At 35.0% G+C, this 72,000-nt stretch overlaps 1 protein-coding gene and 1 non-coding gene across 2 annotated transcripts; both read left to right on the forward strand.

Annotated features, from left to right (window-relative positions):
• The first annotated feature begins 23,965 nt into the window (after positions 1-23,965).
• On the forward strand, positions 23,966-24,072 carry LOC120082263. The gene has a single exon (XR_005483101.1). It is a non-coding gene; the product is annotated as a small nucleolar RNA R71 (small nucleolar RNA).
• An 8,982-nt stretch (positions 24,073-33,054) lies between these two features.
• Positions 33,055-35,953, forward strand: LOC120081972. Its single transcript, XM_039037158.1, has 3 exons — positions 33,055-33,665; positions 34,425-34,488; positions 35,381-35,953. The coding sequence occupies exons 1-3, from the start codon at positions 33,142-33,144 to the stop codon at positions 35,828-35,830; spliced, it is 1,038 nt and encodes a 345-aa protein (XP_038893086.1). The 5' UTR covers positions 33,055-33,141; the 3' UTR covers positions 35,831-35,953.
• Positions 35,954-72,000: the final 36,047 nt, after the last annotated feature.

Consider the following 72,000-nt stretch of genomic DNA (forward strand, 5'->3'; position numbering starts at 1 on the left):
CCTTCGAATGGTAAACATTATATTTTATTAGCCGTCGATTATGTGTCCAAGTGGGTAGAGGCAATAGCATGCACCGCAAGTGATGCGACAGTAGTCTCCCAGTTCCCGAAGAAACATATTTTCACTCGTTTTGGCACTTCCCATGCCATCATAAGTGATGAAGGATCCCACTTTGTCAACCACAATATCAAGGAGTTGCTGCGCAAATACAACATTCTCCAGAAAGTGGCCAACGCATACCATCCGCAAATGAATGGTCAGGCTGAATTGTCCAATAGAGAAATTAAGCTGATACTTGAGAAGGTAGTAAGGCCTTCACGAACAGATTGGGCAACAAAGCTTGATGATGTGTTATGGGCATACCGAACCGCATTTAAAACACCCATAGGTATGTTCCCATATGCATTTGTGTTTGGTAAGGCGTGTCATTTGCCTTTGGAGCTAAAACATAAGGCACTGTGGGCGGTAAAAAAGCTTAACTTTAATTTGAAGAAGGCAGGAGAAACGCGAAAAACGCAATTGGTCGAGCTAGAAGAATGGAGGATCAACGCATATGAAAATGTGAAGATTTATAAAGAGCGCACCAAGCACTGGCATGACAAACGCATATGCGGTAAAAAAACTCCAAGTCGGGCAAAAGGTCTTACTCTTCAACTCACGTCTACGGCTCTTCCCGGGAAAACTAAAATCACGCTAGTCTGGACCCTTCATCATCAAAGAAATATTTTCACATGGTGCGGTGGAGTTGAGCACTGAGGATGGAAGCCGAATATTTAAGTTTAATGGACAGCGAGTTAAGGCATATTGCAGAGGTGATTTCTAGCCAGAAAAGGCCTTCGTGAAGCTGAGAAACTCAGAATATCCTTTGATTGATTCTTGAACTCTCATTCCTTCGTTACTTCTATCATCATTTATCTATCTGCATTTTACTGCTATTCCTATAAATAAATAAACAAATAAAACCTTGTTGTTTTTTTTAAAATCATTTGACCCTCTCTTTGTTTGTTTACATCGATTAAAGAACATGATTGCGGAGATGTTACTTGAAGCAGCAAATTATCTCACTCTATACCGCAATTTAAATAAGAGAGATCGCCGCAAAGATGGATGTGTCAATACACAATGCGGGCGACAGCGCAAATTTGGGGGTGTACTCTTCCTTATCTTTACTTCAAATTTTGCGCTATCACATCGTATGTTAGTTTTAAAAGCTTTATCACTGCATCCTCTTTGATTACCGCAATCATTTGACGTAGATAAATTTAGTAGTTTACCGCATGTTGTCTCTTTGCCAAGTATGATTTCAATGATGAAAAATATGCTTCTATTTCTTTCGTATATACTAAAGTCAACTTAATCTTAAGATAGTCACCTCATGAAATATTTCTAGAAGTTAGGGGTTTGCTAGCTTTCTTTCAAACTCTCTTTACACCACATTCTAAGAACATCGCATGACTCATTTCAATCTTTTGGAAATAATGACATTGTCGCATTTTAAATTTGGGGGGTGAGGTATTTATTTTCGACCTTGCTAATTTTTTTAAAAAAAAATAAAATTTTTTTAGAATAGCAACTCCACTGTTAACGCAATGGGAAACCCATGTTGATAAGAGTTAAGTTGTGAAAGGCACTTACCCGTAGTTGGATGTCCACATGACACACGTGGAGGCAAGCCAAAACGAAAGTAAGTCACCAGGATCAACGCATAAATAAATGACCGCAACTCCACTACCAAATAGGTATGAGTTTAGTTTGAGAAAGAGTGCATTGCTCGTATTTGAATGTCTGCATGACACCCGTGGGGGCAAGCCAAAACGAAGGCAAGGCACTTGGATCAGCGCAAGGTCAGAAAAAAACTATCAATGAAGAAAATTTTTATGCAAGGATAAAATCTTTTGACACCCCAGTAGAAAATTTTCTTTTTGAAATAAATCATGCGATGTTCCGAAATTTAGTAAATTCCTTTTGAAAGGTAAGATTGCAGTTCCTAGGTCTTAGAAATATTTTAAGTAGAGACTTAAATAAGACTTAAGGAATCTTTGGCATATAGGATTTGAACGAAGTATCCTTGAGAAATCTAGAAAAAGAACATTGCGGTTGACTTGCTAAAGGAATCTTTAGCTTATGCTTGAGAACAAGCATTGTTTAATTTTTGGGGTGTGATAACGGGCAGAAATGCACGTTATCATAGTACTAAGTTCTTAAACAATATTGGATTGCGTTGATGAAATATGTTAATTTGCGTCCATTAAGCATCGATTTCATAATATTGCGGTTGCATGCGTTCAACACATTAGAACAGTTGATTTTTATATTTTTGTGCAGAATATGCATTAACGCAATGCAAGAATTTCGATCATAGGAAATCTTTGGTCGAGTGCAACTTCACCACAAGGCTTTGCGATGATTGTGTTCGCAAACATTAACCCGAGAAGGATCGCCGCAACATGGTCAGGGCAACATGGTGGTCGCATCTGGGTGAAAGGCTAATAAATCACGATGGGATAGAAAGCTGATGACAGTCGAATCCGAATTAAGTTGACAGTCGATAACGTCAAAAAGTACATTCAGCTTTTTGTTGGAAATTATTCGGCACATCAGTCAGGAATTAAAGTTATCCCATCTGTACAACCATGAGAGAGAAGCCGCCTTTCACCATGGATGCTCTATAAATACCAAGGGCATTCTTCAGAAAAAGGGTCGACGAGTTGATCAGTTCACCATTCTTTAGTTCATACATACCTTTGTTCTTAGTTTTATATCATTTTAAGGCGGATGAGAGGAAAGAGGTTGTGCCAGCAGATCATTCAGGTAAGCTTGGGAGAGCACCAGAAGCTTCAAGGGCAGAGAGAGGGACAACGCTTGCGAGAGCAGAAACATCTTTAGAATCGAATAGAAATTTCAGTGTAAAAGCCTCGGTCAGCAAGGAATTGCTACCAGGCTCTCTACCTTTAACTTCCATTGTTATTTTGTACTCATACTCCTTTACAAAAATGGAATTTCCTTCTCTATATTTATTCGCTCTCTGTTATTTACGCATGAGTAGCTAAATCAGTTGAATGGGTTGAGAAGCATTTTACAAGCACAACTAGGTAATCTTCATTCTTTGCGATTATTTTGTATTATGTATGCTTCATTCGTCCATTAGAGATACTCGAGAGGGTAGTCTAAGGACGGGATCTAGACTTGGGAAGGTCAGGTTAGAATCTAGGCTCAAAAGAGCCAGATTAGAACGCATAATCAAGAGATAGGAGCTTAGGAATGAGCACTATTTATTATTAACGCATCACATGCATCCTAGAGATAGGATATGATTGTATGTGGTCACCTTGCTTTCAATCATTTTGCATCATCGCATAGGACAAGAGTAGAGACTTAGGAATAAGCTCTATGGACACTTTTGCATTCAACACATGCGTCCTAGACTTAGGAGCATCGCATTTGCATTGGAAAATGACTTCCTGTGTATGGTTGTAACATGATCGCATAGTCTGATGCATTCCCACGTAACGCTAGCTAAAGATCTTCTTAACCCATTCATCGCATACTCATTGCATCTATTACACAACTGCCTTTTCTCAAATCCACCGCATTTGTTTATTTTCTCATTAACACAATCAACGACATACCAACAATTTATTTACTTGGTTGTTTTCATAAAAATTACCCACGCAATCTGTTTTCACAAGTCCCTGTATTCGACCCTGGACTTACCAGGAATCGTAGAGGAATTTACACTTTGATCCCGCTGGGGAAACTTGAGTGCACAATGCAATTTCATCAATGCATATCATCCACATTTCTATTTCATAAAATCAAGCATCAATGCACGAGTAAGTCCAAAGCCCTATTAATTAAGCCTACACAACCCGAAGTGGTTTTATAAGGCTATCAATTTTTTTTCTCCTACTCTGTCTCGAAGATACAAGAGTTAAGCTTCCTTGACTTAGCGATGCAATGACACACTTTTCAAAAATTTACTTTTTCTCATTTTCTTACTTTTACAAAAAAGAGGAAACCTTATCTAGACATGTCACCTTTGTTTTTGCTTGCCCACACGGGTAACGTGAAAGACATCCAACTACGAGCATCGTCTCCTAACAAGGTGTCAAAGCTTACTCATTCCTTAGGGATACTTTAGCTCAAAGGAAAATTACGGATGTCTAACCGCCCTAGGTTAATCGTAACCCCAAGAAAGAGGAGTAATCCCCTTCAAAAATAACATAAAAACTTGCTTTTATGTTACAACATGCTTTTCTTTTTACAAACTTTCTTTTACTTTACAACATGCTTGGCTCTTACTATACAAAACAAGAGTTTGACAAAAACTTAGGAATACATTACTAGGTTAAGCTTTTAGTCACTTAACACCTATCATCTAGGGCTTCCGGGGTGATAACAAAAATATAAGTCCAATAATACTACTCTAAGCATGCAAGAACTAATTTTGTTAGACAAAGGACTTAGGCGTGCATGAGAGATAATAATTTTTTTTTAAATGGGCTAAAAATCATGATCATGCTCTTCAAACATAAGTTCATGCAAACCTAATCACAAAGAGGGTTCGTCATCAACTACTCATCATAACAAATCATGCAAGAGAGAACGTAAGCAATTCAAGCACACAAACATTGTCCGAGCACAACGCTCAAGGAACCCAAGCTATAACAACATACCCCATCCCCAAATTAAAATGATACATTGTCCCCAATGTATCTTTAATCTAAGCCTAAAAATAAAAAGAGTCAAGGGACTAGAAAACCTCTCCCAATGACATTTACCCACACGGGATGGTGTAATGAGGGCTTCACATGAATTGATCTCCTTCTTCTTTTAGGGCAAGTGAAGAAAGAACTACGAAAAAAAAAAAAAAAAAAAAAAAAAAAAAAAGAAAAAAGAAACTAAGCTAGGAAAGTAGTAAAGGAAAACAGTAAATTTTTTTCACTTGGCTCCCCCAAAGAAAGGAAAAATTTTAACGTCAGTTGCTTGATGTGACCTGTCCCCTGTCAAGGCACAAAGAAATTCTTGATTTCTTTGGTCCCTTTTTAGATGAGTCAATATAGCCCAATAACACTATAAGGCTCTTTATCTTTTGAAGAGAACTAGGCAGGTCGAATTTGTATGTTTTTTTAATAAGGGAAAAAGGGTAAAAAGAAAGAACCGAAAGACTAAAATGACACAAAAGAGTCAAAAAAAAAAAAAGAAAAGAATCAATAGACTCGTGAGGACTAGGGGAGAAAATTTTGAAAATATACGCAATACCAAGAGTTGGAACAGGGCAAGGTCTTTCGACCTCTAATTCTATCACCTGAATATCGTCGGGTTTAGGCTCTGGGTTCTCCTTAGCCTCACAAACTAGCAAGCATGGAGTAATGTCCTCATCATTACTGGAGGACTAGCACTATGCCAGAAACTCTACCTTCGAGGTACAAACGATGGACTAATCTAGCAGACTCTCTAATCTCTACAAGGCATTGGTCAGCTGGGAAACATGGTCGGCCATGCTTTGCAGCCGAGCTTGAATTTTTTGCTAAAAGTGAAGAGAACTATTAGCAAGTTCATACACTAAAAACTCCAAAGTCGTACCTGGGGACGAATCTCTAGACAATGGTTCCTTCTCCTCCACAGTGTCGACATGGAGTACCTCATGCTTCTAGGCAGCTGACAAGTTAAAGGAATGGTCTAACAACGACTCGTCCAACCTCCTAAACGACGTTCCAAGCTGAGCAACAAGGTCACTTAGACTTTGCAAGTAAGTTTTAGTCTCTGCCTCGGGGCAAAGACTCTTCTGCTGGAAGTGCTTGAACTCCTGCTGTCTATGGAGATTGTCCTTCTGAAGTTCAAAAGTACTGTTACAAAGCTCCAAAACCAAAGTCTTTAAAGAATTTTCTGACCCTGAAGACTGAACATGAGTCGACTATGGGTGATGTGGAATCTCAACTATCCAAGCTTTGCTGGCATCCTGAGTATCCATGGTCAAAGGTCTCCTCCCACCACGAATGGTGAGGCTTGTAGTCCAAATGAGCATAATACCCCTCCCCAGAATGACCATGTGGTACTAGACTCCACTGCAAGCTTGGGCTTGTTGGCTCTGCTTGCTACGAAGTCCACTATGTCATGTGGACAACCAAGGTAGTCAACTCGACAATGTCGCAGCCAAGGCCACTTACCATGTCATCAAAACCTATAACTCCGCTTTTGGGCATCCAAGATTGATTTGGAAATCTTGTCATGCTCAACTGACACAAGAAAGAAAACAAATCAAGACAAAAGAAACTTTAACTAAAAACTAACAAAGAAAAACTAATTGGTTTCCCTAACAATGGTGCCAATTGAACGGACGAATCTTTTAGGTTTCGCTCCCAAAAGGATGTTAATCAAATAATATTTATAAATCACCAAAGAAACTACTTATACTACCTAATAGTACGGGTGGCAAGTCCGGGGTCGAACTACAGGGAAGCAAGGAAGATTAGTTCCTCGAAGCTCATTTTTAGTTAAAGTGGTAAAATGGGGGGAGAGGTGGGGTGGGCTTGGTATGGATTGGATAAGTCAAAATGCATGAAAAGTAAAATGTAGAAAATAAAACATACAAATGCAATTAATCAAGGCTTCCTAGTTTAGAGGAATGGAGTAACCCAATGTAATTCAGGTCATTGAATTTTCATAATATGACTTAACTTTTCTTGTTTATGCCTAGCCAAATTAATTAGAATTCTCATTAATCGTCCTTAAAATCTAATTAGCTAACATGAAAAGATGAATTTTCTCTAAACACATTAACTAATCACATTAAGCTTTAGGGAGATGCTTGGATGAACTAATTAACTTCCACTATCTAGTTAACTCGTTCAATATGATTTTCACATCGAGATTGATTAAACCATTCCCTAAAGCGGTCGACTTCACAATTAAGCATGTTAATCTAACCTCTTGCGTCTTATGATTCGTTGGCTTAATCAAGGTTAAACCTAAGCATGGAACTACATAAACAAGTATTGATTGTCAATCAAATACATGAAAATGCAATTTGAAATTAGTAAATTCAGAGTGAGAATCCATAAACAACATATATACATCATAATATAAAAGTTCTCCCAAAAATTACATTGAGTTCTTCCATATCCTTCAACTAGAGAAAACTCTATACCTTCCCACGCGATGAGAAGAAAAAATTTGAGCTCCATCTTAACTAATTACATGAGAAGAAGGAAGAAATAAGAGAAAAATGCAAGTGAAAGAGGTGAGAAGGTGGAGAAATCGACTAGAGGCCAATTAGAAGGTTGATCCCCTTTCTATAAAATGAAGAATTCTATATATAGCAGTCGCGGTGGCGTCGTGATGCTAGGGACAGCGTTGCAGTGCTCTGGTGTGCGCGCGCGTCCGTCAAAGTATGTAGTGCCTTGTGGCTGCACCAAAATCTAGTGCTTCTTGAAAAAGCGCCACGCGCTATCGCCATGGCTCTGAACGTTATGTCTCTAGGGACGTTTTTGTCATTTTGCCTCATCTGAAGCCTAAATGCTCTTTTTAGATCCTAATTTCTCTAAATTAACCCCGAACAGCCTGTAACGACCAATTCTCCTCCAAGATGCTCGATACCTACAAAAAAACTAAATAAACACATTAAACATAGTAAATACATTGAATTATAGCACATTTTTGATGCTATCACTAGAGCTTTAGTGGCGGCGCCGGCATTCATGCGAGAAAGAAAAAAAGGGCGGCCACTTCGCACCTTCGTATGTGGGGAGAGAGAAAAGGGTTCTAAATTTTCTTTTTTCTTTCTTTCTTTTTAACTTTTAGCTCCAATATATATATATATATATATACACACTCTAAAACTTTTCTAGGTCTTTACGTTTAACATTGGCATAACTTTTCTATCTGCTCTGAGCTATGTGCATACGTGCTCTGATGTTCTGTATTGCCGCATTTGTGGTCTACACTAACTCTGGTCCTAGAAAATTCCATTCACAACCTCATCCTAGCATATGGGAGACCTGCAACACTTCTCATACATAGCCTCAAACGATGACATGTCAATGGTAGCTTGATAACTGTTATTATACGCAAACTCTGAAAAATGCAGGTGAGAGTCTATGGTTGAATGTTTGGTTCAGACACTCTATTTAACCATTAGTCTATGGTTGAAAATCTATACAGAAATCTAACCGAGTACCGAACGATAATTGGAGACTCTTTCAAAAACTAGATGTAAAACGAGGGTCTCTGACATACACAAAAGATACTAGCGCTCCATGCAATCTCACCACCTTTTTCATGAATAACTGCGACCACATAATCACCGAAAAAGTAGACCTCCTTGGAATGAAATATGGTAGATTAGTGAGCCTGTCTACTACAACCCAAATCACCATAAAGCCCTTTGTTGTTCGGAGCAACCTCACAATGAAATCCATAGACACATTCTCCCACTTCCAGTTTGGTACGCACAAGGATGCAACAAGCCTGCCGACTTCTATCTCAGAGCTTTCACTTGCTGACACACTAAGAACTTATTGATAAACTTCACTATCTCTCTTGTCATGTCATTCCACCAGTAACAATGTTGCAAGTCTTCATACATCTTGGTACTACCAGGATGTATCAAAAATGGGGACTATGACTTTTTATCAACAATTAATTCTTAAGGTCACTATCTGTGGGTACGCATAAGCGCTCTTGGTAAAACAGACCGTTGTCTGAAAATACTGGTTACTCACCATCCTGTCCTGACTCTATCTTGCGAAGGATCGCCCTACTGTGCACCAATAATCTTCTATCTTATGGTCGGTTACACCGTCAACTGTGCCAACTGTGTAGTGACTTCTTCACTGCTAGTTTGCTATTGAAATCTCAACCTATTCAAAATCCTTGCATAGATGAGTTTGTTTGGTAATCAGGGCTGCTGAGTGGGCTATCTTTTTACTTAGAGCATCTGCCACTGCATTTTCCTTGCTTGGGATGATACAGAATTTCAAAATCATTATCCTTCTGTGTGAAGAAGTATTTGAAGCTCTTATGGTCTGTGAAAATCTGTATCTTCTCTCCGTATAAATAATGTCTCAAAACTTTTAATGCAAACACCACTACTACCAACTTTAAGTCATGTGTATGTTAGTTTCTTTCATGATTCTTAAACTAATGAGAGGCATAAGCAACCATCTTACCATGTTGCATCAATATACACTCCAATCCTTTCTTGAAGGCATAAATGTAGATAATGAAACTTCCTAATCCATCTAGTACCGTAAGAACTGATGCAGAAACCAACTTCTATTTAAGATTCTAAAAACTGTCCTCACATGCCTTGCTCAAAACAAAAGAAGCTCATTTTCTAGTCAATTATGTCAAGGGAGTGGTTATGAGAAAAAAATCCTTCACAAATCGACGATAATAGCTTGTTAACCCCAGGAAACTGCGCATCTCACTAACTGTGGTTGGGCGAGGCCAACTCGTAACTGCCTCAATCTTTGCTAGGTCAATGGATACTCCCTCTTTTGATACCACATGTCCTACAAAGGATACCTACCTCAACCAAGACTCACATTTAGAAAACTTTGCATATAACTTATTTAACCTTAGAGTCTCCAAATATTTTCGTAAATGCTTCTCGTGTTCTGCCTCTGTGTTGGAGTAAACCAAGATATCATCTATGAAAACTATCACAAAAGTGTCAAGAAACTCCTTGAACACCCTATTCATCAGGTCCATAAATACTATGGGAGTATTAGTGAAACCAAACGACGTTTCGAGGAACTTTTAATGTTCATACGTACAACAAAAAGTTGTCTTGGGTATACTGCTATATTTTATCCTCAACTGATGGTAACCTGATCGAAGGTCAATCTTGGAGAACACTGTAGCTCCTTGCAACTGGTCAGACAAGTCAATAATCCTAGGAAGTTGATACTTATTTTTTATAGCCAGTTTATTCAATTCCCTATAATCAATGCAGAGACGCAACAATCCATCTTTCTTTTTCACAAATAGCACTAGTGCACCCCAAGGTGACACACTAGGGCGTATGAAACCCTTATTCAATAACTCATGCAACTGAATCTTAAGCTTCTTCAACTCTGCTAGGGCCATTCTACATGGAGATTTTGAGATAGAAGTTGTGTCTTGCTCTTCAATCGTAAATTCTATATCTTGATGTGGCGGTGACCCCAGGAGATCCTCTGGAAAAACATTTCGATAATCTTTTACCATTGGCTCCGAAGTCAAAGAGTCCTCAACTTCTCTAGTATCAACCATACTGGCCAAGAAACTTTAGGTATCTTGGTTAAACAACTTGTTGACTTTCATAGCTGAAATTACTTTGGGCAGGACCACGGTCCCAGTCCCTTTAAACTTAAAGCTAGCTTCCATAAGAGGTTTGAAAATCACCTCATTTTGAGAGTAGTCCATATAGGCATGATTAGTAGCCAACCAATCCATGTCTAGTATCAAATCAAAATCACGCATGTCCAAAACTGTTAAGGTCACATTTAATGTATGATTTGCTATCTCAATCTGACATGCCTTTATCTTTTCATTAACTAACATAATTCATCTAGACGGAGTAGAAACTGATAGGACATAATGTAAGGGTTCTAACTCTAACATGGCATGCTTTACAAAATTTCAATGATATAAATGAGTGAGATGAGTCGGAGTCAAACAAAACCAATGCATAGTGTCCCAAGATTGGGAGCGTATGTATCACCACGGTGCCAGACTTCTCGGCCTCCTGCCGAGTGGTTGAATAGACACGACCCTATTGCTGTTGACAGTTGGAACCCCCTTGGTTCGAGCTCATATGCTTGCTCTTATTATCAAATGCATTCTTTTTGGGCACTTCACAGACATGTGCCCTTCTTGGCCACATCGAAAACAAACTCTAGTATCAGCTAGACAAAGCCCAGAGTGACGTCTTCCATAAGACGAACATATTGACTTATCCTCTCTAACTATTACACACTAGGAGCCATGCTACCCTCAATGTCCTGAAGTTTTGTCTGTGCTTTGACTCTTTTGCCAAGGCTCAAAGTCTTATGCTTCGTTTTTCTTTTCTGCCCTGCAGAGGTCCCTACTCTCAATGACCTCTTGTACTCATCCCCCTCATGGGAATCACCATCGATCCTCATGGTTGCCTGTAGCGTTGGGGCATAGGTTCTATGGTCAAGAGTGTGCATCGTACCACATAATCCGCTCCTCAAGCTCTGAACGAACCTTTTCATCCTCGCCACCTTAATGGCCACCAACTCAGGGGAAAAAATAGGATAACTTGTCAAACTCTTTCTCATAGGCTTCCACTCGTAGAGTAGTATTTTTCATAAAAATGCTCTTTAAATTGATCCCATGATGCTAGCCCTCCATTACTGTTAATCATCTTGTTTGCTAAACGCCACCATATCTCTACATTATTTCTCAACATAAAAACTATGCACTATAGTTTCTGGTCTTCTGGACACTTCATATAATGGGAGATTGTTTCGATGGCGGACAACCATATCTCTACCCTTATAGGGTTCTCCCGTGACCCGTCGAAGGTACGAGGGTTGAATTTTCTAAAATCCTTCAAATGCTTAGCTTCATAGGACAAATCTTGCACGTTCTTGTTCCGGGGTTGGGTCATTGCACCTGAATTGGTGGTATTGGTACCTGTTGAGTCCTATTCATTTGAGTTACCTGCTCTGCCACTCCGATGTGGACCAGTTCTTATATCCTCTCTATCAAAGATGATGTAAAATTTTCCCCAATTCGTGTTGCCATTAAAATTTTCCCCAATTCGTGTTGCCATTGCCTCCTCGTCAACTTGGGCACTAGGTGGGGTTGAACCTATTGGAACATTCTAACTCCTGTTGGCTTCATTCTTTTGTGCTCTCGACATGGAAGGGTCCTTGACTTGGGGATCCCCAACTTAGATGTCCTAAACCCCTCCTCTAACCTTCTTTTTTACCATGAGTTTAGGTGTCATATCGTAAAATGTACTCAAAATCAATTCTTGATAGATTCCTTATCATAAAAACATGTCTACAAAAACATTAGATCAAACTAAATCTCATGCGTAACATATTGAAAACTTTTACTTGTAAGACATTCTTGGCAATGACAAAGAATTCGTAACTGAGCCATAGGAACAATTTTGACTTACATAATAAGTCAGTCTACAGAACCCAAAACATGAGCTCTTACACCAACTGTAACAATTGGACTCCCTAGGACTTATACAAGCCATTACTTTACACATGCATTCACCTCAAAACGACACTTTTCATGAATTGGCAAAAACAAAAGCAATGCTATGAAATAATTTTATTAAAAGTAAATAACTAAAATTCATTTAACAGGGCACCTTTAATAAAATAAAATAAAATAAAACATCACCAGTAAATATTATCTAAAAAAACTTAAAAGTGTAAAAATTCAAAACTCTCTAAATTCAACAACTGACTAAGTTTTAAAACATGAAAACATAGAAAGAAAGACATGAGCAAAAGCATTTGACTAGTCCTAGTGGCACGATCATAAATTCCACCTATCTTTCGTTAATGTGTTCTTATCTTTATCTAAAAAAGAAACATGATAAAGAATGAGTATAAAATACCAAGCTAAGCATTTATGTCCAATAAATGCAACATGACAGTGGGACATGCAAAAATCTCTGCTTGTCATGGATGGCCATCTAGTGTGTAATTGAACCCACCCTACCATAGGTGAGATGTACCTACAAACTTCTAGTGAAATCTCGAAGGAGATCACTTAACCTCTGGTGATGTCTCGAAAGAAATCACAACCTCTAATGAATCCCAAAGGTGATACTAACATCTGATGAATCCCATAGGAGATACTATCTGGTGAATCCCAAATGAGTCACAACCTCTAGTGAATCCCGAAGGAGACACTAACCTCTAGTAAATCCCGAAGGAGATACTAACCTCTGGTGAATCCCGAAGGAGGCACAACCTCTGGTTGGTACAAGAGTACGGGTAATGAGCAACTATCAATAAAAAAAATATCATGTATTAGATAAGAGTCCATAATCATGGAAATATAACATCATACTCATACATCCCCATAAAATATTAAATAAAATTAATTCATGCTCATTCATCCTCTTAAAACATCTCATTAAATTATAGATCATGCTCATATACACAACATACTTCAAACACATTTATCACATCCTCGCATATCCTCTCTAATCAGATATCATGATGCATACAATCTTAGAACCATCATAATTAATCCTAATTTTATTGTCCGACATAAAGGCAACTCTAAAAGTAGGATTACTTGTCTCATAATTTAGGTCCAAAGGCAAACTTAAATAAGCTTATCTTCCTTTATCCAAACACAACCTTAAATCAAGACCTAGAATATTGAGCCAAAAATTAAATTAAGCCTTTGGGGTCTAATTCCAATTAACCAAATCTATCCAAATGTCTCCAATTTAACTTATCGAAATTGTGGCTTGAACCAAAATTAGTTCCAAAACTTAATTTAGTTACCCAACCAGAACATAAATCAAATCCAAAATTTAATAACTCAATTTTCAACAAGTACCTGCCGAACGTGCTAAAACTCACCAAAACATACCAAAATTCTCCAAAGATCGATCCTTGTAACGTTGGACAACACGTTCAAGACTTTACAACTTTATTCCAATCTTCAAAACATAACGGCATCAAAGCAACATTCACTGGGTAATGGAAACAATTCAAGTATCCCACCAAAAACTTACTAGAATCGTTCCTGACCCACTGGACAGCAACCTAAAACCTCCAGTTTAACCTTCCAATGCCTAGAGAAAAATAAAATTAAACCCAATTCATAGTGTGTCTTCAAGATTCAAGCCAAAATACTTCAAAGAGAATGTACGAAACCAACAAGAACTCACAAAAAATAGCCTTGATTGCACTGGACGGCATAGCTTGGATCTGGCATGGCTGTCGATGGCGTCTGAAATAGGAGTGGCGATAGAACATTGGAGTTGGAAAACATACGAGATTAAATTCCTTCAGGAGTGTGTTAGTAATATATCTAACATGAATCAACATTCCAAATTGACAATCAACACTCATTCAATAACTTGTGTTGAATTTAAGCATATATGCTTCATTTTATTAAGAACGTTCTTTTTGATAAACACTAGTAGCCTTTGTAAAAACATTTTTTTGATAAAACTGCATCATTAACATAAATCATCGCAGGATTTCAATAAAATTCACTAAGTGTCGCAAGCTCAACTAACAAAAAGGCATATGTTTGAAGGATTCCAATGCATAGAAGATACATTGGTTCGTGTTGTTCTTGTCAATTCACCACTTGCAAGTATGGGTATCTGAATGTCGGCATCTGAAATGCAACTGAAGTGGCAGGCGGCTGACCAGGGCATGGAAATTAATGTTTTCATATCACAAGTTGCTAAGAGAAAATGCTTATAAATAGGATGACTTGCAATCGGAGATGAATAATAACATAGATAGAGCACTTTAGAGCTTAGACTATAGTTGTTTTGCTGCTGCAAGAAGAACACAGGAGAAAAAGAACCATTGCCATTGTTGATCAAGGAGAACTTTTGAAGACCAAGCTCGAGAGAGAATTCTTCTTCATTCCCTTAACAAGTTGGTTGTACATACATTAAGATCAATCCAAAGAGGACATGAACTTTGCGGCTTGACTCTTTTCTTTTCACTTTATTTCCATTTATCATCCCATGCAATTAAGTGTTGCTATTGTAAAGAAAATTTCATTCTTTATAAAATCGTGCACTTGATCCATCACTTTTGCCTCTACTTACAATCTAGTGTGTTAAATCCATTAGTGACTTTGTGCATGCTTAATTTCTAAAGCTTTAATCATTTTGATCATATGGTTGAAGTTATCTCATTTAAAACCATTCGAGAGAATAGGATAGCTAGAAACACATTAAGTCAAAACGCACAGTAGCTTTAGAGATAAAAATACTTGTGCTTCACTGCTTTTTGTAACCAACGCATGTACTCTAGAAATAGGAACTTAAGGCATTCTCATTTAGAAATGTTGAATAATTAGATAAACAGAAACCCAATGCATCTACATACATTTGGATTGTAAACAAGCATCTCTCATCTTCATCCCTACCTACACTCTAACGTGTTCATCTTAATTGGATTAATGCATTCCCCTATTACTTAACACAATTCTTTCATTAAACCCTATATTCCCATTGAACTCTTGTGCCTTCTTGTATGCATGTATAAAAATAGTGTAGATAAAACGTTTCAAACATTGATTTAGAACCCTTCTACATCTGCTGCAATGCATGGTCTACGTTAGTCTAGTCTAAATCTCTATATTCGACCCTAAACTTACCAGGAATCTGAATTAGATTTATACTTGGATCTAACTCAGGAAAAGCTTGTACGCATTAGCGAGAAAGTGTAACGCATTACCCAGTCTTCTCACCTAGACAAGTCATTCACCACTCATCTTCATTCACATCGATTTTGTCTTCCATCTTCGTTTATAATACACTCCTAGCGCACATCACGAATTCATGAACAATAAGTAATATATCATGTTTAAGACATGAGTGTATCAGACATCAATCAGTAAATACTTGAAGTAATACATGAATGTATCAACAGTATATCTAACATCAATTAACATTACGAGCAATATATCTAACAACAATCAACATTTAATTACTAACTTATTTTGAATTTAAGCATGTGTGCTTCTTTTTATGAGCATGATATTCCAAGTATATCAGATATACGTTATGAGTGTCTCAGACATGAATCAGTAAATATTTGATGTGACGACCTGACTGTTGGGTTTACGTCCTAAAACTCACAATTTGTAAAGTTAAACATTTTCCATTATTAATAAAGGTGTTATTTAACATTTATTCAATAAAGTTGTTATTGAATTTGTACAATGCAATTGTAAAGACTAAATCCAATAAACTAAGATCTATGGCTATTACATGAGTACTTGAACTTTATGTGGAGACATAAAGATGGATCAGGTTTGAGTAAATAGACAAAACGGTCTATAGTATAGAATGGGGTTCGGTGCCTTACCTAGTAACAATATCAGATGTGGTCCACTATGTAGTTGTTACAATTTGTTGCAAGGTACTACAATCAAAGTGATCTTGATTTGTTCATTTATTGACATTAGGAGTGGGGGTGTCCTATTGATGCGTTATTTTATGATGTGGAATTATGGATGAAATGTGATGATGAAAATGCGTTGAGCACTCAAGTTTTCTCAGTGGAATCTAAATGTAAACCCCACTGAGTTTCCTGGTACATCCAGGGTCGAACTTAGGGACTTGAGAAAACAATATGCAGTGGTAATTTTTCAGGAAAACTTTGCGGAAAGCTTTGCGGTAATCGGTAATTGATAACTTGTAGAAATACAAGTTATTTATATTGTTTTATTTAGATATTGCGGCAAAAGAGAGGAATGTTGCGTTGATAGTATAAGAATTGGCTAAGAAATACAAAAATTATGAAATTTCGTAAACGCATCCACTAACACCATTGCGATGACGAAATAGAATATTTCAGTCTCTGTTTTGCAGGAAATAGGTCACCGCATGCATTAATGGCTCGAAGACAAAATGTACAACGCATCTATATCGCATGCGCCCATCAATCAAGAAGGAAGAGATGATCAACGCAATGACGGCGCATGCGAAAATCGATCAAAGCTTTAGCGATCAACGCATTTCAACCGCATGCGGTAATAAAAAACAACACCGCATGCGGTGATAGATCGAAGATGTGAAGAGCAACGCATTCGCAGACGATTCTGAAAAGTGTACAGCTTTTTGTTGTGCAATTCTGACAGATTGATCGTGGAACAAAAAGGAATTTTTTATTACACCATTATAAGAATTACTATAATTATACAGTGGGGATCACAAATTCAAAGAGCCAAGGTCTTGTCTATAAATAGCTTCCTCAAATTCGCTGAAAAATATACTGAAACGGGGAGAGAGAAGCTGGTCTGAAGAGACTTTACAGAGTAAATCCAGGAGAACTACGAGACAAGGCTGAAAGGTGAGTCTTCGAGCAAGAAATTCTTTCGATTCTCGAAGCTGAAACTTTGTGCAAAAGGTCAATTCTACCGGGAAAGCAAGCCTAAGAGGGAAGCTTTCCTCTCCACCACATCCATATGCCAACAAGCACAAGTCTCCGATCGGGATCTATGTTAAGACGTTGACACTCTTTCCATATTTGTTTCTATTCTCTAATTCATCGTCTATGTTCATCTTCTTTAATCCTTGATTCACAAACATGTATCAAATGCTTAAATTTAGAATTAAATGTTATCATCGTCATCGTTATCATTGCTCTGTCTCTTTCCATACATTTATCATCCATTTTCTCCATGATGTGTTCTTAATCCCCAGGATAAAAAGCGAGAATTAAGCGAGTGAGTTAATCTATGTCAAGGAATCAATTAAGTTTAGCTAAAGCATGCTCGACGACATCTTCACATGTGAGAGCAGAAGTGAAGATGTTATTCCGCCTATCGAGAGAAGGTTGGAAGAATGCGTTAACTAAAGCGAGAAGTATTTCTAGAGATGGAAACAACCTTGCATTCATCACGTTTCATCTCTGTTTCACCATAGACATATGGGAATGCGACCGATCACTAGAAGGTGTACGCCAAGGGAAAGTGGAACCTTAGTTGCGTCTTTAACGCGATTGACGAACTTGCGATGTTTTTACTCCACTCTTTCTCTTTCTGTTTCATTCATAAGACTTGCCATCACATTCGTCGATTATTTTGTACAACTTCACAGCCAGTCCTCGACCCCTGTACCATGCATCACAGTAGTTTAGGAATTTACTTTATCAACGCATTTTTACTTTCAACGCAATTTATATTTCTGTATAAACCAAAATTCTTTATTCATTATTATAAATGGTTGCATGTATCACATATGTATCGCATTTAATGACAACAATCCCCATGTTTGACTTCGGATCATTCTGAGAAACTTGCGTTGGAATTATACTTGGTTTCAGTGCAAGAAAACTTGTGACACGCACTACTTCATCGCATACTACGAGGATATCACTATCAACACATACACTTAGAACGTAGTATTGCATAAAATATCATCAGTAGTGTGCATGAACAATACACAGCATAACATCTTTATGTTTATTGTCAACAAGTTTATGGCGCCGTTGCCAGGGACATGAGCTTGTATGATTCATATTCACATTGTCCATATGCTTTATAGAACATATTAAATTTTAGTCAACAGTAACTCAATTAGTTGTTGGTTTTGTTTGTTACGGTAATGAAAATAAACAAATGCGGCGGAGTTCAAAAAGAGTTGATAAAACGGAAGATGCAATGAGTATGCAGTGAACGAGTTTAGAAGGGTTTCGGCTAACATTTCCTAGGATGCTTTCATGCTTTGCGATCATGCAACACACATACAATAGTAAACCATCTCTCGATGCGCATGCTACGGTTTTTAATGTTAGAACGCATGCAATATATGCGATAAGTCTATAGGACCTACACATAAGCCTCTATTCTTATTTATGCGATGACAAAATGACACACACACAAATATGCGGCCACATAATATCATTCCTATCTCTCTGTCTCTTATACACATCTAGATGTGTATAAGAGACAGCACATACAATAGTAAACCATCTCTCGATGCGCATGCTACGGTTTTTAATGTTAGAACGCATGCAATATATGCGATAAGTCTATAGGACCTACACATAAGCCTCTATTCTTATTTATGCGATGACAAAATGACACACACACAAATAAGGCAGCCACATAATATCATTCCTATCTCTAGGATGCATGCAATGCAGGTTGGCAAACAGAGCTTATCTCTAAGTCCTTATCCCTTGTTTATGCAGTTCAAATCTTGCTCTCTCGAGTCTAGATTATGACCTAGCTCTTTCAAGTCTTAGGTTCTTTCTTTAGACTCTCTCTCGAGTAGCTACCCTCTGAGCCTGAGAAAAGGCATGACTACAGCAGTTGTCAACCCTTTCGTTGACACTTATTGCCTAATAACTCTTGTGGAAATAACTCTGATACCAATGAATAAATTTAGCAAATCAACTGATTAAGTAGGCCCATTTTATTACAACAATGTATCATTTATACAACTTCAAGACTTAACTATAAAGTTTACAACAACAACTGTAAAACTCTCAGGAAATGTAACTGTGGCATGTGACAAACCTTGACCTTAATAGCACCCTGGAACTCCTCATCATTCCGCTACCTTGGTTGGTTAGGAACTTTCCTTTTCGAAGTTCCTTAAGTTTCCCTTTTGAACCCATAAAATCTTAGCTCATAACTCCTTGTGGTTTGGCCAGAAACATCAAAACATCAAGACTGGCCCACCTTACCCGACAGCTTAACCTCTCTAACTTGTCCTCACTTTCCAGGCAGATTCCTTGGAGCTTCTTCTCCGGAAACCCTACCTTGAAAACTAGACTCTTTTAACTTTCAGATGGCTTTGGAATCACATCAAACACATGATTATTCTAGGAGAACTCCTCGTTCCAAGTTGATGCTACTTCCTTTCTTTTCTGCCCGACAGCATCTCCCCTCTTGGAACTTCTTGACCAACGCATGGTCTTGCTACCAACGCATACGTTCTTCCATCAACACATAATCTTCTCCCAATTCGTCCTCACACACTCTTGTTTATGTCATTTGAAGAGAATTTGAGTTCTCATCTGAAGTCCTTGACCCTATTTATAGGCGTCCAAGATTTCTCAACGGCCGACACCTCCTACTTGGCTGCATTTCCAAGTGTCTTTTCTTCACACCATCAACGCATTCTTACATGCGCAAGCCAAGGTTTCTTCTTCTCCTTTCACCAATGCATAGCCCTCAATTTTACATGTCTTCTTATGCATCCACCTCTTTTACTTAAGGCTTAAGAATTCCTCTTAACAAGCCACATGTCTGATGACGTCCTCCATATGAGCTCATCCTTCTTATGCGTCCATTCCACTCAATATGCGTTCATTAGGTTGATGGCCAACACCCCTTCTCATTGCATACTGCTAGCCTCGGGTATCTATGCATAGTGTAATCAACAACGCATAGTAGGTCATCAACGCATAGTATGAAATCAACGCATAGCAACCTTTGGTTTCCTTTGGTTTTCAACACAGCACCATCGCAACCCAACTCACTCAGTCATCACAAGCCTTAACCATCGCAAGAGCCAACCACCATGCGTCCAACCTAGCTCATCGCATAGCCTATGTCCAATGTATCCATCGTGCAAGCCATCGTCAACCTCCAATGCATTGCAAGGTCGCATGGCACAAACGTATAGCCTCGCTCGACCGCATCGACACATAGGCGTTTGGCCGCATCGACACATAGGCGCTTGGTCGCATCGACACATAGGCGCTTGGCCACGTCAACGCATAGGCTCTTGGCTGCATCGACATAACATGGCTCGCTGGGCTGCATCGACGAATAGGCGCTTGGCACGGCTGCTGGCGTCGACACATGGGCACTTGGCATCGATGCATGGGACGGCCGCATGGCACCCTCCATCGCATGTCTGGCCCTGTCTCTTATACACATCTAGATGTGTATAAGAGACAGGGGCACGGCTGCTGGCGTCGACACATGGGCACTTGGCATCGATGCATGGGACGGCCGCATGGCACCCTCCAGCGCATGCCTGGCCCCGCATCCTCGCACACCCTTGCGTCCGCATGCCCTTTACACTGCCGACCGTCGTGCCATCCCAACCTTTCAACACATCACTTTCAACTTTCTTTCTTCAGCCGTATGGATGCATACTACCCTTCCAATGCATCCAATGCATCTAACGCATCCATCATCCAATGCATCCAACGCATCCATCATATAGGTTTATACTTAGCCAATTTTCCAAGTTTTTCCCCAAAAGTGAAGCTTAACTCAAAACTACTCAAGGAAAATCTATTCAACACTTAGAAATTTCCTTAGCCACCTGCTTAAGTAGGAATAATGGAAATCTGGGTTTCACATTTACTTCCCCATTAAGAAAATTTTGTCCTTGAAATTTATTCGAACTAACTTCAAATTAAGGTTTCACAACAACCACTGTTGTAACCTCTTATAACCTTGTCTATTACCACGCTTCCACTGTGCTACTTTGAGATCAACTTTCTTAGTTTGTTCAACGATACCTTACCTAGCAATCTCTAAGCTAGATGTTGAACCAACTATCTTCAACATAAACAATTCTATCTTAAATACTAAATGAGAATAACTTAAATTCACACTTACCTTCCTCGGTAGATCTTCAGGTAGTGTTGTGAGTTCCAGCTCCTGTTGTTTGCTAGGTCATGCCACTTCTGCCATTCCTCTTAGTCTACCTTGACTAATTCTTAGATTTCTCTTTAAACCTTTACTCTACCACACTTCCCTCTGGTTTTACTAAACTCAACCCTCAGGTTTTCTAGACTTAATCCTTCGGATTTGACTGTCATCAGCTTTCTGTCCCATCGTGATTAATTATGCCTTTCACCCAGATGCGCCCACCAAGTTGCACCAGCTCTATGCGGCAATCCTTCTTGAGCATATGTTTGTGAACATAAATTACCGCAAAGCCTTACGGTAATGCTACACTCGTCTGTTGATCTCTTGTGATCGCCCACGTGTGTCATGTGGACATCCAACTTCGAGCAATGCGCTCTTTCTCATACTAAACTCATACCTTCTTGGCAGCGGAGTTGCGGTCATTGTATTTATGCGTTGATCCCAGCGACTTACTTTCGTTTTGGCTTGCCCCCACATGTGTCATGCAAACATCCAACTACGGGTAAGTCCCCTTCACAACTTAACTCTTATCAACATGGGTTTTCCCATTGCATTGACAATAGAGTTATTATTCTCAATTTTTTTTTAATAGCAAGGTCAAAAATAAAGACCCCATCCCCAAATTTAAAATGTGGCAATGTCCTCATTGCTAAAAGATTGAAAGAATTAATGTGATGTTCTTAGGAGGTTTGGTAACGGGTCAGTTTGAAAGAAAGCTAGCAAACCCCTAACTTCTAGAAATATTTCATGAGGTGACTTTTCTAAGATTAAGTTGACTCTAGTATATACAAAAAAAATAGAAGCATATGTTTCATCATTGAAATCATAATTTGCGGCGATCTATCTTCTTTGGATTGCGGTGACGGAATAAGATAAGTTTCTTTTTCGTGTAATGCCTCTGCAATCGTTTGCCTCGATCGTTGCAAGAAAAACATCGAAAGGGTCAAATTATTTTAAACAAAACAACATCTTTTACCAAAATTGTTCAACATGATCACTTTTTTTTTTAGAATATAAAGTAAAAAAATAGATATGCGATAATAGAAAAAATTAAGATGCTGAAAGTTCATGAAGTATTGATGTAAAGAAAGGATATTCAAAAGGTTTGCGTCCCTGGTGAGGTTGAGTTATATAGTAACTCAGGGATTGCTTATTCTCGAGTTGGTCTTTTCATATCCGCTGTGGCTTCTCCCTCTTTTATTTTCCCACTTGGATCTTGACTGCCTTAATCCGGAGCTTTTCCCCATGAATGTTCATTACGATCTCCCCCTTACGCACATCAATTTGAGCGCGACCGGTCGAAAGGAATGGTTGTCCCAATATGATGGCCGCATCTTCGTACGCTTTATAATCCAAAATGAGGAAGTTTGCCGGCAAGATGAATTTATCAATCGATTTTGCGACATTTTTCAGCTCTCCTTCAGGATGTATTCGGGATATGTCCATAAGTATGAGAGTTTCTGTTGTGGGTGTGAGTGTATCAATACTCAATCATTTGAAGATTGATAATGGCATTATGTTTATACTCACCCCAAGATCACATAGTGCTTGGCCACTGTAGATCTCTCCAATGAAGCATGGTATCATGAAGATTCCTGGGTCGCCCATTTTTGGTGGGATCATAACATTTTGCGTTGCGGCCACTATTGCTATCTTTTCTTCATCATCTAGTTTTTCTTTCAATACTTGCGGAGCTGGTAGTAGCTGAACTTCTTCTGTCTCGTGTTCTGAAGGCTTGAGGGTGGATGCAACTTCGGGGTTTCATTTTCTTGGGCTTTTCTGAATTATAAGTCAACGGGTCCTCGGATGTCACCGCATTCAAGTTGACCGCAATAGGCTCCTTCTCTACTTCTGCAGTCATGTTGTCGTTTAGCAAGGATAATGCTAAGCATTGTTCCTTCCCGGTCCTCAAGTATTGCGAGGGAGCTCAGTTGAGCTCAACAATGCTCCTTGCGGTCTATTTTTCAGCTCGCCTGCAATTTGTCCTAGTTGAATTCCTAGATTTCGAATGGATGTTGCTTGATTCTGAAGCATTGATTCGTTTTTCTCAATGTACTGCTTCAACAAGCTCTCAAAGGACGAAGATTGCAGTGTTTACAAGCTGCTAGCTTGACTATGCGTTGGACCGTTGTTTTGTGGAAAAAATTCGGGTGGCCCTCCTTTCTGCGCCACTGGTTGGAAGCTTTTTTGTTTATTTTTCCACGCAAAATTTGGGTGGTTTCTCCACCCGAGGTTATATGTATCGAAATAGGGATTATTCTTTATGAAGCATACTGACTGCGGGTTTGTTGGGCGATCCATCGAATGAGCAACTCCGCAAATGACACAACTTGTGGTCGTTTGAGCAATTGCGTTGACCTACCCTTTCTTCACTCTTGTGTTATTAATTACAATTTCGTGTATCAAACTCATCATCGCAATCATTTGATTTTGCAGGGATGCGATGGCCCCATTGTTTGCGTCATTATCTTTTATTCTTAATCTCTGATCGCTTTCCAGCCAATCCTCATAATTTTTGGAAATGCGATCAAGTATACTATTTGCCTCCTCATATATTTTGTCTAGCAGACCATCAGCGACTGCCGCATTGGCAGCGGTTTGCGAAGAGGGATTCAATCCTTGGTAAAAAATCTCCATTTGTTGGCAGTCTGGTAAGCCATTATGTGGACAGTCTCTTACCAGCCGCTTGAACCTCGCCCAAGCATCGCTGAGCGATTCGTCATCTTCTTGTTCAAAATTTGTTATTAATTTCCTTCTCTTAGCATTCTCGGTTGGTAGGAAATACTTATTCATAAACTTTTCGACGACTTGTTCCCACGAGGTTATCTCCCCCGATTCATGAGAATATGCCCATTTTCTTGCTTGATCGCATAAGGAAAATGGGAACAATGTGAATCGAACTTCCTCGATGGAGATATTTGGGAACACAAAAGTGTTGCAAATTTCTATGAAGCTCCGGAGGTGGGCGTGCGGGTCTTCGCCATGCCTCTCTCCAAACTGCCCAACAGCATGGATCATCAGCAACATTATCGGCTTCATTTCAAACCTCGGTCCATCTAACGCTGGCCTCATGATTCCTGGAGAGAAATCGTAGAGGTTGGGCGATGCATAGTCCCGAATGGTTCTAATGCGGTCATTCGCAGAAGGATGGGTTGGTCTTTATATTGTTCGCGTTTGCGGCCTTTTCTTTCAGTTATTCCGCCATTCTTAGTGTTTTGTCTTATTGTTAGCGGTTGTCTCTTAGTCTGCGTTGAAATGTTCTCTCAATCTCCAGGTCATAATTTGCAAGAGATTGAGAGCTACAAAGAAATCAGAAAAAAATCACCGTTAGCACACTAATTTGCCGAAGTCCCTGGCAACGACGCCAAAAACTTGATGCATTATTTCATGATATTGAATTATGGATGAAATGCGATGATAAAAATGCGTTGAGCACTCAATTTTTCTCAGTGGAATCCAAGTGTAAACCCCACTGAGTTTCCTGGTAAGTCCAGGGTCAAACTCAGAGACTTGGGAAAACAATATATGGTGGTAATTTTTCAGGAAAACTTTGCGGTAACCAGTAACTCAAATAGTTGTTGGTTTTGTTTGTTGCGGTAATGAAAATAAACAAATGCAGCGGAGTTCAAAAAGAGTTGATAAAATGGAAGATGCAATGAGTATGCGGTGAACGAGTTTAGAAGGGTTTCGGCTAACATTTCCTAGGATGCTTTCATGCTATGCGATCATGCAACACACATACAATAGTAAACCATCTCTCGATGCGAATGCTACGGCTTTTAATGTTAGAACGCATGCAATATATGCGATAAGTCTATAGGACCTACACATAAGCCTCTATTCTTATTTATGCGATGACAAAATGACACACACAAAAATAAGGCGACCACATAATATCATTCCTATCTCTAGGATGCATGCGATGCAGGTCGGAAAACAGAGCTTATCTCTAAGTCCCTATCTCTTGTTTATGCAGTTCAGATGTTGCTCTCTCGAGTCTAGATTCTAACCTAGCTCTCTCATGTCTTAGGTTCTTTCTTTAGACTCTCTCACGAGTAGCTCTAAAGGGATGTTTGGCACAGCATAACACAAGATAATCGCAAGCAATGAACTTCTTAGGTCATGTTAGCTTAGTTCTTCTCAACCCATTCGACGAGTTTAGCTACTCATGCGTGCGAAGAGAGTGAACAGATGTAGAATAAAAACTTCCATTGTATAAATATAAAGTTGAAGTACAAAATAACAATGCAAGAAGAGAATAAAGAGCCTGGCAGCAATCTCTTGCTTCCCAGACTTTTACACTGTCATTCTACTCTTGTTCAAAAGATAATCTCGCTCTCGCGAGAGTCGGCCCGCTCTCTGTTTTCTATGCCTTCGGGTTCTCTCTCGATTTGCCCTGAGCAATCTTTCGGCATCTCTATTCTTCCTTTGCTCCACCTTAAAAATAAAAGAAAACTATGAACACGACTAAAAATCCTAAATCGGTGAACAGGTGAACTTGTTAACCCCTTTTCTGAAGGATGTCTTTGGTATTTATAAAGCTCCGGAGTGAAGGGTGGCTTCTCTCTTATGATTGCACAGATGGGATGGCTTTAATTCCCCGACTGATGCGTCGAATATTTGTCACCGAAAAGCTGAATGTACTTATTATCGTTAGCGGCTGTCAATTTAATTCAGATTTGACCGTCATCAGCTTTCTGTTCCATCGTGATTAATTATGCCTTTCACCCGATGCGCCCACCAAGTTGCGCCAGCTCTATGCGACAATCCTTCTTGAGCAGATGTTTGCGAACATAAATCACCGCAAAGCCTTGCGGTAATGCTATGCTCGTCCGTTGATCTCTTGTGATCGCTCTTTTTGCCTTGCATCAATGCATATTCTGCATAAAAAATACAAAAATTAACTGTTCCTATGCGATGAATGCATGCGACTGCAATGTTATAAACTTAATGCTTTTTGGATGCAATCTAACATATTTCATTAATGCAGACCCTCACTGTTTAATACTTTAGCGATGTAATAACATGCATTTCTTCTCGTTATCACCTATGCAATGAGTTTGTGTAAGATCAGATCGAGAAATAAGTCACTCTTACTTTATAATGCTATTTACTATTTAAGAGTGACTATTTCACATAGATGATCTAGGTAACTCAATCTTAATCTGGAGCAAACCATTAACTCCTATTTCTTCAGGATTATCCTTAGATTTGCATAGGTGAGGGTTGGCTAAATAGTGCGAGCTCAATAAGCCTCCCATTTCAAGGGCAAGACTAGTTAAATAGCTTGGGACATAGGGTGCAAGATGGAGTTCATGCTATTGATGGAAAATTAGATGTCAATTACTCAACAACTAAAATTTTGTGGACGTAATATGCCTCAATTGAAGAACAAATTATACATATATATTTTATACCTCAATTGTACTATATATTTTATCTTTCAACTCAGTAGGCATACATTTCTAAGATGTATATATAATAGGTACATGATAATGCATAGAGGACCCAATGAAAAAATTATTCCACAAACTTCTTTTCTCCTGCACTCCTAATACGTGTTACATCAAACATAATTGTAGCTCCCCGTTCTCTCTAATTAGTGGTTTTATTTGACCTAACAACTACTATTTCTTTGTAACCAAACTCTAAATCTTCGTCAGCCACTGTATTATGCTCCATCTGGTGTATAAATAAAAAATGCAATCAAATTTAAGAAACAATTAGCATTGTATACATATTAAGCAAACAAAAAATCAAATATAATTGATAAAAATTATAAATTAAAAAAATAATTATCATATTACACAATAAATAACATACCCATAAAATGTTATGTAGGTATCCCCGTGCCTTCACAATTCGATCGTAAATATGTTAGGAAGTTTTTTCCCATGCCAAAATCAAATTTTATAACTTTCATCAATCTCATTGACATATTGATCTCTAATATCCTTGCTACTATGCTTTTTACAATTCCCACATTTCAAACAAGGACAACGAATATAGGAGCTATTTGTATTAGAAAATCCAAATTTTATGAAGTTTTCCACACCCAATTCATAATCTTTGGATAATATACTCTTGTGCATCCATGATTTATCCATAATTGTAAATCTAGTAAGAAAAGATAATAAACAATGATCAACTTCATAAAAAAAACAAGTTGTGGAAAACAAACAAGTTCCCAATACATACAACTTGTCATTTTAGCTCTATAACATTCCAACCTCAAGAAAGTAAGACAAATGAGAGAACTTCAAGGCAAATCGGAGAACAAAGACAAACACATCTAAAAAAATTGAACCAAGGTATAATCGAAGCTCAAAAAATTGAACCCATGGTGTGCACGTGCTCTAATGTGCTAAACATATATTAATTCCAATAACTCAAAATTGAATCCAAGTTTGGCAAAGCATTACTTAGTTCATAAAGCCCTAACAAATTAGACACATTGATATATCTAACTTTGGCAAGCATTTAATCAAAGAAAAGTGGCAAGTTCTTGCAAATTCTCTAAAATTAAAGCCCTAACTTTGGCAAAGAGCAATCCTAACTTTGGCAAGTTCTATAAAATTCAATCTCATTAATGAACAATATGAAACAAGAGTTTATTATGAGATTCAAGAATATACATGAGAGATTAAACCCTAACTTTGAAAGTTCAAGCCTCAAACCAAAAAAATCAAGCTCTAACTTTGAAAGTTCATGCCTCAAACCAAGAAAATCAAGCCCGAACTTTGACACTTCATGCCTCAAACTAAGAAAATCAAGAATTAAACCTAATCTAAAATAGATTAAGCCTAATCTAAACAAGAAAATTAAGATTAAGCCTAATCAAACCAAGAAAATCAAGACTGAAACCCAATCTAAACAAGAAAATCAAGATTAAGCCTTAACTTTGAAAGTTCATGTCTCAAATCTACTTACCTCAATGAAGAATCTCTTCAAGATTGATGGAATAACAAAGATGTATCAAAGGGAAGTGAAAAACCAAAAAGATTTCGAGTGTATTGCACAAAAAATCGACTAAATGCGTTGCAAAGAATAGACTGAAAATCAACTGCTGGAATTTCTTTTAAATCTGTATGACAGCGTTGCGACACTAGTAAAAGAGCGTTGTAACGCTGTTCAAGAGGCGTGCAATTTTTCTGTCAAAACCCGTAGCGTTGCAACATTGCGTGCGCTAACTAAGTATCGTAAGTAAATTACTCCCGGTTGTTCAATCATTTGATAACCAGAGTCATTCTTTGATAAATGCACTATGAGTCAGACTCAAGAGAATTTGATCAATCCTTTTTTTTTTTTTTTTGTTAAGTTGGTAAGAATTTTCTTTCTTTATCAGAAAGCATTGTTTGAGACCCCATTCACATTTTTTCTTTTTCTTATCAATGAATCTCTTTACTTGTATGACTTAGTTGTCTCGTATTTCTCGAAAAACTGATTTGATTGATGGGATTTGGTAGGATACTTATGAGATCAATGAGATTGATATTCCAATATTTCTTCTTCGAATGTAGAGATTCTTTAACCAGTCTAGATGTGAGATTTTTGAAGTTTTTGCAACTCAATCATGTATGATGAAATCATCAAAGATTTGACCTTTTCGAACTCTGTGTGTAACTCATTATAGGCTCGAGAAACAAAGAGAAGATATGTACGAACGAGATATACAACAGATGGTTAAGTGACGCCGAAAAAGGTAAAGAGGGGTGAGTTGTCCTTTCATTAAGAATACCTCTAAAGGACTACCCTGCAAGACTTAATATACAAAGCGGTGCCGAGATTCAGTCCACCATCTCTGGTTCTTGGTAATGTCATCTGTCCTTTTACACCTCATACGCCGGCTCCAAGAATTTCTTTTCTAAAGACGGGGAACGCCTTAAAGTAAAGTGCTCCTCCCTAGGTCCACCGTCATTTGAGGCGCACGCGTTTTTCATTTTTCCGTCAAAATACGTAGCGTTGCAACGCTATCCTGTATATTCTACAATTCTTAACGTTTTTAAAATGTCAAGATACTATATTTTCTAGGAAAAATACACAACCCCCCTCCCCCCCCTCGAATATCAATCTTTTATCAGCATCTATCGTTGATAGATTTCTATTAGATTCTCTCATTGATAGATACTGATAAAGTTCTATCAGTCTCTATCAATCTCGATCAAAGAATATTTAAATTTTGTTATTTTATGTAAATAGTTTTCCTTATTTTCTATTTTTGAAAATCCCCAGGTTAAATTAATTTTATCAAATAAAAATTAAATTTATTTAGGATCTCAAAGAAAATTAAAGTAACTTAAAAGCTTTGAATTAATTAAAATTAAGAAAATTAAAAGTAACTTAAAAGGTTTAAATTCTAAATGTCATTTTTCAAATGTATTACCTTTGAAGTCATGTCATTCCCACATACATTTATATATTCTAATATGAAATGTCTTATTTCATACTATTTTCATGTACTTTTTGTTCGAGTGGAACATAATGTTAGTGTTAATTTCTTTTCCATTAAAGCAATAATATAGTAAAAAATTCACTCTTCGTAGACAATCTTTACCACCAATGATGTGATCTCACCAAATTTAAATACTTAAATTAAGTAATTTGTCATCTCATCCACATTCGGTAATTATTTTATTTTTATTATTTTTTTTAAATTCAACTTATTTTCTCTCCATATTTCTTATCATGAACTATATCTTTCTTAAATATAATGGTTGAATTCAAAATCCAAATTCCAAAATAAAAATAAGATTTCAAAGAAAGAAATTTAAAGGTGGAAGTAGTGTTTATAGGCTTAATTTTTAAAAATAAAAATTCAAAAACTAAATCGTTATCAAGTGAGATTTTAACAATTCAATCAGCATTTTGTTCATTTAAAGTTAATTCAAAAAACATTTAGAATCATTTGAAAAAATAAAAAATTAAAGTGTATTTTTTGAAATCTAACATCAATTATAGATATGCATAACCAAAGTAAAGTACATTTTATCCAAATATAATACATTGTTATTGAATTGCACAGTAAGTCAGTAACATAATTCATATTTGATGTAGCCAATTATATAATAAAGTTTAACCCATATATTTGCTTGTTATTTATTTTATTTTCAATTTATCCTCTTTTTTTTGTAATTTCAACTTTTTCTCTATGTGCTATTTTTTTTTTTTTTCAAATTTGTGCATCAAATAGAAATTAAAATAAAATGTTATAGATCAAAAGTATATTTGAACTAAATTTAAGGCTTAAAAAATATCCTCTTCCAATTTCATGATGCTAAATATAATTTATTGAGTATTTGACTCTTAATGGCTCTCCTTTTCATTTTGGAGACTAATCACAACCAACAAACTTAAGTTTTAAAGATCCTCTAATTCTAAAATGATACTTTTGTTAGGTGAAAGTACTTTTTGTTATCTAGTTTACTCTTTCTAAACTGTTTTAATTATAAACAGTTAAACAAATTAAAGTGATTAGCTATAAATTATAATCTCATGTACTTCTAAATGCTTACCTTTAAAGTCATGTCTTTGAAACATGGATTTATTTCTTATAATGTGAACAACCTTATTTTTTTTATTATTTATTGCATATTTGATTTGATTTTTTTTTAAAGGGAAAAAATTCGTCGTGTTCATTTATTTATTGGTTTAAATCCTATTTTGGTTCTAATTTGGTCTCTACACTTTCAGAAGTGTTTATTCTAGTCCCTAGATTTTAAAAAAATGTCTACTTTAGTCCCTACCATTAAGATTCTGTTAACTCTTAAACATAATGGTGAGATGACTTATATTTTGAATAATTAGGCTACCAAATAAGTTACCCATGCTAGAAAATCTAGGGTTTCAATTTTCAATTAGGTGGTAAAGTAATTTTGTCGAAAGTCATTTTGCGTCCAAAATTTGATTGTTCACCATTTTTGTACGTTGGTTGTTGATAATTTACTTCACCCTCATCTTGCTCAACCCATGTAAATGCAATTTCATCCTTAAACAGATTTCATCTTTAAAAAGTTAACATAATCTTAATAATAGGGATCAAAATAAATATTTTTTAAAACTTCAGGGACTAAAATGAGCGTTTTTTAAAGTCCAAGAACCAAAATAGAATAAGGTTTAAAAGTTATGATCAAAATATTATTTAAACCTTATTTATTTTTCCTTTAAATCATTAATGTAATAAATATGAGGACAATTGTTTTAAATAATAAAATTGTTGAAAATATTTTTAAGTATAGTAAAATGTCACTATCAATCAACGATAAAGTATGATAGACGTTTATCAGTGAGCGATAGACCGCAATCTAAATAGTGACATTTTATTATATTCGTAAATAATTTAATTTATTTTTCTTTATTCGAAAAAAACACTCAACATTATTTTCACACACCTTTTGTCAGATTTTATGAGGAAGAAATTTTAATAACTATTTTTTTTTTATTCCCAATAAACATCTATCCCTAAGATTCTCGTCATCTTTGGTTTTATTAAAATATTTTGTTAGTGGACTACATACTTTATATGTAATAATAATATTTTTCATGCATGTTTGTCGAACACAAGTTATATGGTAATTATTTTTGTCTAAACCATATAATTATTTATTTATTACTTTTTTTTTTTTGTGCTACATGCTTTGCTTTCAAATTTGGAAATCTAATAAATTAAAAATTAAGATCAAAATGACAATATTGATTTTTTTATGAAAAATTATTTTAAATGACCAAATTACTGTAAATATCTATAAGTAATAGTAAAATATCACAATCTATCTGCGATAGCTCATTTCTATGTCTATCATCACATAGATAGATAAAATTAGTAGTCTATTGCGGTGTATCATACGTAAATTGTGGTATTTTATCATTACTTATAAATATTATGGTTCAGTTTCCTATATTTAAAAATAGTAATTTTTTTATCGAGATAGTAAATATTACTTATTTTGACAATTTTGTTTAATTTTCTTCCAACCTCTCTAGTAGGAGTGTTAAAAAAAACACGATGACTCGAAAAAATCGATCAACCCAACCCAACCCGTTCGGTTTGGGTTGGGTTATGAATTCTTTTGTATTGGGTTGGGTTCAGATAAATGAAAATTTTATGGGTTGAGTTGGTTCATAGGTCACCTAAAATAACCTAAAATAACCCAAACCATCTTGAATCAACCTGAACTTATTATTAACTTTAGATTGTAATTTTTTTGCTTATGTACAATTAGATATACATATATTTATTTTAGTTTTTTTTAATTTTATCAGTTTTTTGGATAATTTATTCTTCCAAAACTCCTAAAAAGTTTTTTTTTTTTTTTTCACTTTGAAAAAATATTATACATTGTATAAATTGAAATTGAGTTGTTAATCTTAATTCATATATGAAAATGGTTAAATCGAGTTTTTACATATTAACATTCTACTTCCTTTTATAAAAAATAAAAAAATAAATAAACGACCCAAATAACCCAAACCAATCCAATCCAAATATTTCATGGTTGGATTGGGTTGAGTTCATTTTTAAATGAGGGTTATTTGGGTTGAAAAAATTTACAACCCGAACAATTGGGTTGGGCCTAAAAAATTCTTCAACCCAACTCAATCCAATCCAATTCACGAACACCCCTACTCTCTAGTGACTCCTTTTATTTTTGAAAAAGCATGAAATTGTTGCAATTCTTAATCTTTTTTTTTTAAAGAAAACTTAATTTCAAAGACAAAAATAATTAACTTTTCTATTGATTTGGCCTATTTAAACCTTCAAAATCTCTGTCTTTCCCATCGTGAGATATATTTGAATAGAATAACTTTGAGTTGTCTTGTGTATACTCATCAATGGCTCCTCTTTTGCTTCTTCAAGGTGAGGATCTACAAAAGCTCGCAAGAGTAATCCGAAACAAAGAGATCGATATAGTGAGCAATCTCCCTTTCCAATCCGAACAAGAACAAGCAAAATATATGAGGGAGGTGGGAGATAATTACCACGCAACCATAAAACTTTTGGACGATGCAGATGCCATCAAGCAAACGTTCAAAGACGACGAAACTAAATCTTCGATTGCTCATGAACTGTATTCTTATGTGGAAAAAGCTGTTAACATCTCGCTCCAAGCAGTGAAGAACTATGCACTTCGAACAAACTATCTGTCAAAGATTGGTGCGCACTCTGAAGACATTTTCGAAGCATTAAAAACCTTAGACCCAAACAATGTGACCAATGTAGCTCGTTTGGCCAAGGAGGCTAATCAATATAATGAGAGTATGCAACAGATCATGTTAAACCATCAGAGTCCTGCTTCACGCAATTTCTCCAAATGGCTAAAGGACAGTGGAACTAAGTTTGAAGACCTTGTCACAAGGTAAACTTACTCAACCATACTTTCTGTCTATTCATACATTTTCTTACTATAATGCTAATTAATTAGGTACGATTCAAGTGGAAATAGACTTAGTTTTTAAAAATAAAAAACCAAATAGTTATCAAACAGAAACTTTTTTATTCAATTTATTTTTAAAAAGTTTAATTAATTGCATGTAAACAGTAATATTTTTAGTAGGGAAAAAACAGTAAACTTTATCATTTGAAAATTGTTAGATGTTTTAAGTTTCATTCTTTATTTATATATTTAGTGTAGTGTTGTTTTCAAATATAGAAAAATAAACTAAAATATTTAAAAAATTTAGTAAAATTTTAGAACTATCAATAATAGACGCGATAGACAGTGACTTAACTTCTATCAATGTCTATCAGCGTCTATCATTAATAGTTCTAAAAATTTTGTAATATCTTGTAAATATTTTCAACCATTTTACTATTTGAAAATTTTTTCCTTTAGTGGATAGTTTTTTTTTTTTAATTCTTTTAATTATAAGTTATAACAAATATAAGATAGGGTATGATGATTTAGATCTTTGAATTTCTGATATTGAATGCTCACATTAGTTAGTGGATAGTTGGATAATGTTGTAAATATTTTAATTTATTTAAATTTTGTAAATATTTTAATTTATTTTTCTATATTTAAAAATAACCATTTAATATAATTAAAAAAAGCTAATCTTTTTAGAGTGCTCATCTCAACAAAGTCTCCTAACATTTCCAATGTGGACACATCTAGGTACCAAAACAAACGTGGTTTTACGGGACTATTCAAGAATTTGGAAAATGAAGAAAAGCTTCTGGTAATTAAATTTCTTGTAATAATTAGGGTTGTTTTTAAATAAAGAAAAATAATTCAATTTATTTATAAATATAGCAAAATTTTTACTAACTATTAGTGATAGACCACGATATATCGTGAATGACAATAGATGTCTATCACAGTTTATCACTGATAGACCGTGACGTTTTGCTATACTTAAAAATATTTCAATAGTTTTACCATTTAAAATAATCACACTATAACTGAGAGCATTTAGATTCAATTTGTTGTCATTAGAGGTTGTAAGGTAATTTGCTCTTATTTCCCTTTTCTCTAATCTTACTTCTGTTTTCAATTCTTAAGAAATCTCCTTACGAAAACAATCCTTCCTAAAAATCGAATGCAAAATATTCAAAGCATAAATAAAAATGTTTGTCGGTTTGTTTATTAAATTTTAATTAATAAACAATTCATGTTACAAAAAATTTAGATTAAAAATACTATAATGCTTATTCCATTATAGTATTTAATTTTGACTTATGTATTTTCAATAAGATTTAAAACTAGCCTGTACCATTGAGTTAGGTTAACGTCAAGTTGAGTCCACAGGTGTGCATATATATAAATATATATATATATAATTTGGTATTTTTCTTTGCCAAGTCCACTAGATGCTAACCCTAATTTAATGGTTGGAACCAAAAGAATATAGTGACGAAAATTGGACATTTAATGATATTTTAATAAAAAATTGAAAACAAATTACTAATTTAGTACCTTTCATATTTTATAAAAATATTTTATGAAGTAAAACATTAATTTTTGTAATTTAAATGTATTGAGTAGAATTAAAGAAAAAAAGGGTACTAAAAATAATGTAGGCAATAATATCCAATTCCTATATGTTATCTTTACATGGGATTTGGACGTAGGTGTATAACGACATAATTGTAGCTTCTGGGCGAGGAAGTGTGATAGCGGACACAATATCAATTGTGTCTGGTGTAGCAGGCATTTTGTTTCTCATCCTTGCAACAGGAATAATGGTATGGGACATCTTTACCGCTGAACATGTTCTACAGACAGCAACAAAAGATGTAATGGTGACTGTTGCGACAGTGGGTGGGGCAATGGTCGGACAAGTTGTGGGAGCTGCTTTGCCAACTTTAGCTGGCGTTGAAGCTTCTTCTCTATTTTTGATGGCTACTGCAATTATAGGCAGCATTGTGGGAGCCTTTGTGGTAGGTGCCTTTGTTGGTTGGTTGGTTGATCATATCTTTAGCTCTGGAGGCCATTATCCTCCCAGCACTGATAGCCAGACTTGCTATGTCGCCCCATTGCCTGATGGTGAGTCGATTGCACGTCAAATATATAATCAGTAGAACTCTATGCTTATTGCATGAGTCTCTAATGACATAAGTTGACAACAATACTACTTGTAAGTTTATATGAATAATTATGATGGATAAATAACCTTGTTGGTTCTATGGAAGGAACATATAAGTATATTAATATATAAATAATTATGATCTTTTATCCTTGTTTAAAACTTGTCTCATGCCTCACTCTAAGTTACCATACTAAATCTACAACGTTGCATCTTGGAAATAGATTCCAACTAAACGATAGAACCCTTTGTCAATCTCTAAGAACATTTTTCAAATAAGTGGCTAGCAAAAACTTTCGTTATAAACTTTAACAAACTCATGTTCTTTAAGATTAGCATAACCTTCCAACTCAAGCGTGCAGTCGCCGAAGAAAGGAATGAAATCAATGAAATAAGCTTAGAAAGCGGAGATCTAGAGAGAACTTGGAGAAAGAAGAAAGAAAAGAATTGTATGTCTCTTCCAAAAGCTAAGAGCATTATTTAAATAAAAATAATTGAAGAATTAAAAGTAGGAACCGTTCTAGAATTAATTGAGATTAATCCTTTGAATTAATCACAACCAATTAATTCTTGGAATTAATTTCAAATGGTAATAAAAAAATTTCTCATTTTCTTTTCTTTTGCTATGTTAGTTATTCCAAACAATCCCTTCATGAATAACTAGCATAGCAAACAAAACAACCTATTTTCTAAGCAAAGTTAGGAGACCAAACTTAAACATCAATATCTTAATGATTCAAATTGATACATAATGAAATGAAGCAAAAAATTTGTTAGAGAGAGTGAATTACCTCTTGAACTTTCAATAACTATGGTCGAGACCCCCACAACACATTTACTCCTTAAATTACTATTGATTCCTTAATAAAAGTGTGATATTTGAGGCCATGCACATAGAACCGCAGGTCAACGTGAAAGCTCTAGAAAATTATCCTTAAACTTTTTCGTAGAAGGCGATCAGACCTTTACAATCACGTTAATTTTTAAAGGTTTTAGTTCTGTCCATCAAGTCCATACTAGGACCACCCAAATGAAGGGTTATGGACCATCAAGTCTAAGACTACCTAGATAAAGGGTTATGGACCATAAAGTCTATCGCAATAGACAACCCAGATAAAGGGTTATGAATCACTAAAATGGTTTAAGCCTCATACTTGTTGAAAATTCTAGAATTACTCTCCTTGTTAGGCCTTTAGAGGGTGTTTGATGGCAATAAAATCAGAGATGAGTTGAGTTAAATTGGTAATTATTATATAGAGAGTTAAATTATCTAGAGAGTTACATTGTCTGTGTTTAGTGTGCAGAGTTGAGTTGAGTTGATAATTATTGTTTGTGTTTGGATGTAGAGTTGAGTTGAGTTGGGGTATCTGGTGTTGGTTTTGTAAATAAAATTGATTTTGTCTTTTTCTTTTTCTTTCTTTTTCTTTTTTTTTTCTATTGTTGATTTTAATTTTCAACTAGGCATATTTTTCAAACTTTTCTAAGATAAAAATAAAAAAACTTCCAATTCTTTTTTATTCTCAAAACATAACAAATTCTCTCCAATGTATTCATATACATAATACAAAATTTTAAATTCAAATTTTTAAAACACTAATAGAAGTGATTATTCCATTAAAAAACCCAACTATTCATTAATTACCATAAAAATTAAAAAGAATTGAAAGGACTAGTGCCATCAAATAAAATTATTGACATTGTTTTAGATAGAAAGGATGACACTTAAATGTTAATCTTAGAAAAACCAAATTCTTACAATTTAAATCATAAAATCAACAATTAAATAGTCTTTTTTGACCAATTTGTGGAATATGGATTTAACTTTTTCTAAATTCGGTGAAATAATTTTAGAAATATCGATGTCTATTTTTTCTACTATTATATTGCATCAATGTACAAACTATCCTTTTTTAAAAAAAAACTTGAGCCATAATTTTAAATTCCACTATTTCATTAGAATTATGTAATATTTGAAAACATCGAGGGATAGGTTGTTTAAAACATATCCTTGAACTTTTGTTTAGTGAAATAACAATAAGACGTCATATGTAATATTTTTTAGATTTGAGAGAAAATGAAATAAAAGAAGAATAATTAGATATAAAAGAACAATCATAGAAAGAAAATTAAAAAAGAGAAAGGAGGAGTTGAGAAAGAAAAGAGAAAATAAAACCCATACGAGCCAAACAGAGAAAGAAGAGAGAAAATGAGAAAGACCAACCAGACGGCGAGAAAAGAGAGAAGATGAGAGAAGGGGAGTAAATGTGAAGAGAGCATGAGAGGGAGAGAAACGACAAAGTAATTGAGGGAGTTGAGAGAGTAATGAAAACGCGTTGGAAAACGAGTGAGAGTAAAAGTGCTAAAATGATGGGTAATTAAACTCACCGTTTTATTTTTATTAGTGGTTGTCGAAGTTGAGCACACGAAGGTGGTAGGCAGAGTATGTCGCTGAAGATGCTTGTGCAAATGCGGAAGTCAGAGTTTTTTTTTTTTTTTTTTTTTTTTTTTTTTTTTTTTTTTTTTTTTTTTTTTTTACTAAGGTAATTGTTGGAATTGCTTGTCGGAGTGTCGTCGGAGGTGGTTGCTAGAGCTCAAAGTTGGTCGTTGGATTTGGCCACCCGAAGGTGGTCATCAGAGTATGTCGCCAGAGTGTGGTAGCGATAATCGCCAACAGAGACCATTGGGTGGAACCATTAAAAACATTGGAGGGAGCGAGAATTTGGGAGAGCTTGGGTGAGTTAGTAAAATAACCAACTCAACCCTACCAACATTTAAAGTTGGTTGTCAAACCTTGAGTTGGTAAAACCCAACTCTCCTTGGTTGTCAAACACCCCCTTACTGAAAGACTCTGCTAAATTTCGATCAGATATTACATACTCCAATGAGATAATCCTTCTTTCTGTAATTGTTTCACAACTCCATGTTTGAGCAGTATATGCCTCCTCTTGCCATCATACACACTATTCTTGGCAATTCCTATAGCAACATATGAATAATAATATAAAAATATTGATATTGATGCCCCAATAATGGTACATCTCCCAGTAGGCTTCTAAGCCACTCATACTCATGTCCTATTAATTCTTGAGCAATAAATTCACACTTCCATGAAATAGCTCCTTTACCCAATAAGAACACATCCACTAATAAAGCTTACTTCGTCATTCTAAGTTACCGAGTTTGTATACATTACTATTCTATTATGACAGAAAATATTAAAATGCAAAAAATAATTTAATGTATCATTAAGATACCTTAATAAACGATGAAGAGAAATCAAATGATCTTTATTAGGATTATGTGTATATCTACTCAATATTCTTACAACATATGCAAAAATAGGTCTAATTTAGTTCATAAAAGCATAATACGTTCTATAATCTTTGCATATTCAGATCTAGAAATACTATCTTCCCTATTTTTCTCAAGATTCATGCTAGCATGATAAGGAATTTTTATAGAAGTATCATCAAAACAATCAAATTTGATTGTCATAAAGAAAGAACCATTTTTAGTTTTTCTTTTCTTCATACCAAGTATCACATTACCCTCATCTAAATCGTTCATTTCAAATTGTGAGGACATAAATAACTTAGTATTGTTATTTATATCTATGCTTGTATCAAAGATCAATAAATCTTTATCATACAAACAGATAATCACACAAGCAACTTAAATAAATTAGAGTAAACACATGTATCAAATGATATTAACAAATATTCACATAATTAGCTCAAACAATTTGAGTAAATGACTTCTTTATATCCATGTAATATATTATACAAATGCTATCAAGACATTATACTAACTATTTCAAATATTTTAGTCACATGAGAATATGCATCAAAATATTTGATGATCCATTTAAATATAACTTGTTTGTTTTCTTTCAAAAATAGAAGATCCATGTTTAATTCATAATATCTCTTTATAAGTTGTTAAATCACATAACAATCATAAATAATCAATCTTATTTTCACTTTTCAAGATCTTAGATATTCTCAATAGATAGAGACTTTTATCTAACCAGTATGAGACTTTGGTCGTATTTCCATCAATCCTCCCCTCGATCAAAGGACCAACTGATCCTCCCCTAAAGCAGCCATCCATCCATCTCACTCTTATCTAGGCTAACTCCTTTTCACCAGAGCATACTACCTATTTGATAGAGTGTGGATCATATCATAACTACTTTCGAGGTTCTACTACATCTTTGTTCGACATCTAAGAATTATATCAACATGATAAACTAAGGACACGACTCTAATACTATTTATTAAGATGACATCTCTCCAAATAGTTTCACAATAGTATGATATTGTATCTACTTTGGACATAAGTCCTCATGGCCTTGCTTTTTGGCTTGATTGAAAAAGCCTCATATGAACGAAGATAGTTATACATCCATGAAAAGTCCTTATAAAATATCGACATATTTTATAGTTTAGACACTATCTCAAATTACCATCAATTCTACAAGCTTCCACATAAAAATGATGAAATTTACGTATTTTTATACTACAAACAAACTAGATGATAGTAAAAAATAATGTTATAGGGGCAAACTCAACTTAAATGTCATAATAATACATTTCAACTTCATGAAATTTAATGGCGAAACATGACAACTGCATAAATTGTGTCAAATATAACACACAAGAAATATCATTTCCATTCATGCTAACATGTTAATAGACATGCTCAAGTAGATCACGATAGCAACCCATCTAAGGCTTGAAAAACAATACAACAATATTATTCTTTTCTTGTCACATGTGCCATGAGATAATTTCATAGTCATGAAATATACAAATATACACTTATTATATATATATATATAGAGAGAGAGAGAGAGAGATAAATAGATAGATAGAAAGATAGATAGATTAAATATCATGCTCAAGTGTAGCAATAGGATAAAATTGCTAAATTTTCATGCAATCGATAAAGATTTGAAATATCTTTGATGATCAACAATGCAACAAAACCACATATTAAAAAAAAGCTCTATCACAAGCACATATAGCAATCAACATAAATTAGTCCCACTATTATGCTCTTCACAAAGTGGAAGCTCAATATGCTGAGTTGTCTCTTTGTCTCTCAAATCATGCCTTCAATTGGATGATTTAGTCAAAATATCATTTCGAAAATAAATGCAAAAATATATGTGAGTCATTAATTTATTTTACCCAATATCTTCTTTTTTATTTTCTTTCTCAATTTGCATTGCAAATTATTCCAAATTTCATACTTTTCGCAATCTCAAGAATAAAAATATGACTCTCAAAATTTCTTTCTATCAACAAAAATGAAGGTATCATGATTAAAATTAAAATAAAATGTTTCACCAAGAAAGTTGGAAAGATGAAACCAAATGCTTGATAAGAAAGAAGTGAATTTCTAGCAATCTCAACGAACTCGATGATATCAGAGAAAGTGAAGAAATCCAATATAACTATTAGGATTTATATTAAAGTCTCAACCGATTAACTTCTTTGATCTCAATATTGCATTAAAGGCTCATAGATTCAATCACCACATAGAGGATATAAGTATAAAATAAACAAAACTAGAGCTAATTCTTCCTATAAGAAAACTAGCCAACCAACTAATTCTCCCAATGAAATTGGTCTTTCAGCACTTTCAAATCAGTAGCAACATCGATCAAAGGGGAAAAAAATATATCACATCCTCCTTAACCATTCTTCAAATCTAGCCTTTCTCTATTGTGGAAAATAATCACAATACGGGAATTCACAAATTTCAATACATAGTCCATTGCATTGTCACCATTTATCACCTACAATTAAGCATCATGCATTTATTATTGTGTCCACTTGGTACCTTCCTTATACATTATCTAAGAAGGCCAAATGGATCTTCTTAATTATTGTTTTTTTTTTTTTTATTAATTTTCTTTCCTGGTAGAAAAAGCCTAGTGTCCAAAGCTAGAATGATTTAGCATGTTCGATATTGATACAATAACGAAAAAGTTTGATCTTTTCTATTTATTCTATTCAAGTTAAATCGCTTTATCTAGATGATATGAACATCGTCCTTTATTTATCTACATTCGCCACTCTTAATATCAACATTATTAAAAAAAATCTTTAATTTTTCCCGTATAAGTTACTCGTTATTTCTTACTTACATTTACAAAAGCTAGTGAAGTAGCCATCAACTAGTTCCTATACCTTGAAAATTAGTGAATTTCTCATAGGCAAAATCCTAACAGATCAATAAATTTAAAAAGAATGGAATTGAGCACCACATAGATAGTCCTAATAAGGGGAAAAAGTTAGATGATGGAAGAAAGAGAGATAGTGAGTGACAACATAAGCAAATTCCAACGTGTAACCAAAATGCATCATTACCAAAATCCAAACGTGTTAATTGATTACTCACAGAAGCAAATTCATCTCAAGAAGAGTGTTAAGGAGAACATGTTGAAATTAACTTTATAAGTCTATTATAATTACTTTGTAAAGCCCTATAAATATACATCATACCTTGAGAAAAATAGAAAGTTCTTCTTGTCACTTATCTGTAATCTCCAAGATCTTTTCAAGACTAAATAATAAATCAGCTCCTCCGTGGATATAGGTCTTGTTGTTGCCGAACCACGTTAAAAGATTAGTGTTGTTCTTCTTCTTTCCTTCCCTTTGTACTTTTTGCTTACTAAATTCTCATCTCCTTCTCAATCTTCTTCTTCAAATTGAAACAGACAACATTTTCCTTCTTTTTTCTCCTCTCTCGAGCTATCTGACTTGAAAGAAAGCAAAATAAAAGATAGTCGTTCAAAGCAATCTGATTGCGTGAGTGCATAGGTCTAATCCCAACCATTATCGTATAAAGCCAGATTAAGCCTTCACATGGATTATGCTTTCAGCGCATGGTTTTCGGAGAAAGGTTTTTACTTCAGCTGTTTTGAGCTGAATAGCTTGCAAGTTTGGGCCTTGGTGTAACTTTGACAAGCCCATCAAAGACTTCAGCACAGTCCGACAAAGAGTCTCATTGATCTACATCATCTCTAAAGCCCAAAGTTCTCGGCAATTTCTTTCGCAATATTGCATAGACTTCCTAAACCTTCGTCATCTGGGCTACTTCTGCTGAAATTTTAAGAGCTTTGCAAGAAGAACATTTTTGGATTTGATCGACATTGGGTAGAAAGGAATTTTGCTTCTCAATTGTTATTATCAAATGTCGATCATTGTTATGTCGTGGATAAACCACTGCTTTGAAAGCAAAATTCTTCCCGACCTTGGCACTAAATTTTCTATGCCAGTTGCTCCCAAGGTTAACACAACCTCCCAAATCAAGCATGCATTCACTGAAGAAAGGAATGGAATGAAAAATATAAGATCTAGAGAGAAAACTCGGAGGAAGAAGAAAGTAAAGACTTTCATGTCTGTCCCAAAAGCTAAGAGCACTATTTAACGAAAAATAATAGAAGAACTAAAAGTAGAAACCGCTCTAGAATTAGTTGAGATTATTTATTGGAATTAATCACAAACAATTAATTCTTGGAATTAATTTCAAACGATAAAAAAACCTTCTTTGGGTTTCTTTTCTTTTGCTATGTTAGTTATTTTCAACAAGGTAATGATGTCTACAAAGATTCAGTTACTTCGTAACATTTAGTTAGAAAGTTGTTTACATCTCTAATCTATGTTAGGTTAATTATCAACTCTAGTTATTTCTTCTTCTCTGTATAAATGCTACTGATATGTTATTTTATAAAGTTGAGAGGAATTTAAATTTTTTTGAGGCTCTTTATGGTATCAAAGCCAAAGACTCTCGTCTTCGATTTTGATCTCTTCTCACTAAATCGATAATGACCATGGTTGATCAGCAACCTTCTCAGAATTCCTCCATGTTTCTACTCACAACTATCTGCAACCTTGTATCTTTTCGTCTTTATACAACCAATTACGTCCTCTGGAAGTACCAGATTTCACAAATCTTTAACATTGTAGGCAATGTTTGGTTTGAGTCTTGATTACGAAATTAAAATTGCTTGAAAGTAAATGTTGCAAAGTGTAAATTGTAGGCAATGCGATCGTTAAAAAAGATAAATTAACAATGTTTAAAGAGATCTAACGTGGGTAGTTTCGGAAAGTCTTCCCTAATTAGTTACTTGATCATTGAACTCATACCATTCGATTTTTACTTAATGTCTAAACTTAGTCAAATTGATTAGTAATGCTAACCAATCGTCTTAATTAACTAATTAGTCAATGTCAGTAGATGAACTCATGTTAATCAATTGAACTAATTGCATCAAAGTCTAGAGTTATGTTAAGATGAACATCTAATTGGTAATGCCTAATTAGATGCCTAATATGGTTTTTCCCTTGGCTGATTAATCAATGTTTATTGAATGGATGCCTAAAAATTCACAAGCAAACCTAAACATTTGCTACTTCATGATTCATTAACTTAATAATTACAGATTAAGGCCATGTCTACTTTCCAATAAATGTAAACTATCAATCATAATATGTAAAGTGGGACCGATTTGAACATGTTTCCAGAAAATTAGTTAACAATATTCAGTGAATTATGAATAATAAAAAAAAATTATGACGATTGAAGTCATTTTGATTATAGATTAGTAGCACATGATCTAAGTGTAAATCTCTAACTAAAGATCATGCAATCGTGACTTGTTTGTGAAATATTCTTAAGATAAGATGATCAATAGAATTCATTTAAGAGGAAAATCCATAGACAAAAGTAGAAATTAATTCAGATTAAGGAAAATGTCTCACAAGTTTACACAAAAGAGAAAATACTCCTATACCCAAGGTAGAACTTATGTGTTTAGCTGATAATCATCCTTGAAATTGATGCATAGTGATTAAAATGCGTAAATACAAGCCCAAATGAGTAAAAACTAGAAGAGAATGAAAAGTTGCAGAGGGAAAATTTGGAAAATTGTTGATGATTAGTGCTTATGGCTAGAGTTTAATTTATTAAAATTATGCCAGCGTCGCAGTGTTGTAGACATTGAATAAGAGTGTTGTGTTGTGGAGTGTTGTGGCACTCCTTCCACGTGCGCCTAATCGTTAATTCTAGTACAGCAGGGCAACAGGGCAGTGCTGCGGCACTACCATTGAGCAATGTTATTGTGAAACGCGCATTGTGTCGTAGCACCGTGGAGCAATGCGGCGCGTCAGGGCAATCAATCCTTCTGTGTAAAGTGTCGTGTCACAACGTCATGAAGCGTTGTGGCACTTCACACCTACTTCACATTTTGCCAATGGCGCCACAACAAATGCCTTGAAGTGCTGTGACGCCGACCCTCAAGGGCTCATTTGCCTTTCTTTTGTCCTGGTTGATACTTCAAGACTCCATTTAAGCTCGTTTTAACCTAATTTTAACCATATGGGTCGATTATACATCAATTGTGTCAGAAACTTATAAACTCAAAAAATAAACATCTAAGACCAAGGAACAAACCTGAATTAAGTTAAGCGGGATAGCACATTGAAGGTGCTGTCAAACCACCCCCAAATTGATTTTTGATCGTCCTCAAGCAAGGTAGAAACATGCAATCACACAAATAATGCTCGCTTAATTGTAAATTTTGTTACTCAAGTTTTATCAGTCTTTTAAAACAAAGATTGCAGTCAACAATGAAAACAAATCATAATCAATGAATAAAGCAACTCTTAAAGATAATTCTAGATCTATCCATACATGAATGAATTGAAAGTCTTTCTATTTAAGGCTAAACACTCTCGAAATGGTTTATATAGCTTTCGATTCATTTTCTCTCTACTTTAGCGCGGATGATCTAGAACTAAGTTTCTTAAATTCAAAGTGGTAATGACACACTAAAGAGAAAAACCAATTTGTTCCTAAATTCAATTCATTCTCTCTACTTTGGCTTGAATAATATTTAAATTTGATTTAAATATTTAATTATATGAATAAAGATCCTTGTTGTGTAATTAATATTGGATATTAAATTATGTTAATTAATTAAATTATTTTATTAATTAAATTTTATTTAAAATTAATGGTTTGAATTAATTTTATTTAAAACATAAAATTGTAATTTTGTTTTCAATTAACGTTTTGAGAAGTTAAATTAAATTGAGAAGTTGATTTTTTAATAAATTTGATTTTGAATCAATTTTAAAATTGTGAGTGGGTTTATCCCACGTTTGGCACTTTTAACACAATCACTAAAATTCCACCACATTCTTTAAGTAGGTGGTGTCTTCATTTTATGCAACTAGCTTGCATAGATGAGGTGAACAAAACTCAGTCCAATTGCTGAAATTGGAAGGCCATGCAAAATGATTTTGGTATTGGCTTTTGAGTAAGAAGAGTTCTTCAACTCAACATGAGTATTTAGTCTTCTCCTCACTAAACTTCCCAAAATTCAGCTCATTTTGAATTCTAAAATTCAATCTAAGGTCCTAGAGAAAAGTAGGGAAGATTTAGTGGGGGTCTACAAAGTTTTTGTTGAGGAGATTCAAGCTCAATTTGAAGATTAAAAGAGTTCTTCAAATGTATGTATTGAATGAGTTCGAAGAATCACGAGTTTCCACATAATCAATGAAATCCCGAGGCTATTGAAAAAATTATAAGTTGGATTGGGTCAAGTAATTAAAGTCGCTAGGGCCTAACCCAATTCAAACTCATGGTGAAATTTTGGGCTAAATTAAAGATAAGCTCAAGCCCAGTATTTCGGTCCAACAACAAATGGGCTGAAGCCCAACTTTAGCCTAAATCAAATTTTGGCCCAGTAAAGTAATTAGGCCCAAGCCCATGTAAGGCTCATTAGAAACCTCTATAAATAGAGGCATTATCTCTTAATTTGGGAGAAGGTTGGAAGTATTGAAGGCAAAAGCTCTTTGAAGATATGAAGTCTAAAGTTCCAAGGATCTGAAGAACATAACTCCTCCGAAGCTTTGAAGATCAGAAGTCACTAAAGCTCTGAAGATCAGAAGACATATCAAAGCTCTGAAGATCAAAAGATACTAAAGCTCTAAAGATCAAAAGATATATTAAAGCTCTAAAGATTTAAGCTCTCAAGATCCAAGACTTAGGCTCTCAGGTGCTGAAGATCGAAACTTCTAAGGCTTCAAAGACTAAAGTTCTCAAATTTTGAAGAACTGAAGATCTGAATTATTTGAAGCTTTGAAGATTAGAAGATTTCAACAAACTGACTGTATCTTCACAACCTACGAGCTGAAGATTCAATCTCCTCAAAACTAAGAGCCAAGCCCAAGCCCACCTGTGAACTCTATAAATAGAGAAGCTCTCCTCATTTGGAGAGGTCAGGAATTCTACATTCTAGAGAGCCTAAACCACATCGAACTAAATAAAACTAGAAATATTAATTCTAAATTTGAATGTAATAAAAGCACTTTTTAGATACTTTTCAAGTTTATCTCAAATCTTGCATTCCCATCAATGGTTGGTCGTATAATACGCGATGAGAAGTCGTTAAGTTCAGGGCTGCATAGTTTCGCATTGGAATGTTGTGATCAACAGCCACCATGATAGGGTTCTGCTGTTCATGACCATGTATTCCATTTTTCCCAGGCCAGTTGTTGTTCTGGTTGTTATCCATATTCCTTCTTCTTCTGTTTCTGTTTTGTTTTGCTTTGCGATGAAAGGTTCTTTCAATTTTAGGATCAATATTGAATTCAGGTTTAGTACCCATACTAATATATTGTTTGCCACTTTGTTGCTCAAGCCAGCAATACACCTAAAATCAAGAAGGTGCCTACAAAAACACATTCAAATAATTGATCAGTTGTCCCATCCCCAGCTACGGCATCAAAAACTTGTTGACTTCAATGCCGTTGACATGAACTCTGGTAGAATGACAAGTATAAACAACCTACAAGTTTCTCGGTGTGAGCCAAGGTCGAACTCAGGGATTTGTAATTGTGAATGTTTGGAGAATAACATACATCTGAAAGGACTAAAATAATTATAGTAGAGTCAAACATCATGCCATTAAAGAAACCATGCGATTAAATTATCTAAACAGGCAAAGAAATCTCTGAGTTTAATTCTGAGAAACTTATATAGACAACAACTTTAACGTGTAAGGAAATCTATAGAGAAGCAGGGTTTGGGGGGAAGTCGATACCAAATCCATAAGTTTAGTTCCAAGGTTAATCCTAGCCCGCAACATCCATTCATCGTACACTTCTCGATGGTCAACCACATTTGTCATATCCCTATGACACATGAATGTTGTTGCGTTGAGCATAAGGTTATTTCTACCTCTAGAAACACTTCTTATTTTTCTTAATGAGATCCACAACTACTTACCCTCTTGGGCAATTGGTTGTAGTTACATGACTCAATGAGTTATCATAGGCAAGCATTTAAATTTCACACACTAAGCAAACAAGATTAACCCTCAGACGACTTAGCTTATAGCATTAAGCTTCTCTCTTAGCCCATTGAGATTAGTTACTCATGATGAAAGAAAAAAAGGCAGTAAAGAGAGAAGAGATAATGGAAGTAGACATGATGATATTGTAGGATTGTATCAGCAACAGTGAAAGCACAAGAATCACCTAAGCATTCAAATTCACTAATTTTGGCAAAGTATAACACATGCTCTTGCAGAAAACAAGTGAGTTTCAAGCATACCTCTTGTAGAACTTCTTCAAAGCTCCTTCTTCAGTTGTTATCTTCTCCAAATCCTGTTGTAGACCACCTCAAGATCTTCCTCACTATTCTCTTGGTGCTCTAGATTGAGTTGTGGGACTCAAAACAAGCTTGAATCAAGGGATGAAGGAGAAATGTTCACTGTAGTAATCTTGTTGAAGAACTCTTTCTTCAACCCGAATTTTCTCTAAAATTCTCTATAGATTGTATGCTAGATTTTCACTCCAATCTCTTCATTATATTGCAAATCAACATGCAAAGGAGAGGCTTGTATGAGTTGCAGCTCATGCTTGGAGAAGACAAGGCAAAGAAGACTGCATTTTGTGTGAGCTACTTGAAAGATGGATAATGGAAAAACCAATTTTTCCATTTGTGTGTTTTGTTTTCTCTTTTTCAATTTTATCTCAAAAATAAAATTTTGATTTTATTAAATCTATTTTGATTTTAAAAATGAAAAATTTAATTAATTTCATACATTAATTATTAAATAAAACTTAATTAATATAATATCAAATATTAAATTAATTTTAATATGTATTCATCTTTATATATTTAAATCATATTTAAATATATAAATTTTACTATTCCGTTTAATTCTCAAATTAAACATGTAATTATATCTCATATAGTTAATAATTCCTTTAATTCTAATTTGAACCTTTCAAATTAACTTATCACGCTATTCTAGAGCTACTCTGTTACGAGCTAGTAAGGGGACCTCGTGGACCTATAGATCATGGGCTCCAATGATCCGAGATTAATTGGCTAAACTCATTAGACCAGATTAATCCCCATTCGTTAACTAATGGTTCAATCCACTAAAGCCCATACTTGCACTCCCTTCACTGTGGATATATTATGTCCACATGATTTAACCATAATCAGCAAGTTGACCATTCACAGGTTGTTCGTAATAACGGTTAGGTCAAATATCTGTTTACCCCGGAGATTATGTCTTATTCCTCAAGTCCCTACTGATCCTCTAATGAACAACTGGTTTGTGATCCAATCACTAAACTAAACTCTCTCATCCCAGTGAGAGGGTGGGGCCCCTTGTTCAAGACTTGGATTCAGTACTTTAGAGAATAACCTTTCTTCTATCCCTAAATCGGGTAGGCATGAACTTCTTCTTGCACCCTATGTCTCTAGCTATCTATCCAATCTTACCCCTGAAATGGGAGTCTTATTGTGCCGACGCTGTTGTGCCAACCCTCTCCTATGCAAATCTAAGGGCAATCCCAAAGAAACAGGAATTCATAATTAGCTCAGGATTAAGATCGAGTTACCTAGGTCATCTAGGTGAAATAGTCAGTCTTATACAATAAACGACGTTATATAGTAAGAGTGACTTATTTCTTGGTCCTGATCTTATGCAAACTCATTGCATGAGACGCTCCCACTCCTCATGTCATAACATATACGAATTAGGATCACATTGTATGTAGTACTTTACAACTCTTTGTAACAACTACAGAGTAGGCCGCATCCAATGGTGTTACCAGAATAAGGTACCCAACCTTATTCATGTACCATAGATCATTTGACTATTTTCTCGAACCTGATCCACTCTTATGTTTCCACATAAAGTTCAAGTACTCATACAATAGTCATGGGTCTTAGTTTATTGGATTTGGACTTTCATACAATTTATGAAATGAATAACAAGTATATTGATTATAGAAAATATTTATCATTTTACAAAAGGCGAGTTTTTAGGACATAAAACCTAACAATACTCCCACTTGGACTAAAACTCCAGTGGATCAATATATACCAATATATATAATGTTGAGTTTACATGGAGAGAATAAAATATACAAATACAATAAACTAGGGCATTAAAATACCCACAAATTCTTCCACTTGCCTTAGTGATACAAAACTCGTAGACCTAGTCCTACTAGGTGACCCTCGAACACTTTAACGGAGAGGGCCTTCGTAAATAGATCAGCTAAGTTGTCTTGGGAAGCAATCTGAGTGACAACAATGTCTCCTCTGTATACAATCTTCCTTATGAGATGGTACTTTCGTTCGATATGCTTTCCCCTTTTATGGCTTCGTGGTTTCTTTGAATTTGCAACTGCTCCACTATTGTCACAATAGAGAGTGACAGGCAGGTGCATGTTAGGAACTACGTCCAGATTTGTCAAGAACTTTCTGAGCCATACTGCTTCTTTTGCTGCTTTGCTTGCAGCTACATACTCAGCTTCCATTGTGGAGTCTGCAATACAACTCTGCTTGATGCTTCTCCACACAACTGCTCCTTCGTTTAGAGTGAACGTTGACCTCGAAGTTGATTTCCTCGAATCAATATCGGTCGGAAAGTCAGAATCTATGTATCCAGTCAGTATCAGATCCTTAGCACCATACACGAGCATATAATCTCTTGTTCTCCAAAGATACTTGAGAATGTTTTTAACAGCAGTCCAATGGTCATGACCAGGATTGGACTAAAATCTACTGACAATTCCTACGACAAAGCATATATCGGGACGAGTACACAACATTGCATACATCAAACTCCCAACTGTAGATGTATATGGAATTCGATTCATCGCCTCAACTTCTTGAGGTGTCTTAGGACTCTGTTCCTTAGACAGGTGAATTCCATGCCTGAAAGGTAAAGAACCTTTCTTGGAATTTTTCATTTTATACCTATACAACATCTTGTCTATATAAGATGCTTGAGATAATGCTAATGTTTTGTTCTTACGATTCCGAACTATTTGGATTTCAAGAACATACTGTGCTTCTCCCAAATCTTTCATTTGGAATTGTGAAGCCAACCATCTCTTAACGTCAGCTAGATATTCTACCTCATTCCCAATGAGTAGAATATCATCGACGTACAACACCAGAAAAGCGACAATTTTATTGATGATTGTCTTGTATACACAGGGTTCGTCAACATTTTGTTCAAAGTCATAAGATTTGATCGCAGCATCAAATCTCATATTCCAGGATCTAGAAGCTTGTTTTAATCCTTAAATGGATCGATTAAACTTACAAACCATTTGCTCTTGACCCTTATATATAAACCCTTCTAGTTGAGACATATAGATACTCTCTTCAAGATAGCAATTCAGAAAAGTTGTCTTGACATCCATTTTCCATATTTCATAATCATAAAATGTGGCTATGGACAAGAATATTCTAATAGACTTTATCATGGAAACTGGAGAGAAGGTTTCTTCAAAATCTAACCTCTCTCTTTGGGTAAACCCTTTTTTCCACAAGTCTAGCTTTGTAGGTCTGTACCTTACAACGTTCGTCTCATTTTCTCTTGTAGATCCATTTGCAACCAATGGGTTAGATCCATTTGCAACCAATGGGTTTTACCCCTTCAATTTGATCTACAAGATCCCAGACATAATTGAAATACATAGATTCTACTTTAAGGTCCATGGCTTTAATCCATTGGTCTTTGTCTACATCATTCATTGCTTGATTAAAAGATAATGGATCTTCTAAACTATCATCTGGTATGATGACTTGAGTTTCAGTTAAACCCATGTACCGGTCAAGCTGTTGCACAACCCTCCCACTACGACGAGACATTCTCAACTCTTGAGAAGGATGTAAAATATCAATTTCATCAACAACTCTTGTTAACGGACCTGCTCTATCAACAACTCTTGTTGAAGGACCTACTCGATCAACAACTCTTGTTGATGCATTTTTCGTTTCTCTGGACATTTCTTCTATTACTAGCTTACTGCGAGGTTGATGGTTCTTTATATAATCTTCCTCCAGGAAGGTTTCATTTGTCGAAACAAATACTTTATCTTCCTGATGATCATAAAAGAAACCACCTTTTGTTTCTTTTGGGTAGCCTACAAATAGGCACACTTTTGAACGGTGTTCCAACTTTCTAGGATTTTGCACCAACACATGTGCTGGATAACTCCAAATTCTGAAATGACGTAAATTTTCTTTACGTCCCATCCAGGGCTCGTAAGGCATTTCAAAAATACTTTTCGAGGGAACTATGTTCAAAATATACACCGCAATCCCAACTGTGTATCCCGAAAATGAATTTGGTAATTGAGCGTAACTCATCGTGGAACGAACCATGTTCAACAAGGTTTTATTTCTCCTCTCTGCCATACCGTTCTGCTAAGGAGTGTCAAGGGTTGCGAGTTGAGACTGAATTCCATGTTCTATTAAATAGTTATGGAATTCTATGCCATATACTCACCACCTCGATCCGATCGAAGTATTTTAATATTTTTACCTAATTGGTTCTTAACCTCAGCCTTATACTCTTTGAACTTTTCAAACTTTTGGTGCATTAGGTAAACATGCCCATACTTGGAATAATCATCTGTAAAACTGATGAAATATTCACATCCTCCTCTTGCTCTAACATTTAGAGGCCCACAAAGGTCTGGGTGAATCAACTCTAGGGGTTCTTTGGCTCTAAGACCTTTTCTAGAAAAAAGATATTTTTGTCATTTTACCCTCAAGACAGGACTCACATGGTGGTAATGAATTGTATTCCAATTTATTTAGAAGATCATTCTTAACCAATCTCTCAATCTTGTTGAGATTTATGTGACCTAGTCTCAAGTGCCAAAGATAGGAATTTGGAGAAATCGTCCTCTTCTTATGAGTCCCAACAGTTTTAAACATCTCTATGTTCAAAACAGCTTTGACCTCAGTTGGTTTTAACATTTACAAGTTATTTTCTAATTTTGCAGAACAAATATGTTTATTTCCTATATTGATGAACACTTCATCCTTTTCAAAATAAACTTTATAATTTTGTTCTAGCGAACAAGAGATAGAAATTAGATTCCTTTTCATAGAAGGAATGTAATATACATTTTTTAAATAAATGTAATCTCCTGTAAATAACTTCATATCTCCCACTGTTTTGGCTGAAATAATCTCCCCGGTCCCTACCTTAAAGACTGTTCACCGTCTATCAACTGTCTCCAGGAACTTGTTTCCTGTGAGATAGTACATACATGATTAGCGGCACCTGAATCAATTATCCAGATTTTATCATTTTCCACTAAACATGCTTCGATAACAAGTAAATCATATTTATCTCGTTGTTCGAATTCAACACTCTTATCTATATAATTCATAATTTTAGATGAGTTGGAAGATAGAGGACAATCCTCTATTAAAACTCTGTTAGTGTAATCAACTGCTAGTAATTTGTTTGTCGATTTGATTTTACTGTTATGTACATCGGAAGTGAGTTTTCTAGAAGAATTTGACATACTGATCAAATTCAAATAAATTCTAATTAGAAAATTGTAACGAAATCCAAGATCAAGTTTTAGCAAAAAATAATAATATACCCATAACCATTATTTATTTGTAACGATACTTTAGTGAGTCAGAATATGTGCTATCGTGGGGCAGTCAGATACTCCTTCACTAAAACAAACAATTTTGACCAAACACTATCCGCAGAATAACTCTTATTCCTATAGTTGTTTAGTTATTGTTTTGGTCAAGATCTTTACTAACAACTTAGTAATTATTGTAAGTGTGACCCGCTATTTTCAAATCTTATAGAACGGTATGAACTTGCCTCCAAAATAGAAGAAAACATCCAAGATAGAACTATAAGAGCCTATTCATTTTACTGAAGCCTGGGTTGTTTCGAATCCTATGTTACAACCCTCCGTGGGGATAGCCGTCACTAAACGAATAGCAAAAGGCCACTTAAAGCTAACCAGCAGGCGCAACATAGGAATCTCATGGTTCAGACTAATGGAGGAGACCGTAGGATATATTGACACATATTTTTCACCCACTTACTATGAACTACTTCCTCCCTTTACCTTGATATTGACTCATACAAATCACTCTCCGTAGGGAGGCCACTTCCAGGGTGACACGAAGTGTCATATGAATCTCATGGTGTAAACTATGTAGACACGTGGCAGTTGAAATCTATTTACCATATAATAGACTTATGTTTGAACAACTTCCTCTTATTCACCAAAATCTAGATTTAAGCTAAAAATACTTTCCGTAAGGAGGTCACTTCCAAGGTGAGCGAAGTATCGCTTAAATCTGGATTGTGAATTCTTGGAGACGTGGCAGCAATAAATAACATATCGTATATGTTATTAATCGCCCACTGATGTTTTCTAATAACTCTATCATATAGAAGTTATTAAACTGTTACTGAAGTGTTCTATTTTGGGTAGATTTATACTTAGGTTCTTTTCGGCTAATAAAACAACCCTAAGTTTATGTGATTTATCCAAGTATAACTCTTAGAATTGGATTTTAACCTACGATGTCTAGGTGATAAACCATTTTATTACCTCACATCACTCACGTATGCTCATAAAACCGGTTACCAACCCTCAATAATTCGGTCATAATCCCCAGGTAGGAGGTGTTTCGTAAACCTTCAACTTAAGTAGCCCCATCCTTAGACAAGATTATATATAGGTTGAGTTTGTAACCAGGTTTTATAAGTTTTAACAATTAAAACAGGTGGTCAACCTACGTGAGCATGCAGTTGTTATTTATGGATTTTAAATGTCTAACCTAATTTTATAACAACTTATAAAACTTTAGACATGCTAATCATCCATAACATACATGAGGCATTCAAATTTTAATATAACATTTATATAAAATATGAGAAACACTAACATGCATACTATATATTATAACAATTATAACATACTTTCAATGCATGTAACATGCTTCCTATGGCGGGATTTTAAATCTAAATGGCATACTATATGCACATACAAGATTTATTTAATTATAACATACATCAAATGTATAAATAATTAATCACAGACTGATATAGTTTTAGTTTTGACAAAAACAAGCAAACATAAGCCTAACTATTATAATTAGCTTCAAAACGGTCTTTGAACTACTCGAACTGCTCCAAACCGAACCCAAACACCTTAAACCAGACTGGATGAGTCTGAACCGGACCAGCCAAAATTCTTTGAGGTGGAATCAGATTGGACCTTGAGAAAACTGGTCGAACCGACTACTCTTAGTCTAACCTCAAAGTCTTGTAAAGGCCAATCATGTAGCGCTAACAGTAATTGTCTAGCTCCATCGCCTTGTGTTGTGGAAGGGTACACGATGGCTTAGTGTTTGCCTCAACTAAACAATCGTTTAGCTCCATCGTATAGAACTACACGATCGTTTAGTGTCTGCCGAAGCTAAACGATCGCTTAGCTCTATCATATAGAACTACACGATCATTCAACTTCATCGCTTAGCGATTGCATAACTATCGCTTAACACCATTGTCTAATGCATCATATCATCATTTAGTATCTGTCGTAGCTAAACGATCACTTAGCTCCATCATATAGAAGATCATCACGTCACTTAGCATTTCATAGGTAAGCGATCGTTTAGTTCCATCGCATAGAAACTTCAACGCATCACTTAGAACTTTGTCTACACGATTGCTTAGCTACGCATCTAAGCGATCGCTCAGCGCTATCGTCTAGTTTCATCGCATTGCTTAATGCGCATCGTAGCTAAACAATCACGCAGTACCATCGTATAGTAAATTCAACGTATCGTTTAGTTCCCACGCCAAATCTAAACGATTGCTTAGTGCTATCGTATAGCAAATTGAACGCATCGTTTAGCTCCCGCAGGTACACGATCGTCAAATGTTCAACATCACAACGACTAGCGCCCATTACTATACGATCGTCTAGCTTTTCTTCACATCGTGTAGCACCTGGAGCTAGATGATCGCTTAGCAACTAAACCTCAATAACAATTTTGTGCAGAAGCTGAAAAAATTAGAACAGCAGCTCGACCTCCTTCACTTGTTTCTTCAATTACATCTTAATTTCGACTCTAATGACTCCAAATAAATTATAGACTCTTGTTAACACATAAAAGCTCATGAAACAAGAGCCAATTACAAATTTAAATGAGAAATTAAAGAGAATTAAACAACCAAATCTTAGAAAACCATATCAGTGTAGGATTGTATCAACAATAATGGAAGCACAAGCCAATTTCTCATATAAAACACCCACCAAACAAAAATTAATCCGAATTGAATGCTTATTTAATCCTCTGATACCAATTGTATTATTGTATCAGCAACAACGAAAGCACAAGGATCACCTAAGCATTCAAATTCACTAATTTTGTCAAAGTATAAAGCATGTTATTGTAGAAAACAAGTGAATTTCAAGACATACCTCTTGTAGAACTTCTTCAAAGCTCCTTTTCCAGCTGCTATCTTCTCCAAATCTTGTTGTAGACCACCTTAAGATCTTCCTCACTATTCTCTTGGTGCTCTGGATGGAGTTGAGGGACTCAAAACAAGCTTGAATCAAGGGATGAAGGAGAAATGCTCACTGTAGTAATCTTGTTGAAGAATTCTTTCTTCAACCCGAATTTTCTCTAAAATTCTCTATAGATTGCATGCTAGATTTTCACTCCAATCTCTTCATTATTATCAACATGCAAAGGAGAGGCTTGCATGAGTTGCAGCTCATGCTTGTAGAAGACAAGGCAAAGATGAATGCATTTTGTGTGAGCTACTTGAAAGATGGATAATGGAAAAACCAATTTTTCCATTTGTGTGTTTTGTTTTCTCTTTTCAATTTTATCTCAAGAATCAAAATTTGATTTTATTAAATCTATTTTGATTTTAAAAATGAAAACTTTAATTAATTTCAAAAATTAATTATTAAATAAAACTTAATTACTTTAATATCAAATATTAAATTAATTTTAACACATATCCATTTTTATATATTTAAATCATATTTCAATATATAAATTCTCCTATTCCATTTAATTCTCAAATTAAACATGTAATTATATCTCATATAGTTACTAATTCCCTTAATTCTAATTTAAACCTTTCAAATTAACGTATCACGCTATTCCAGAGCTAGTCCGTTACTAGCTAGTAGGGGGACCTCGTGGACCTACAAATCATGGGCTCCAACTATTCGAGATTAATTGGCTAAACTCATTAGACCAGATTAATCCCCATTCGTTAACTAGCCACTCCACTAAAGCCCATAGTTGCACTCCCCTCACTGTGGATATATTATGTCCACATGATTTAACCATAATCAGCAAGTCGACCATTCACAAGTTGATCATAATAACGATTGGGTCAAATATCTGTTTTACCCCCTAGATTGCGTCTTATTCCTCAAGTCCCTACTGATTCTCTAATGAACAACTGGTTTGTGATCCAATCACTAAACCAAACTCTCTCATCCCAGTGAGAGGGTGCGGCCCCTTGTTCAAGACCTAAATTCAGTACTTGAGAAAACAACCTTTCTCCTATCCCTAAATCGGGTAGGCATGAACTCCGTCTTGCACCCTATGTCCCCAACTATCTATCTAGTCTTACTCTTAAAAGGGGAGTCTTATTGAGCTGGCATTGTTGAACCAACCCTCACTTAATCAAATCTAAGGGCAATCCTGAATAAACAAAAGTTCATAGTTAGCTTGGGATTAAGATCGAGTTACCTGAGTCATCTAGGTGAAATAATCAGTCTTATATAGTAAACAACGTTATAAAGTAAGAGTGATTTATTTCTTGGTCTTGATCTTATGCAAACTCATTGCATATGACGCCCCCACTCCTCGTGTCATTACGAATTAAGATCACATCTTATGTAGCACTTTACAACTACAGAGTAGGCCGCATCCAATAGTGTTACCAGAAAAAGGTACTCAACCATATTCATGTACCATAAATCATTTTGACTATTTACTCGAACCCGATCCTCTCTTATGTCTCCACATAAAGTTCAAGTACTCATACAATAGTCATGGGTCGTAGTTTATTGGATTTAGACTTTCATACAATTTATGAAATCAATAACAAGTATATTGATTATAGAAAATGTTTATCATTTTACAAACTGCGAGTTTTTAAGACATAAAACCCAACAGATATATAAATAAAAATAGACTTTTTTGTTTACAAAAGTTAATAATCTCTCATTCTCAAATGCAATACAACAGTAAAATAAAAGAAGAGAGTAAAGGCAAGGGCACTTTTCAGTAATTTCTTACTTCCAGTAGGTGTAATGTCAAGGCTGTTGGTGACAGAATAATAGTGTGGAGTGGAGAAGGCCCGCTCAATTAAATTAGGGAGTTATTGATAACTCTCTGAACCCCCTCTCATATACGTGAAAGACAAAGAAGGGAATTCAGAAGTTGAATATGAAATTGGTTTCACAGATCTCACTCAATCTTCTTCTCCTCTGCATTGCTCTCAAAGAAAAACTCCCTCCCTTCCTTAGAATTTACAAAAGCTCACAACTCTTTGTTATTCTCTCCTTGAGAATAACAAGGAAGACATTGTGGAGGTGTCCTCATTATGGTGTTCAAGTTTCTATTGTGTTGCTGTATTCATGGTGTTGAGATCGGGAGAAGTAATGTATCGGTTCGTGATCTACTACCAGAGAGGAAATGCGAAGAACTAGTTCTCTAAGGGTTAGTTTCGATTTCCCTTTCTTCTTTGTTTTGCAGTAGAAACATGCTTAGGTTTATTTTTGTTTATACTGTTTCTATTGCCTCTGGAATTTTCAAGTTATGTAAAATAAATTTAAGCTTTTAGAGTGAAGATTGAAGTTGAATTCGTGGATTGAAGAAGTGTTGGGGTTGATGCCCTAAATCTCATAGGGTCTTTTAGTTTGTAAACACATATATGAAAAACCACTTTGTGATTCATAATATATGATACTTTATTCACTCCAGTCTATGAAATATGAGATATTTTAGTTGCATTAACCACAAACCAATAAACTAAGATTTATGGTTATCGTTGTAACTTGAGCCTATATGTGGAGACATACAAGTAGATCGTGCTTTAAGTGATAACCTAAATGGTCTGTAGTATATGGATAAATGAGGGATGCCTTATCTTGGTGACACTACGAGTGTGGCCCACTTTGTAGGTGTTATAAATGTTGTAAAGTGCTACAAATGATTTGATTCTGATCATTTGTGTATTAGACATGCGAGCGAGGATACTCTATACAAAGAAGTTTGTATTAGACCAGACCACGAAATGTTTAGTCTCGTTATATAATGTCGTTCATAATTAAGACTTTCATTTCAATAAGATGACCATAGGTAACATGACCTTAATCCTGAGTGAGTTGTGAACTCCTACCTATGAAAGCAGTTCTTTGATTTGCATGGGTGAGAGTGGCCAGATCGCCGACTCAAACCTACCACTTTGGGGATTCATCTGATTGGGGAGTTGGGAACTCAACTACATAAGATGGAATTCACTCATTCCCCGAAGCAGAGATAAGTAGATAAATTGCTCCCTTAAGAGCTGATTCTAGGGCTTAAACAATGTGATGCCACAACTTCTCTTGGCCCGAGAAGGGTTTAGTCATAGTAGGACTATGATCTATTGTTCATTAGAGGAATCAATGGTAGTTAAGGAGTTAGATGTAACTACAGGGGCAAAACGGTAAATTGGTCCAACTGTACTTATGAGCGATTTGTGAAGGGTCATCGTACTATTGATTGGTTATATCCAATGGATAGGTAAATATGTTTGTAGTGTGAAGAGTGCAACTGTCGGTCTTTAGTGGAGTGCCCGACAGTTAATGGATGGTGGATATCGTGATTAAAGAGTTTAGTCATTTATTCACGTACTATTGGAGCTTCAAGCTATAGGTCCATAAGATCCCCTTGGTAGCTCAATAGATTCAAGTTGAAAATAAGTTTTTGGGTTAGTTTGAAATGTCAAATTAACAATAGGGAATTTGATTTGTATGTATTTTTCCTCTATGTTTCTCAGCATTATAAACATTGTATATATTTGTATGTTTATTCTCAATGGAGTTTTAGTCCAAGTGGGAGATTGTTGCGGATGTCCTAAAAACTCATAGTTCTAATTCATGTTAAAAATTCTATTTATCAATAAAATATTATTGAATATTTTATTCAATAAAGTTGTTGATATTACATTTTATTATGAAATCCAATAAAAAATCCATGGCTATAGTATGAATACTTTAACTTTATGTAAAGACATAAAAAGGATCAAGTTATAGTATATAACCTAGATAGTCTATAAGTATATGGATGAAATTGGGTATCTCATCCTAGTAACACTATTGGATGCGGCCTATTTTGTATGCTGATACAAAATATGTGATCCACAGATCATTCATGTAGAGACATCTGAGTGAGGGCATCCTATGCAATGAGTTTGCATAAAAACTGGACCTCGAAATAGTCATTATTCTTTATAACGATCGTTTACTGTTAAAATTGACTTTATCATACTAAAATAACCTAGGATAACTCGATCTTAATCCTGAGTTAACTATGAACTCCTGTTTATTCGGGATTATTCTTTGAGCTGTATAGGTGAGAGTAGTCCAACAACATTTCTTAAAAAGCCTCCCATTTTGGGGATAAGACCAGATAGATAGCTAGGGACATAACCTTGCAAGATGGAATTCACTCCTACCCATCTTAGGGTTAGCAGATAGGTTGTTCTTTTAACTTGTGATTCCTGGTCTTGAACAATGGGGCTCTGCCCTCTCGTTGTAGAGGGGGACATGATTCATAACTGGTTCTATGAATCAGTTGTTCAATAGAGGGCCAGTGGGAGCTTAAGGAACAAGATGCATTTACAAGGGTAAAATGGTAATTTTGACCCAACTATAAATATGAACGACCTATGGAGGATCGACTTACTGATTATGGTTAAAATTGATAGAAACATATCTATAGTGAGGAGAGTACAACTATCAAGCTATAGTGGTATGTCTTGATAGTTAACGAATAGTGATTAATTCGGTTTTAAAGAGTTTAACCAATTAATTACAAATTGTTGGCGCTCATGATTTGTAGGTCCATTAGGTCCATCTACTAGCTCATAAATTGGATTAATAAATTTAGTATGTTCATGATCTGTCGGTCTATTAGGGTTGTGTATTTGAAACATTCAAATTCAGTTTTTAAGGATTTCAATTAATTGTATTTGATATAATTGAAACGTTTAATATTATCAAAAATTGAACGAAATTGGAGAATCAATTAATATTTAAATTATGATTTAAATATTAATAATATGAAATTGACTCATATTGGTCAAATTGGTGTTTTATTAATTTAATATTAAGATACTAAATTAATAATAATTTAATTTAATTAAAAGGTTTCATTAAAAATTAAATTTAGTTTTATTTAATTAATTATTTTGAATTAATTTTATAAAACTAAATTATTTAAATAAAATCATTTTATTTAAAAGAAAATATTTTTGAGATCCAAAATGAGTTAATGGATTTTTACAACATTTTTTTTTTGGGGAAAATACACTAAAACTCAAATTGTGTGATATATCACCCGATTCCACTCACCTCTTCAATGATAACCCCTAGTAGGAGTTGTCCTATATGCAGTCTTTCTCCTTACATGGATTGAGCCTTTATATTGAACTTGCATGTTGAGATTTAAAAGAGAGAGCTCTGAAATTTTAAGCAGAAAGTTTGCACCTTTGTAAACCCTTGACAACCCATCTAAGTTCATCCAAAATTGAGCTCAATGTAAGTGTTTCCACCACACATTCCTTCTTGAGTTTAGTAAAGAAGACCTTGGTGGTAGTCTACTTGAAGTTTCAAACTCGGATTAGGGGAGATCCAGTTGAATTCGTGGAGAATTGTACAAAGGTACTGCACTGTACAAACCCTCTTATAAACTTTACTTGAGTAGCATGTTTAAAACTCAAATTAAGTTTAGTTAAAGTGCTTATTGATTCTGATTTCTTCCGTTGCATGTTACATTAATTCTTAATTTTTATCTCTAAAGCTACTGTGCATTCTAACTTAATGCGTTTCTAGCTATCCTATTCTCTTGAATGGTTTTAGCTGAGGTAACTTCAACCAGATGATTTGTAACGACCCGACCCCCTAGGACTCAAGTTAGGCCGATACTATACACATACATGCATGGAACTTAAAATGACATCCTTTTATAGTGAATAAATGCTAAATAAATAAGTTAAACTCAAAAGACCTTCATTAAATTTAGATATTAAAAATAGACGATAGGGTACCCATAAATCATATATGATAATAATAAGTCTAAAAACAAATCTTAATAGTAAGTTTCAAACATCAAATTGAAAGTTGAAAAGCATGGAAAGAAATCTAAATATCATGAGCGGAAGCATAAAACTTGTCCCCAGTGGCTCATTCAAGGATTCCTCTTGTCATTCGCCAGTGCATCCTTGCCCTTACCTAAAACATAAACATGAGAAATGGTGAGTATAAAATACTCAGTAAGTAACCCCACTACTAGGGTCGGGTAAGGCATCTATGTCATCTAGATGCCTACCTCTGGTGGAACATAAAAATTGCTCTAGTCCTCATGAGACACATACATACATGCAAAACTGGTTTCTATCCTACTATAGTTAAGTATGCCCACTACCTCTAGTGAATCCTGAAGGAAACACAATATCTGCTGAATCCCGAAGGAAACACAATCTGGTGAATCCTGAAGGAAACACAATCTATCTGGTGAATCCCGAAGGAAACACAATCTGATGAATCCCGAAGGAAACACAATATCTGGTGAATCTTGAAGGAAACAAAATCTGGTGAATCCCGAAGGAAACACAATACCTAGTGGGCATCTAACTAATCAGTAAAGATGCTATCACAATATCAACATCACAATTATTACAATATGGTTTTATAACATACATATACACCTCAACATCATGGCTATACAGCATGCATATATGCCTCTATATCCTCATATCAAATACACCCTCAGTGAATCAAGTATCACCTCTTACTAGCATACAAGTCTCTATGTGCACAAATAAATCTTTCAGATTTTCATACAAGAACATATATCAGTCATACTATACTATCCATCTATCATGTTATCGTTCTGTCATAATATTCATCTATCATGCTGACATATATCTAGTATCTAACCCATGGGCATTTCCAATAGTATGATTACTTACTTTGATATTAGGTTGAACCAAAAAGCAATTGAATCTTTGTGAAATTATTGAATCCTTAATCGAGCCAATTATTTGAGCAACTAACCACTTCTAATCTCCACAATCTTTGAATTAAATCCTAGTACATAAACCAAAATAAAATTTAACCTTCAGGTTCACACCTAAGCGTTTAATCACGCCAAAATCAGCAACAAAACTTAATAACTTAATTCGTATAAATTACATTTGAACTAAACAAGTCACAAAGCCCCAAATCTTACCAAAATTCTTGCCGAAATCCCTTAACTCTTCTTAACAGCACACTAACGACCTTTTAAACTCCTACAAACTTTCAAATTCAACCTCCAAAATCATGATTGAAATGATAATAAAACACGTTATTTATTTTATATTCAAAATCTTCAACAAAACTATGAAAATCATTTAGATCTTATCCCAAAACTATGAATCTCACGACGACGTTCGACAGAGGACAATGACTGGAAGAGAGGAGGACCAACAGCAAGTAGATTCGGTGACGTGAAGGTCGGAGCGGCGCGGTTGCAACTTGACGGAGGAAAGGATGTGGACGTCGACGGTGCTATAGCCGAAGTTCGTCCAAACCAGAGAGAAAGTGAGAAAGTGGGGGTTTGAAAATTCCATATTTCTTATCTTTTTATTTCTCCATCACACAAATACATAAGTAATATATATATATATATATATATATATATGTATTATCTCCTTTCTTTTCTTAAACTTCCAAAATCCGAGATGGGAGACCTCAAAGAATAATAACATTTAAAAAAAAAAAAAAAAAAAAAAAAATAAAATAAAATAATAAAATTATAAAAAAAAAAAGATTAAAAAAATAATTATAAAAATAAATTTATAAGATAAAAAAAAATAAAAATATAAAAATTAAAATATAAAATTAAATATTGATACAATAAAAAAAAAAAAAAAAAAAAAAAAATAGATGAAAAAAAATTTAATATTATAAAAAAAAAAGCAAAAAATTAAATTTCAAATAAGTAAAAATTTTAAAATAAAAAATAATAATATTTGGAAAAATGAATAGTAAAAAATAAAAAAGAAAAAATAAAAATATAAAAAAATAAAAATAAAAAATAATACAAATGCGCATTTCCTCTCTGAATCGAGAGGTAATATATATATATATATATTATCTCCTTTCCTTTTCTTAAATTCCAAAACCCTTATATATATATATATTATATATATATTTTTCTTTCCTTAATAAATATATCATATCAAACTCAAATCTTTTCACCTCTTCTCCAATTAATTTAAATAAACCTAAAAATAAATTCATCAAAATTTTAAATCACTTCTTTCCAAAAATTCTAAATCCCAAATTAAATTCTAACTTTCCAAATTAACTTGAATCCAATTTTAAAAATATTTTTAAGTACTTGATTTAATTATTTCCAAATAAACTAATTATCTTTTCCTTAATTCTTTACTTAAATTTTGGATCCAAGTTCCAAGATTAAAGAGGGTAAAATTTTAATACCATAATTTCCTCTTTTCCCTTTTAAATTTCACAAAAACTCAAAATTTCTTATACAAATAATTCAATTATCCCTTCCAATTAATTTAAAACTCATACTCAAAGAATTCACATTAACCAATAAAACTTCTTTAACTGTAACAATTTGTTTCCAAATTCCAAAGATTAGGAAACTAAAACTCAGCAATTTGAGATAATTAACTTAAATTTTCCTAAAAAAATCGGGATGTTACATTCTTCCTACCTTTAAAACTTTCGTCCTCGAAAGTTCAAATCTCGAAGAGCTTTTGATACTTAATCCTCACCTCATCCTCTCGCTTTCGAGTTGGTTCATCGATCCAAGTGAATAGTATTTCAAACTTCAATTGTCCATAAAGTTCTATACCTCCTTTCATATAACATCTCCAAATTTTCGAAGGAAAACCAATTGAAGTCGATCTCAAATGCTCACAACCAAAGAACTCTTAACTTAGGAAGCCAAACCAACTTAGCCTTTGACCTCAAAATATTAATTTCCTTTATCCTATCAAAATAATAAAACCTTCATTAAATGATTTTATTTTCCTCCCACTTATCTTCGTTAAGATCAATAAGTTAAAGGTTCTCTTTTTCAATTCCCAAGTGAAACATACTCTCTACACCAAAATATGTGATCACTTCCAACCCTTTTATAACCTACAATTCAACTTCAATCTTCATACTTTCATTAAGGTACTTTCCACAATTTAACATGACCTTTAAACTCCAAATTCTCATCCTTCATCCTAGTATAGCTAATTAAACTTAAGCCTCTTCATCGCAATAAGACATAGGTAAAGTCAAAGTACGTTGAGATCAACCATTCATTCCAACAACTTATTTTCTTCCATTTTATACCAATTACAATTTCAACCACCTCACCTTCCTTGACCAATTTATTTAACTTAAGTCTCGTTACGAATTCCTTATACTATTGCTTTATGTTCCAACTAGTAATTCTTCTTCCTTTTAGATGCATTACATGAAGAACCAAAACACTATACCTTACTCAATCCATCAACTCTGACTCCATTAAATTGATTATGACCTATCAATTCTTTCAAAATTTCTCTTGAAACGTTTTGACCTCAATATCTAGTAATCTCTAAATAAACCATCGTCTCTTCCTCGCCACTTGCATATCTTATAAAGCAACTTAAATCTCGTACTTAGGAATGTGCGCTTTGTGACAAAATTTCTTGTAGCATCACGAACTTTTATTCCCTCAATGCTACACATAATACTATTCCTCAGCGAATTCCCAACTCGCCTACCTTATTTGATGGTTTAGAAAAATATATCCTTTACTTTCTTTCTCATTATAAGTTCATAACACTATATAATACTACAAAGTTTCAATATTTATGAACACACAAATATGCCTGTTTCTATTAGTTCTTCCATGAATTATGTAACTACCAGATCCTTACATATTATGGTCTGACCACTACGACATGTATACTTAGACATTTCTATTATGAAATGAGTTTTGGCAAAAATCTCAAAAGAACATATCTAATATTTTATTAATTAGGTAGAAAACTATATAAAAAGTTTTATTTTACAAAACACCAGGATCCATAAAACATTAACGTAGTGATACAAAAATGCATATGCCTATAATAGTGAGTTTGATGGTTGGCCATTTGAGCGATGTTCAGTTCTGCCACCTACGCTGTGTCCTTACCTACAAAGTTTGTAAAAATAGGATGAGTATCAGAATTTACCCAGTAAGTGAGTTCTCACATAGGGTAGTGACCAAATGGCACAATCACATGCAACATGTCCTGAAAAACATATTGATTGGGACCGAAAACATATAATAACATGTGGTGGTCGATTATGTTTCTAACTTTTCTCTTGGTCCTGGATGGAAGATGAGAACTTTAGGCGGAAACTAACCCATCTTGATGATTAGCCGGGTCATGTAGTCAATAGGGCCAGAGTCAATCCAACACTGACATTAACATAAACGTAAGATTGGACTAGAGGGGTGCAACCATACATACCTTGTTAGTCCCTAGCATAAACTTGACATAGAATTGGGTCTAGAGGGGTGCAACCATACATGCCCTGCTAGCCCTAGAAGCATAACCTTTATCTAATTAAAATTCAATCTTATGAACAAACATAATGCTTGAGGTCCCTTTGTCGATAAACATATTTTAAACATGTAATGCAACATAACAATAACATAATTATGCAACATATTAAAGGTACACTACCATGAAACACTTAAAGAGAGGGTGAGATAAACTACTTACCTTGACTGCGATCCTAGTTATTTCTTATTATTCCTTATGGTTTAATCAATAGAGCTTTCCCTCTTAAACCAAAAGGAAATTTGGGCAGCACTTCCCTCGCGTTTCCTCCTTCAAACTAACAGAATTACTTCACCTTTTTCATATGATTTTTACTACTGAGTTTTGTTTGAGAATCTGTTTAACTTCCAGCCTAAAGCCTACTATTTATAGCCGTTTCCAGCTCTTCTCTATGTGACAACTCATCCTACAAATGGCTTCTTTAAAATTACTTAGGTTTAAGAATTTCTCTTAATAAGACACCTAATTTTGGCTAACGTTTACCCTTACGTCATCAACCTTTGTTTGTATTCCATTTTAGGGTTCTTCATATATAATCTATAAGATCGTGGCCAAATTCAACGCATATTCCACACTTCTGTCCAAATCTCGCTCTTTCTGTTCTCAGAATCTTGCTTTCTTCAGTTTTCTCGCTGGTTTGCCTCTCGTGACTCTCGCTAGTTTGGCTCTCGCTCCCGCTCCCGCTCTCTCCCACTGTCTCGCTGAGAATCTAGCTCTCTCCAATTTTCTCTCCAATCTCGCTAGTTTTCATGCGTGGGTTTCCTTCACTGCTTGTGGATTCCACTTCACCTATCTAACTCTTTTAAATTTTAAGAGTATATGGGCAATTAATTCACCTCCAATTCATCCAATGAGCATTGCCCAAACAAAAAGTTATCTACTGCCCTTTGTCTCCTGAATTAACTAGCGTCCAACTTCTAATTAATCCTCCCTGATTCTGCCCCCTTATTCATTGTTTTTGGATAATTAATAAATTTCTTATTTTTTTCCAATTATAAATTTCCACCCGATTTTCCTATTAAGTTTATATATTTTTCCTTCTTAATTATATATTTTATTTGTCTTCCTACTTTCTAAATTAGGGTTAGGGTATTACATTTACCACCCGTTTAAATAAAATTTCGTCCTGCTTAACATTTGACATTTAATTTCCTATAATGTTTACGTACAAATTTGGGTTGTTACATTCTTCCCCCCTTAAGAACTTTCGTCCTCGAAAGTTTCTTGGTTCTTAAACAGATAAGGGTATTTGACTTTCATCTCTTCTTCTCGTTCCCATGTAGCTTCTTCTACTTGCTGATTTCTCCAGAGAACCTTCACTAAACTTATTTCCCGTTTACGAAGTGACTTCTTTCCTTGCTAGTTCAAAACTAATCTTTTCATATTCCAAGTTTTCACTTATTTGTAGAGTTTCATAATTTTACTAATGGTGATGGGTCAAAAACTTAATTTTCGTCAAGCAATTGATACATGAAAGACAATTATGTATTGTAGAAGGGGGGTGGTAATGCTAATCGATAAGCTACTTGGCCAATACGTTCTAATATTTCAAAGGGTCCAATAAAGCGGGGGCTAAGTTTGCCTTTTCGTCCGAAACGCATAATGCCTTTCATTGGTGCTACCTTTAGAAATACATGATCTCCTACTTTGAATTCCAACTCTTTTCGACGGTTATCAGCATAACTCTTCTGTCTGTTTTGAGCTATTCGCATTCTTTCCCGAATTAGCATAATTGACTCTGATGTTTGCTGCACCAATTTAGGTCCTAATAGCGTTCGCTCCCCCACTTCATCCCAGTGTACAGGGATCTGCATTTCTTTCCATATAAGGCTTCGAAGGGAGCCATACCAATTGTCGCCTGATAACTATTATTATAAGCAAATTCTATAAGATGTATCTGTGAATCCCATGCTCCAGTAAAATCCAAAGCACATGACCTCAACATGTCTTCTAAGATTTGATTAACTCATTCTGTTTGGCCATCAGTTTGTGGATGGAAGGCTGTGCTACAATTTAGCTGTGTGCCCATTACTTTCTGCAAACTTTTCCAGAACTTGGAGACAAAACGAGGGTCTCGATCTGAAACAAATTGATACTGGGATTCCATGTAACCGGATGACCTCTTTTAAGTACATTTGAACTAGTGCTTCTGTAGTGTGAGTAATCTTGCATGGTAGGAAATGGGCCGATTTGGTGAGTTGATCTACAATCACCCAAATCATGTTGTGGCCTTTAACAATTCTCGGGAGTCCTGAGATGAAGTCCACAGAAATATGCTCCCATTTCCATTTTGGAACATTTAGAGGCTAGAGGAGTCCTTGTGGTTGTTGTCGTAGAGCTTTCACTTGTTGACAAACCAAACATTTACTTACATAGTCGGCTATATCCTTTTTCATGTTACACCACCAGTAATGTGCTTTTAAGTCTCGATACATTTTGGTACTCCCAGGATGTATTGAAAATCATGATTCATGAGCTTCCTTCAATAGTTCTTTCTTGATTTCTTTATCATCTGGTACACATAGACGTCCATGATGGAAGAGTGCAGAGTCTAGGGCTATAGAGAATTGGCTGGTTTCTTCATTCTCTGACTGCAGTTGTTTGTTTAGGTATCTATCTATTTGTTGTGCATCAATTATCCTTTGCCTCAATGCAGGTCTTGCAATTAAATGTGCTATTTGAGTTGTGAAGGTTTCTGGTATTAGTGAGATCTCAACTCTTTCAAGGTCATCCATTATGTGTTTGGAGATGGTACTTAGAGCTGTTGTATGAGCTGACTTTCTGCTAAGAGCATCAGCAACAATGTTAGCTTTTCCTGGATGATAGAGGATCTCATAGTCATAGTCTTTGACTAATTCTAACCATCTTTGTTGCCTCATATTTAACTCATTCTGTGTAAAGAAGTACTTAAGGCTTTTATGATCTGTATAAATTTGGATCTTTTCCCCATATAAGTAATGTCTCCATAACCTTAAGACAAAGACTAAGGTAGCTAACTCCAAGTCATGAACGGGATAATGTTGTTCATAAGGTTTTAGTTGTCTTGAAGCATATGCTATTACCTTTCCGTGTTGCATCAATACACAACCAAGCCCCTTCTTCGATGTGTCACTATACACAATTAAACCCCCTAATCTGTCAGGTATAGTGAGAATAGGGGCTGTGGTCAACTTTTCTTTTAGTTCCTAGAAGCTTTGCTCACATGCTTGATTCCAGACAAAAGGATTATTCTTCTTGGTGAGGTTCGTTAAGGGTAATGCTATACTTGAGAAATTCTTCACAAATCGTCTATAATATCCTGCTAATCCAAGGAAGCTTCGCACTTCACTGACTGTTGTTGGGCGAGGCCATTTGCTAACTGTTTCAATCTTAGCAGGATCCACTGAAATTCCTTCATGCTTTACAATATGCCATAGGTAGGCAACTTGTCGCGTCCAAAACTCACACTTGGAGAATTTGGCATACAACTTTTCATTTCTCAATATGGAAAGGACGTTCCTAAGATGTTTTTCATGTTCTGCCTCAGACTTGAAATAGACCAAAATATCATCTATAAATACGATCACGAAGTTATCAAGATAGTCCTTAAGAATTCTATTCATCAAGTTCATGAAGGCTGCTGGGGCATTCGTTAATCCAAAGGGCATCACAACGAATTCATAAAGCCCATATCTTGTTCGGAAAGCAGTCTTGGGTATATCAGACTCCTTGATTCGTAGTTGATGATATCCAGATTGTAAGTCTATTTTGGAGAATACTGAGGCTCCTTGTAATTGGTCAAATAGGTCATCAATGCGTGGGAGTGGATACTTATTCTTTATTGTCAACTTATTCAACTCCCGATAATCTATACATAAACGCATTGATCCATCCTTTTTCTTAACAAATAATACAGGTGCTCCCCATGGAGAAACGTTAGGGCGTATAAATCCCTTATCTAAAAATTCTTGTAATTGTATTTTGAGTTCTTTTAATTCCGCAGGTGTCATTCTATATGGTGCTTTAGATATTGGTTCAGCTCCGGGAATTAGATCTATACAAAATTCTATTTCTCAACTAGGTGGTAAACCTGGAAGCTCTTCTGGGAATACATCTTCAAATTCCCTTATTACAGGAATGGCCTTAATTTCATCCTTTTGGTTTCGTTAATCCACTACACTTGCTAAATATGCTCAAGCCCCATGGTTGAGCAAATGTTTAATTTTTAAGGCTGAAATTATTCTTGGAGCTGATTGTGTATTAGAACTCTTAAACTTAAACATGGTTCCTGTTGGAAAGATGAATATGACCTCTTTATTATGGCAATCTATGCTTGCATAGTTTGCTGCTAACCAGTCCATACCTACCCTATGTGAGAACTACTTACTGGGTATATTATATACTCATCCGATTTTTACAGAATTTGTAGGTAAGGACACAGCGTAAGGTGGCAGAACTGGACATCGCTCAATTGGCCAATCATCAAACTCACTATTATAGGCATATGCATTTTTGTATTCACTACGCTAATGTTTTATCGATCCTGGTTGTTTGTAAAATAAACTTTTTATATAGTTTCTAACCTAATTAATAAAATTTTAGATATGTTCTTTTGAGATTTTTGCCAAAACTCATCTCATGATAGAAATGCCTAAGTATGAATGTCGTAACGGTCGGATCATAATATGTAAGGATCCGGTCGTTACAGTTTGGTAATCAGACATTTGAGCCAATTAGGCTATACTAATTAGAAGAGTCCGTGGTGTTTGATGGTTTCGCTTGTTAGTGATGCCCACAGTTATGCCAAATACGCTAGTAAGTGGAATTTTCAAACGAAAGTAATTGGTAAATAACTTAGTAAACATAAGGTATGAGTTAAAAAAAATAAAATTAGGAACTGAAGGCTTTTGTGACTTGATTAGATACCACATATAAATTAG

The sequence above is a fragment of the Benincasa hispida genome, chromosome 7, assembly GCF_009727055.1.
Source record: "Benincasa hispida cultivar B227 chromosome 7, ASM972705v1, whole genome shotgun sequence".
Taxonomy (NCBI): domain Eukaryota; kingdom Viridiplantae; phylum Streptophyta; class Magnoliopsida; order Cucurbitales; family Cucurbitaceae; genus Benincasa; species Benincasa hispida.

What these genes read in the sequence shown, in the direction of transcription:
- LOC120081972 (XM_039037158.1), top strand. Translation starts at nt 33,142, where the DNA reads ATGGCTCCTCTTTTGCTTCTTCAAGGTGAGGATCTACAAAAGCTCGCA. An exon ending in TTTGAAGACCTTGTCACAAG is followed by an intron (nt 33,666 to 34,424) that starts GTAAACTTACTC and finishes GGACACATCTAG; the next exon opens with GTACCAAAACAAACGTGGTT. An exon ending in AAAATGAAGAAAAGCTTCTG is followed by an intron (nt 34,489 to 35,380) that starts GTAATTAAATTT and finishes ATTTGGACGTAG; the next exon opens with GTGTATAACGACATAATTGT.